General features: G+C 41.9%; 5 protein-coding genes and 1 pseudogene across 6 annotated transcripts; 3 read left to right on the top strand and 3 right to left on the bottom strand.

Annotated features, from left to right (window-relative positions):
- Positions 1-5,971: 5,971 nt before the first annotated feature.
- LOC4341273 (heat stress transcription factor C-2b-like) lies at positions 5,972-8,538 on the top strand. The gene is made up of 2 exons (NM_001421620.1): positions 5,972-6,364; positions 7,493-8,538. The coding sequence occupies exons 1-2, from the start codon at positions 6,155-6,157 to the stop codon at positions 8,117-8,119; spliced, it is 837 nt and encodes a 278-aa protein (NP_001408549.1). The 5' UTR covers positions 5,972-6,154; the 3' UTR covers positions 8,120-8,538.
- Positions 8,539-22,466: 13,928 nt separating this feature from the next.
- Positions 22,467-33,014, top strand: LOC4341272 (protein FLOWERING LOCUS T). Of its 2 annotated transcripts, XM_015786343.3 has the most exons (5): positions 22,467-22,573; positions 22,659-22,742; positions 31,287-31,348; positions 31,436-31,476; positions 32,682-33,014. In XM_015786343.3, the coding sequence occupies exons 2-5, from the start codon at positions 22,695-22,697 to the stop codon at positions 32,906-32,908; spliced, it is 378 nt and encodes a 125-aa protein (XP_015641829.1). In that variant the 5' UTR covers positions 22,467-22,573; positions 22,659-22,694; the 3' UTR covers positions 32,909-33,014. The 2 variants fall into 2 exon arrangements, with proteins under 2 accessions (XP_015641829.1, XP_015641828.1); XM_015786342.3 differs by lacking the exons at positions 22,467-22,573; positions 22,659-22,742 and adding an exon at positions 30,624-30,910.
- Positions 33,015-42,858: 9,844 nt separating this feature from the next.
- On the bottom strand, positions 42,859-44,539 carry LOC107276403 (aquaporin NIP1-4). Its single transcript, XM_015787263.3, has 4 exons — positions 44,114-44,539; positions 43,584-44,003; positions 43,449-43,510; positions 42,859-43,339 (listed from the first exon to the last, which is right to left on the bottom strand). Exons 1-4 carry the CDS (start codon positions 44,285-44,287, stop codon positions 43,174-43,176), a joined length of 822 nt encoding a protein of 273 aa, XP_015642749.1. The 5' UTR covers positions 44,288-44,539; the 3' UTR covers positions 42,859-43,173.
- Positions 44,540-50,615: 6,076 nt separating this feature from the next.
- On the bottom strand, positions 50,616-51,674 carry LOC112939347 (glucan endo-1,3-beta-glucosidase 10-like; annotated as a pseudogene).
- Positions 51,675-52,276: 602 nt separating this feature from the next.
- Positions 52,277-58,848, top strand: LOC4341271 (uncharacterized). Its single transcript, NM_001421618.1, has 5 exons — positions 52,277-52,600; positions 53,341-54,201; positions 55,416-55,616; positions 55,703-55,898; positions 58,409-58,848. Exons 1-5 carry the CDS (start codon positions 52,412-52,414, stop codon positions 58,609-58,611), a joined length of 1,650 nt encoding a protein of 549 aa, NP_001408547.1. The 5' UTR covers positions 52,277-52,411; the 3' UTR covers positions 58,612-58,848.
- Positions 58,849-60,718: 1,870 nt separating this feature from the next.
- On the bottom strand, positions 60,719-63,874 carry LOC4341270 (protein BZR1 homolog 3-like). The gene is made up of 2 exons (NM_001421619.1): positions 63,455-63,874; positions 60,719-62,019 (listed from the first exon to the last, which is right to left on the bottom strand). The coding sequence occupies exons 1-2, from the start codon at positions 63,704-63,706 to the stop codon at positions 61,204-61,206; spliced, it is 1,068 nt and encodes a 355-aa protein (NP_001408548.1). The 5' UTR covers positions 63,707-63,874; the 3' UTR covers positions 60,719-61,203.
- Between the last annotated feature and the right edge of the window lie 7,475 nt (positions 63,875-71,349).

Raw genomic sequence — 71,349 nt, 5'->3', positions numbered from 1 at the left:
TCTCGATGAGAAGTAATACCCTATTTCTATTTTAGGAATTGTATCTGTCAGATATTGTACTGATCCGATGATCTTGTTGTGGTTTATGCCCTTGAGGGACTCCTTGCCCTACTTATATAGGGTTTATTTTTTTTGGGGGGGGGGAGGGAGGAGGGGCGCAAGGTTATAAAGAGGAAAAACCAATCGAACTCGATATGGATTTTCTTATACAACTGTACAATCATATAAGACTAAGACTGTAGACTATATCTTGAAACACAAGGAATTCAATGTCTAAACCCTAGTCTATTTACATAATATACGGATCTGGTCCATTATCTATCGCCAGTCAGATAAGTTGTTTGTGTGCATATATGGTACCCATAATTTCTACAATATGGCTCTCGTACTTTATTTTTCAACATATAAACTTTGTAATGGCGTACATACTTTGGGCCTGTTCGGCTGGCAGGTACAGCAGCTACCTGCAGCCAGCTGCGGTCAGCCGCTGCTTTTTTTTTTTTTTGCTTGCTTCACTGTTCCTATAGGCTGCAGCAGCTTGCACCCGAACAGACCCTTTAACAATACATAAAGTTTTCCAGATAAAACATGCAATTTCTTTCATAGCTTTTTAGTACCAGTTACCAATACATGGTGCATAATTTAGGTTAACACGGATCCATATGACAACATTAATGGGGTTTGAGCCCTTGAAGAATTTTTATGTGAACCATAAAACTACATTTATTAAAGTAAAAAAATAACACAATACATACCATCATACCTGGCCACCCTTAGGCCCTCTTTGAGGAGCTTAAGATTATGAGAATCTGCTAGTTGCTAGCTAGCTTCTCAGAATCTGGAGAAGCTAGGTTTTCCAACTTTTGGGTTATAGTTTATTATTTGGATTCTAGTATTCTACAACTACATATTCTTAGAATCTGGGTGACAATTTGAACTATTTGGAGGAGCTGAAGATTCTGTGAGAAGCTGCAGCTGCTAGAAGCTCCCCAAAACAGGTCCTTAGGTTGCTCCCTTCCCCCCAACCCTAATCATCACGCTGGACATCATTTCCAATTTCCTATCAGATGGTTTGATTGATTGGGTTTGTTGGAACCATGCCACCCTAATTTTGCAAAATTTGTGATATGCCACCCGTATCTCAATGACATGTAGGACCCACATGAGTCAATGACATATGGGTCAGAGTGGCATATCACAAATTTTGCAAAATTTGTGTGGCATGGTTCAAATTTTCCCTTGATTGTACTACCATGCCTCCCACCTGTTGGATGCTAGGTCCATGTGCCACTTGACCTTTCTAGTCATGTAGGAGGACCACACACCATTCACTAGCAAACAATGCAAAGCATTTTATCCCTTTATTAGATGATAGCTCCATAATACGAGCCACTCGCAATACAAACAATTTTGTGTTTCATCCTCTAATTAATTTTCTAATAGCATTTATTAAATTTCTTATTACCAAATTCATTGGAACTTTTTACACTATCAACCTTATGGCAAAAATATCCCGAATAAACCCTTACGGTCCAAAATATAAATATCTCTTTCCTCATTCTCCTATGTCCCTCTTCTACTTTTGAATCAACCTTTCACATTTGTTGTTATTATCCCCACCTTTGTTCTTCACCACCGCTTCATCTACCCCATCGCTGGCCACTGCCCTCCCCTCACTTTTCCATCCCCTCACTGGCCACTGTCGTTGCTCATATCCTATTCTCTCAACTTTCATCTGTTGCTATTGTATTCTTGGTGACCAACAGTGGCAGAGCCAACTAGAGGCCACGTCTAGAGCTCAACTCTATTTTGTCACCTAGCTAAATTCTTTACAAATTCATACATTTTTCTGAATTTTATATAAAATCTACATGGAGTTTGGATCTTAGACCTAGGGTTTAGGGTTTAGCTAGGCTTTAGGAGTTTGAGCCCTAGTCGTCCTAGGCCTGGTTCCACCCCGGGTGGCCAATGCGTTCATGCTGTCCTCCCCAATCCCGTTTGCCATGTCATGGAATCATCTCGGATCTTGCAGCCTTAGAGGTAGAGTGGCTCAGGGTGGTGCGCACCTTCAACGATTGAGTGACATGGAAGTCGTAGAGGAGCACCAGATTTACTAAGTTGCGGAGTGGCTTGGGTCAGTGTCTTTAACGATAAATGATGGTGAAGTTGTTAGATCTACTTGTTGCTGGGTTAGGCCATATCGACATATTGACATCGGAGTGGCTAGGCTCCAGAGTCTAATCTCAACGGCAAAGAGAAACATAAGATAGAGGTGACTCATCGAACAAACATTCCTAGTTTTGCTTGGTGGGACAACATGTTCACACAATTCAGCTTCCTAAGCGATGGCTTCATATGTTGGAGTTACTTTTAGCTAGGATATATACCTATGTCATTTGCAGATTATGGAGATGGCACGAGGTTACCCGTTAACTAGGGTTTAGTTCTAACGTGAGCCTAAATCGTTATAAATGCTCTATTATAATCTATTGGTATAGCATCTCAACCACTATTCACGCGGCATCTATTAGCCCTATTCGGTAGGCAGGTGTAACATCTGGCTGCAGCCAGCCACTATTTTTTTTATTTGTTATGCTTGCTTCACTGTTCCTGCGGGTACAGCAGCACTGCAACCCTTGTAGCCGAACATACCCATTGTTAGTGTAGCTCAACCACTGTGTATAGGATAACCTCCAATGATCCTTCTGGAACGGGAATATCAACCAAACCAGGTGAGATTAGAATTAATTTTCTTAACCGATTCTCTTTTTTTTAAAAAGAAATCTGGATCAGGATCGATCAATCAAGCGGTTTCTAGAAAACAAACCGGTTTATCGTCACATTTTCAGTCCCTGTTCGAACCCACAAAAGCTGACATGCACGCCAGTGTCGCCGATCCAGTAGGACCAACAAGCAATTTGCATCAACGGATGGTCAACCTCCGCTTTTCCTCCCCTTTCCATGCGGTTACAGCTGCCGAAGGCCGTAGAAACCACCACCACAGCCACATCCGCCAAATCGCATACCAGCCGAACAAAAGCACCCCGTCCTTCTTTCGCGTGCCCGAGCACACCGCTTTTATCACCACCCCCGCTGTCAGCATCCCGAACTATCTTATATATACTCCATCCCTCCCAATAATATAAGAGGTTTTAGATAAATAAGACACTTCCTAGCACAATAAATTTGGACAAACAGCCTATCCAGATTTACGGCTTGTTTGGTTCTCTACCCTACCAATTTAATTTATTAGTAGTGCCAAAGTCTAGGCAAACTTTGGCACTACTAAAATATTGGTAGGTTAAAATTATTTGGCTACCATTTAGATTGCTACCAATATAAAGTCAAATTCTTATAGTATAGTGAAGAAACTTCTATAAAATGACCAAATAGTATAAGATCACTACCAAATATTTGTCTTCAATCCAAAATAACACACATACTATTCAATTTGCCAATAAATTGGTAGGGTATGTTTTTGGTATCAAACCAAAACGGCTCTTATTGTACTAGAATATATCACATCTATCCAAAATCTCGAATACTAGTATATCACATCCACCCAAAATCTCTTATATTATAGGACGGATGGAGTACACCTTTATCAAAAAAATATGATTGAATGTGATACATTATACTACAATGAATCTGAACAGATATTTATACGTATTTGTAGTACGAGAATATGTCATATTCAGTACTAGGTTGATTTTTTATGGGACGACGATTTTTTAGAGACGGAGAGAGTACGACATTACGATAATAATCAAGATGAAACGATATCAACCATATCTAATATCCTAATTTTTATAATATCCCGATCTTACTATTTATTTACATACCATCTTATGAAATCTTATTTAGTATTCCGATTCTACGATCCCTACCACTACTGGAGAAACCATCTTCGGACGGTCGACCAAATTCCACAATAGTTCTGGTTCCAATAAAACCAGGACTAAAAAGCATCTTTAGTCCCAGTTTAAAAGCTTAGGGGTACTTTTTGATCTTTAGTACCGGTTCGATCATTACCAACCGGGACTAAAGATCATTTTTAGTCCCCGTTGAAGAAGTTGTCAGATCGTCAGGCCCCAATTATCTTTAGTCCATGTTGGTATAAACAACCGGGACTAAAAATAAATCTTTAGTCCCGATTGCTTATACCAACTGGGTCCAAAATTCACCCCAAGCCACGTGCATATCTCGGTCGATCTTTATCTCTTTGCGCATCTGTCTGTCCTTCCTCCCTTGGTCTTATCCCTTCTTCCCCACCACTCATTCTCCTCCTCCTCCTCTCTCCTCGCTCCTCTTCCTCCTCCTCCCCTTCCCCTCTCCCCCGTCTTCTCGGTGGTGGCAAGCGGCGGCCGGCGCGGAGGCCTGGCAGCGGCGGCTGCCCGCGCGGAGGGCCCACGGTGATATGCGGCGGAGGTACGGAGGGCTGCCCTGGTGGCGGGCAAGCGGCGGCCGGTGGCCCAGAGCGGAGGGCCGCGAGGCGGCATGGGATTTTTTTTTCCTTTTTTTCTTTTTTCCTTCTTAATGTGATGTGAATGATTGTGATTTGTGCGATCTGTGATTTGTGATGCGATCTGTGATCTGTGATTTGTGAATGATATTGAGAGATATGTGATATGTGAACTATCTGTTATTTGTGATTTGTGATGCGTATGTGATTTGTTAGTTTTTAATGATTTGGAGATATTGGACGTGAGAAAAGAAAAAAAAACCTTAGTCCCAGTTGGTGGGACTAAAGATTTAGTCTCAATTGGTGTTACTAACCAGGACTAAATATCCATCTTTAGTCCCAAATTGTTATACCGGTTAAAAAACCAGGACTACAGGGGTTACCAACCAGGAGTACAAACCGTTTCTCCGGTAGTGTACAATCCTATAAAATATTATTTTAAGTAAGGTTGATTGCAAATAATATAAATAAATATGCTTAAGTTTACGTAAAAACCAATTACATTTATCAAAATCAATTTATATGCTTTAATTTATACAACATATTATTATTGTATATAAAATTTGTACTTTTAAAATATAGAGTATCATGATCCTATGGTACTATCTCAATACTTATTACCTTTTCTTTGTCGTATTTTAAGTGCAGTCGTGGATTTTTATGTATAACGTTTAACCACTTATTTTATTTAGAATTTTTTTGATGATTAATATATTTTTATTACTCCCTCTGTTTCAGGTTATAAGACGTTTTGACTTTGGCCAAAGTCAAACTATTTTAAGTTAAACTAAGTTTATAGAAAAATATAGTAATATTTATAATAATAAATTAGTTTTATCAAATCAATAATTAAATATATTTTCATAATAAATTTGTCTTGGGTTAAAAATGTTACTATTTTTTTCTACAAACTTAACCAAACTTAAAGCAAACTTAAAGCAGTTAACTTTGAGTAAAGCCAAAATTTGTTATAACCTAAAACGACGGAGTAGATGATAAAACGTTACTCGCTCTATCCAAAAGACTAAATTCTTGGTTTCCATGTCCAACGTTTGATCATCCATCTTATATGAAATTTTTTTATGATTAGTATTTTCATTATTGTTAGATGATAAAACATAAATAATACTTTATGTGTGACTTATATTTTTATATTTTTTTATAATTTTTTTAAATAAGATGAACGGTTAAACGTTAGAGACAAACATTCCGGAATTGAGTTTTTTTAGACGTAGGGAAAACTGTTCGGCTGCCATTGTCTACAGCCGCGGGTCCCTCTTGCCCGCACCGCGACATACCGGGACACCGGGTGGGGTTCCCCGGAGCGGGGGGGGGGGGGGGGGGGGGGGCACGTGTGAGCCCCCGCGCCGAAGGCTCCCGAGCCCGCGCGACACGTCGATTCCCGAGTGGCCCGTGCCTGTCACTGCCCTCGTCGCATCGTCGTCGCTGTCGTCGCGTTAAAAGGGCGCCACCTGTGGCGTCCACGTGCTACCCCAAACCCACCCACCCAGCGCTTCTTCTTTCCTTTCTTTATTTCTCCCTTGCCTTGTTCGGCAACGCGGCCATCGCTTTTGCTGTACTTTGCCTTCCGCTTTTCTTCCCCTCTCCCTTACCACATTTAGGAGCCCGCCCCCCCCCCCCCCCATCACATATCTCCATCTCGATCCGCAACAAAGATAGTTTGTAGCGGAGATGGCGGCGGCGGCGGGAGGAGGGGCGGCGCCGTTCGTGTGGAAGACGTACAGGATGGTGGAGGACCCCGGGACGGACGGGGTGATCGGGTGGGGGAAAGGGAACAACAGCTTCGTCGTCGCCGACCCCTTCGTCTTCTCCCAGACCCTGCTCCCCGCCCACTTCAAGCACAACAACTTCTCCAGCTTCGTCCGCCAGCTCAACACCTATGTCAGTCTCGTCACTCCCAGTTCTATTTCATCGTCTCATCATACTCCCCCCCTCTCTGCACTTCACATCATGCTGCCATGGATTCTCAGTGGTACCCAACTCAAAGTGAGTTCTGAGGGGCTTCGGCCATGGCCCATGGATCTGAGCTACATGGTTCTTGAGTTCGTGTGTGCGTGTGTTTTGGGAGATTCTTTGGAAGATGAGATAAAAAATTGTTGTGGTGGTTGGCATGTTGATTTTGTAGACTTGGAGAGACAGGAGGTGAGAGGTGAGGACAACAGAGTTTGGGACCCATCATTTATTGTTGTAGCCTTAAATTGTACATATGCGCTGTTGTAAATTCAGCTAGCTGTACATCTTGGTGTACTAAAATCTGTAGAACAAAGCAAAGAATAGAATTCATTCATGTTCTGATGTTCTTTTTTCCCTTTTGAGTGTGCTGCATACTTTTTTAAGTGATTTTTGCTCAAATCATGGACGTCCGGAACATATTCATTTTTTGCGTCACTCAGCTGTACTTCGGGGAAAAAATAACGCAATTTGGAAAATTAATGCTGGCCTTGCCAACGGAAGACGATTTCGATCTCTGCACCTGAAGAAATCGGTAGTGAGTATAGTTTCATGTTTGTGATTCGAGGTTGTTCACAAATTTCATCCGGGAATACCCAAGAGATCCAATTTTGTCTAGCTCTTTCAATTTCCATCACATTGAACTTTCCTACACACAAACTTTTAATTTTTCTATCACATCCTTAAACTAAGGGTAAGGGTGTGTTTAGTTCACACCAAAATTGGAAGTTTGGTTAAAATTGAAATAATGTGATGGAAAAGTTAAAAGTTTGTGTGTATAGAAAAATTTGATGTGATGGAAAAGTTGGAAGTTTGAAGAAAATCTTTGTATCTAAACTCGGTCTTAGTTTCAAAAAGAACAACTTGAAGAAACTGTAGTAACTCGTTTAATTTCTTCCTTGATTATGTTCATCGGCCTCATGGATATAGAAAGAACCGAACACAGAATTAGATAAGACGTGTCGAAGTCGTGGTTTTAAAATTTGTGTTTGAAAAGATTTCGATGTAAGTTTGGCTTTCTACCTCTGATTCTGTTTGGATTTTGTCGACTACTACCAGGGTTTCCGCAAGGTGGATCCGGATCGGTGGGAGTTCGCCCACGCGTCGTTCCTGCGTGGCCAGACCCACCTCCTGCGCAACATCGTCCGCCGCGGCAGCGCGGCCGCCGGCGGGGGAGGCGGCGGCGGCGGCGGCAAGCGCAGGGACGCGTCGGCGGACGGCGGCGGCGGCGGCGGCGATGAGGACATGACGATGGTGGCGACGGAGGTGGTCCGGCTGAAGCAGGAGCAGCGCACCATCGACGACAGGGTGGCCGCGATGTGGCGCCGCGTGCAGGAGACGGAGCGGAGGCCCAAGCAGATGCTCGCCTTCCTCCTCAAGGTCGTCGGCGACCGCGACAAGCTGCACCGCCTCGTCGGCGGCGGCGGCAACGGCAACGGCGCCGCTACCGCCGCCGCCGCCGACAACGGGTTCGCGGACGCCGCGCGGGCGGGGTGCGGCGAGAAGCGCGCGAGGCTGCTGCTCGACGGCGACAACACCGGCGCGTTCGGCCCGGACGCCGTCGACTTCGCCGGGTTCTACACCGGCGCCGACATGTTCCCCGACGTTGCCGTCGATGCCGCCGCCGCCGCCGCCGGCGGGTCAGCCGGCTGCTCGTTCGCTTTCGGAGTGGACAGCGGCTACTGATTCTCTCGCTCCTCACCGACTGACACATGCACCAGCGCTGCCGCCATCGCTGCCGCTAATTTTGGCTGAAATTGTCGGCGCGCTCCGCTCGCCGTCGCTGGCTGGTGGCGTGACACGGCGGCATTTATCCTCCATGGAAGTCGTTTCCGATGGGTGCAGTAGTGCTTATTGGTGACACGCGTGCGAGCGGCGATGGTGCACTGAATAAAGATGTGCTTAGCTATGTAATGGAACTTGTTTTGCTGTAGTAGGCTGGGATATGATGTGGCAATGGCCTCTAACTATTGCTGTTGTGTACATAAGCATATGAATGCATGATTTGTAATGGTCGGGTGAGCCCTTAATTTCATGTAAGCAACTTACATTGCAGTGTTAAAGAGTTTGGTAATGGAATGACATGATTAGAACTTGAACTGGAAGTATAAGTTGTCAAGAATTTGGAAATGTCATTTGGAAATGGAATGACATGATTAGAAGTTGATCTGGAAGTATAAGTTGTTACCCCGTGCGAACAATAATTTTGCACGTTATATATGTATGATTTAGAAAATATATGTTTGGTAAAAGAATTTTTTCTGTCAGGTACTGAATGGGTAACGATCAAAATTAAAATTTTATGTAGTACAGAATGTCCAACGAAATTTTATCTAGTATAGAATGCGTAATACCAGCAAACTGAGATGGAAAAGGTGAGGGAAGCAAAGCAATTTTCTGGGTATCGAACTTGGTCAGTCATCAACCACTCAAAGAGCTATAGCACCTGGCCTTAACAACCGATCAAAGCGAAAGAGTCGATCGATATATGAAGCAGTAACAAACGATCAGCGGATACAGGATATCACGTACAACCTCACTGTCGACCTGATGAAGGAATTCTTCGACATGTTTCTTCAGATACGAAGCAACAACATAATCCAATCAGAAGGGTTGATGACATCATTAGATGGCGATGGACGAACAATGGAATACCAGTGCAAAGTCGGCATACAACACAATTCAATGGGAGATTAGATTCAGTAGCTGCAAAGCTGATATGGAAGGCATGAGCACTTTGAAAATGCTAAAAAAAATATATGGCTCCTACTATAAAATAAGATAAAGATGGTAAACCAGCTGCAAATCCGTCAGTGGCTGAACAATTAATTCTGCCAGCTCTATGACAAAAAACCTCGAAACTATGCAGCATGCACATTTGTACGCCAAATATAGGAGAAAATTATGCAAAAATTGAGAAGTGATGTTCTAAGCGCACACAATGGCGACGAAACCTTGTTGAACTAGTGGATCAAAGGACATCCCAAGGTAAAAAAACACAAGACAAATACAATGAAATTGATCATAAAAAAAAGTTGTGGCATCGGAGATATGGTGTGAACCGAAAAAAAGAGTGTTCCACAGTAAAGAGACTAAAATGCCATAACTAGTGTATGACATATTTTTGTTGAAACTGTTGTTATGTTTTTCTATAAAGTCAACTTGAAGATGGGATAACCCCAATATGACTTATACGAGTAGTAGTTAACTCTTCTGCTTGTACCTCGATTATCATCACATAATAAAAAAATCTACTATCTATTCATCCATCTAGAACAATCTCAAATTGTGACTATATCAATTAAATGTTGCTCACTATAGCAATTCATTTCGCTATCCAGAGTGAATCTTTAGTTGCATTAGTGCCTGGTGTGACTTGTCCATGGGGCATGTCATATATTGGGAGAGTCATGGCACACAATCTAGGTGCCCAATATATATGGCCAGCTCATTTTTGGTTTGTATGTACAAATAAGGGATCAAGAATCAGAAAATGCTAGAACATTTTTCCCATAGCATCAAAACAACTATGCCCAAATTTCTCTTGATTTTGTGGGTGATTGTTTATGAGAACGGGCGGCAAAGAAGACACCATTATCTCCACAACTTTCCCATTCTCATAATCAGCTTCATTGTTGTGCTTTTCTGCCTACCACTTTGTGTATCTAACACTTTTAGTTATGAAAATTATTTGTGTATCTAACATTTTTAGTTAACAGGATTGTTTGTGTATCTAACAATTTTGGTTAAAAAGATTGTTGGCATATCCAACATTTTTAGTTACTAGGATGATTTGCGTATCTAATATTTATGGAATGGCTTGTAGATGACTCGTTGCTAACAATGAATGATTGTTTCAGGCTAGCATTCCTCAACTCAGTCTAAAGTCAAAGATAAGTAACAAAATTCAATCTGATGCAACGAATTTCAAAACAAACATTGCTATGCATATACTAAAGAAATGACAAACTTCAAAATGATTTGAATGAATACAAATTTAGTCTTCCTCCAGAGACCACATTGTTCTAAAGTACTTCAATGATGGTCCAAGTATCCTCAATAGGCCTTCTCCAAAACTTCGACTCCATTAGAGTTATGTCCATTGCCTTAAAATACTTGATTAGGTAATAACTCTTCTGTAAGTTATCAACCTCAAGTGGTTAATAACAAATTTCCTAAAAACATCATAGAAGCATACTCGGTGAAGAGAGTTTACCTTTTTGCAATTCTATGAATCAATAGTGGAAGAAAACTTCCCTATGTAATGGAACGCACAGGCAGAGCCGACACATCATTTCTTCGGCTGGCTTGCACTGCATCAAAGAGCGCTTACTGCCCGCTCATAACGCATTGGCGGTGTAACTGAATATGTTCCTTGTGCTCAAAGGCTTTCGAAGATACCGACCACCTTTTCAGGAATTGTGATTTCACAAAGAAGGTTTGGTCTTTGGTTTGCGACAGGAAACTTTTTAACCAAGATGGAACCGAAGCCTTTATTCAATCATGGTTAAATAAACTAGTGACAACACAACTAGAAACAAAGAGAAAGGAGATGATATGGGCCTAAATCACTTAAAAGTGGAACTTTTGGCTAGAGAGGAATAAAAGAGTGCTCCAAAAAGTATTCTTTAGATGATGCCATGGTTGCTAACCTAATCACTAAGGACTCTATTAGCGCACGCTAGCCTTTAAACGTTCTTGATGTATTCTTGCATTTAGCCCTCACATTGTTTCTGCTCTCTGATGTAGTAACTCTAATACTTGTTTTTGTTTTGACTCTTTTACTCCTTAATATATCTGGTAGATCTCTTGCCACGGCCTTTCAAAAAAAGGTTTTTGGCTAGCATGATTAATTATTTGTATCTGACGAAATCTTTACGACCTCCCTTAATTGTTTTTTAACAAACTATATTCCATAACTCAATTTTATTAATTTTAGAATGGTTTTGTTTTCTGCCATCTGAATGTTGGGTTGCGAAATATGCGTTTGGATTGGTATCCGGATTGTGTTATTGTGAGATGTACATGTGTTTTACTAAAATTTTGGTATGATATGATTTTGATGAAGTATTTGTTTTCTTACCATTATATATGAAAAATGGCTTCTTACCAAAGAAAATTTTGCGCTCCGCAAATTTGGTAAGATTGACTACATTTTTATCTTGTTTGACGAACTCAATTTTAATATCTTTACTATATTTGTCTAATCTCGTATGATGCTGCAAGTTACTCCCTATCATAAGATGTTTAGATTAGTTGGTTGCCAAACGACTCATAATTCTCCATTTGGCTTCCCTTGTTTATGTAGCATCAAGGAGGAACAACTTTAAACGAGCTGCTGCCGGAGAATTACGTACAATTCCAGTGCCACACCCTGTTATTGCAGCTAGACACACTGCCTCACAACAAAGCGCCCATGCAATGGATAGCTTATTGAGAGTGAATCCGAGGATGATGAATTGGACAATGGAGTGTCAGCTATTGACCAAATCAATCCTCCAGCTATTCCAAATCATAATGGATGATCGCTGTCTGTTTCGTCTAGTTTCTCTATTTGAGTTTTGCCGACCACATCTTACCATTTTGAATCGGCTCTCGCTTTACTGTCCTTCTACCTATATCTAAGGCGAGGGTAATCATGATTCATCCATTCAGATGGCAAAGTTTAGGGCAGCAAAGTTGACACCATTACCTCCCCATATTTCCCTTTTTCACTGTCATCTTCATTGCCAACAATATCAAGTGATACTCCCATATATTTCCAGTTCATATTGTTGTGCTTTTCTGCATACCACTTTGTGTGTCTAACATTTTAGTATGAAAATTATTTGTGTATCTAACATTTTTAGTTAAATGGATCGTTTGTGTATCTAACAATTTTGGTTAAAAAGATTGTTGGCATATCCAACAATTTTTGTTACTAGGATTGTTTGCGTATCTAATATTTATGGAATGGCTTGTAGATGACTCATTGCTAACAATGAATGATTGTTTGGGGCCAGCATTCCTCAACTCAGTCTGAAGTCAAAGATAAATAACAAAATTCAAGTCTGATGCAACAAATTTCAAAACAAACATTGCTACGCATATACTAATTAAGAAATGACGAACTTAAAAATGATTTGAATGAATACAAATTTAGCCTTCCTTCTGAGACCACATTGTTCAAAAGTACTTTAATGATGGTCCAAGTATCCTCGATAGGCCTTCTCAGACTCTTTGACTCCATTAGAGTTGGGTCCATTGCTATGAAATACTTGATTAGGGAATAACTATTCTGTAAGTTATCAACCTCAAGTAGTTTAATAGCAAATCACCTTTTGCAATTATATGGATCAAAAATGGATGAAAACTTCCCTATGTTGTGGAAAGCACAGGCAGAGCCGAAGGATCGTTTCTTCGGTGTGCTTGTACTACATCAAAGAGAATTTACCGCGGAGAACTTGCACATAAGGCATTGGTCGTGTAACTGGATATGCTCCCTATGTTCATAGCCTTTTGAAAATACCTACCACCTTTTCAGGAACTGTGATTTCACAAAGAAGGTTTGGTATCTGGTTTACGATTGTAAATTTTTTAACCAAGCTGGGACATAAGCCTTGATTCAACCATGGTGAAATAAACTAGCGACGACACAACCAGAAACAAAGAGTTTTCAAAAACACTTATGGTGGAACATATGGCTAGAGATGAATAAAAGAGTTTTCAAAAACACTTATTCAGATGAAACCATGGATGCTAACCTAACCACTACGGACATAAATCAACGCATGTTAGCCTTTCCTTCCTCTTGATGTATTCTTCCCATTAGTTCTCTCATGTTGTTTCTGTTGTCTGATGTAATAACTCTAATAACTTGTTTTTTTACTCTATCACCCCTTCTTAATATATCTGACAGATCTCTTGCCGACGAATTTTTAAAAATGATGGATAGCATGATTAATTGTTTGTATGTAACATCATCTTTAGGACCTATCTTAGTTGTTTCCTTAAACAATCTATATTCCACAACTCAATTTTATTAAGTGTAGATTGGTTTGGTTTGATGCCATCACAAATTTTGGTTGGGTGAAATGCAAAATATACGTTTGGATTGGTACCCGAATTGTGTTACTGCTAGGTGCTATATGTATTACTAAAATTTTGGTATGATGCAATTTTGATAAAGTATTTGTTTTCTTACAAATATATATGAAATTTGGTTTTTTTAACAAAGGAATTTTTGTGTTCCCTATATTTGGTAAGATTGACTCAATTTTAATCTTGCTTAATGGACTCAATTTTAGTATCTTTACTACTTTGTCTAATCTCATATGATGTTGTAAATTACTACCTATCATAAGATGTTTAGTTCAGTTGGTTGCTAAACAACTCATAATTTTCCATTGGGTTTCCCTTGTTTATGCAGCATGAAGGAGGAACAACTTTAGATGAGCTGTTGCTGCTGGAGAATGGCGTGCAAACCTCACAAGATGAGGTGCCACCAGGCACCTGCTGCATATGAGCCAACCAAAAACTGTGGCATCAATTCCTAGTGAGCTGCTTGATGCTACAACTCCAGTGCCACTCCTTGTTCCTGTAGCTAGACAAACTGTCTTGACAGGCTGCATTGCCTTGTTGATGGGGGCGACAACGGCGCCTCCTCCAGCATGAAGGAACTCTCACCGTGCGAGCATGTAATGCGGAATAACATGTGCTGCTAGTTGTGTAATGGAATTTGTTTTGCTGTGGGCGGGGATGTGGTGGCAATGGCCTCTAACTGCTGTGTACATAAGCATATGCATGAATTGTAATGGTGGGGTGAGCCCTTAATTTCATGTAAACTTACATTGCAATGTTAAGAATTTGGAAATGGAATGAGATGATTAGAATTTGATCTGGAAGTATAAGTTGTGTTACCCCTTGTGAATAATAGTTTTGCACGTTATATATGCAAGATTTAGAAAATATATGGTTGGTACCACAAAAAATTTGTCAAGTACTGAATGAGTAACAATCGAAATTTTATCTTGTACCGAATGTGCAACATCAGCAACAGAGACACAAATAGGAGATGGAAGCAAAGCAATTGACTCTACAACCACTCAAAGCAGAAGAGTCGATCGGTATATGAAACACTAACAAATGATTGGTGGATACAAGTGGCACAGGCTCACCATCGATCTAGCTATTGAAGGAATTCTTTGACATGCTACTTTAGATATGGAGTAACAACACAGATGTTTAGGAACTAAGGTCTTAGATCTTTCGATATGCTGATAACTCTAGATTTGGTGGAAACTTGACACACATGATCCGGCTTCCGATCAATAGGATCCAAGTCTCCTTTGGTTATCAATCGTGTGCTATCCAGTTGACCTCACTAAGAAGGTTAATCCCTGCATGCGAATCGAAAAACACAAGCAAGAACAATGTAGATTGCAACTCAATTTGCAGATGAATGATTAAAGACTCGAAGTTGGGGTTCCACAAACCGAACCATCGGCAAAAATGTAACGACAGAATTAATCTAAGTGAAACCCGACTCGAAACTATGACGGCTACTGAATAAATATGATTAGGGATGTCCTAGGGTTAGCCCTAGGATGCATACTGTCACGCCCAGAAATTTTGCCCAAATTTCTAGACTATTTTGTGTATTAAATCCCTGTCCAGGAATCAGCCAGGGTACACAAAACGACAAATAATATACACATCCAAACGTAAATAAAGCGTAAATACTTACAGAAGAGACACTTAGTCCTCACACAGAAAAGAAAGCAGTAGCAACGGAAAAAGGCGATCCTAGCGGGGCTACATCTTCACTCCACAGGCAAAACTCAACTGGGCTCTAAGCCCTTGTCGTCTAACTTCATCTTCAGCTAAGAAGCACTACACTTCTGAAAAGAGGGGATAATAGCAATACTGAGTACAACCACCGTACTCAGCAAGCCACACCAATGATGCAAACGTGCAATGGGAGACAAGGAGGGTTTGTGGCTATTTGCAAAAAGGTGGTTGTAAAGCATTTATTGTTGAAAATGGTAAAATAGTTGATAATTAAGGTAATATTAAATCTCCACTGATCAACGCTACACCACGTTGAATAGGCCTAACCATCCCACCTGAACTAACCAGTTCATTAAGCCAATTTATTAAAGGTGAGACTAATCACGCTGAATCTGGTCGATCGCCCATAACCGCGGGCATGGCTATTCGAATAGTTTTACTCTGGCAAGAGGTGCACAACTGTGTCCACAAGACACAATCCACCGGCATGTCATTGTGCCAGGCCTGACACATCACCATGTCGAGTGATTGTGACAATGCAAGACCCTTCGCATAACCCTCCCCTAACCATCCACACCATGCTAAGGTTTCACCCCTACCCCTAACCAGGAGTGGGCAGTCCCCTCGTGCGCCACTGGTGAATCCGGAAGTTGGACAACCGGACACCCCAGCCGACCCAACTCCATCACGCCCACCCTCGCCACGGGTGCCTAGGAAAGGGTCGAGCTATACTACAGCTCAAGCAGTTACCCACTCCCACATGTGGTAAGCGATGTATGTCTTCGAGGGTTTCCTGTGAACCGGTCCTTAATTGCCATGGGTGCGACTAGCAAAACCATGCACCCACAGCCCACCATTAAGTCGTATTTAGTTGGGTAGTTACGACTAATGAAACATGGTCGGATGTCTCAAGCACGCAGCTCGTCAAGATACTAGATGTCTAATAATGTAATTATCCCATTATGTGAGCTAGTGGTAATTAATTAAGCATGGCTAAGCATACAGTTCTAGCTAGGTCAACATAAGTAACATAAGCTAGTCGAATTATCACCCAAGTTTAACAAAGAACGGATGTCAAGTAAACATGGCACAAGCGAGTAGATAGGTAAACCCTATTCCCATGTAATAAGCAAAACATGCATATTTATCTGCAAACGGTAAAAAAATTATAAAGTAGGCTCAATATGCCCAAGGGGAATGTGTGACTTGCCTTGCTTCCTCAATCAATCTTCTGAACACTTTTCCTCGCGATCGCGATCTTCCGAAACGACGGAATCTACACATTGGCACGCAAAATGAGGAAAAACACTAATAAAAACCAAGTAAAAGTACATAAAAAGTAAACAAGCATGTAGAGCTCAATTTTAGATGAATTTGGCAAGTTGAATGGCCCAATTCGAAGTTCGTATGAATTAGATATGAATTTTAGAACTTTTGAGCCATTTAAATGAATTTCCGGAATTAAACTCGAATTATTGCGCAATTAATATTGATTTATGACGTCACCGAGGGGAAAAAGGGTGGCGCCAACAAGCGGGCCCCACCTGTCGGTGACTAAGGGGGTTCGGCCCACCGTGGACCAAGTCCACGGAGGCATGAGTGGGTGCACCATGTAGTGCGCACGAGGCGGCCACGTGTGCGGACACACGGGCGGCCCGGATAGAGGCCGGGGCCGAGAGAGGCAAGGGAGGAGAGAGGAGGGAGGCCGGCCCGAGCGGAAGGAAACTTGGGCCGGAGTTGGCCCAAGGGAAAGGAGGAGAATTTAATTTTTTTTTCAATTAATTTAATTGATTAAATGAACTTTGTGATGTTAAAATTACTTCTCGAGCTCCGAAAATTCACGGAAAAAATCTAGAGAGAATATTAGGACACAAAGAGTATTACAAAAATATTTCCGGCCATGATTTTTTAAAGGAAATTTTTTATTTCCTCAATATTTCACTTGATTAAATTGCTTTACCATTTAATATAAATTCTAGAAATGATTTATTTATTGATTTTTAATCCCGAACGAAAATCGGGGCATTACACGTACCCGACAATAAAATTACTGAATGAGGTACGTGGCTTGTTTTACATATTCCTGACAATTGAGAAATTTTGACGTGGGACCAAAACCATATGAAATTAGACTCCATAAGCTTTCTAGCAAGTACTCATGGGTCCCGAGAATCCTTCTAGATCAAGGGCTATGTTCGTTTGAAATGGATCTTGTCAAAAGGCCCGAATTTGAATCTAAAACATGGGGAACTTCACCTCTTGTCTTCTATGGATCAAAAGTGACGCGGTAACATGTGAATAGACTTGGGAAAGGCAACCGGTTGGTCCCCAATAAACTTCATTGATCATCCAAGTGCTATGTATGCCTGCTCCACTTTTCTTCACCCATGCAAGTATTTCTACAAACAAGAAGACACATAACTCATGGTGCAGTAACTTTGTTCAAATATATAACACTAAATCCTACATAACAAGCAAGCACCTTTTGTTGATGAATACAAAAGGTAGACATGGTCATATTTGAGCTAGTGATGTCCTCGTCAACAATCCTAGCAGAAAGGGTTGATGACACCATTAGATGGTGATGGAAGAACAATGCAAAGTATAGTGCAAAGTCAGCATACATAGCACAATTCAATGGGAGGATAGATCCAGTGGCCACAAAACTAATATGGAAAGCATGGGTACTTTTATAATGCAAAATTTTGAATAGCTCCAACTACAAAATAAGATATAGACGGCAGACCGGCTGCAAATCTAGCAATGGCCCAATAATTACTTTTGCTAGCAACCTCGAAATAACACATCATCTGTTCAAGGACCGCACCTTCGTATGCCAAATATGGGAGAAAAGCATGCAAAGACTGAGGTGTGATCAATGTTCCAAGCACACACAACATTGAGAAAAACCTTGTTGAACCGATGGATCAAAGGGGCATTCCAAGTTATTTGCTAGTACAAGGACTTAAGAAGTGAGCATATAGTTACAACAACTTACAAGGTGGGTATGATTTTGCTACAATAACTTGAAGCGTTGTAACAACTTAATTATTTCAAGCATTTTTTTCTGTATTCATTTTGTCAGGGTTATAGATACCACATACCTAATAGTAGTTGACTAAATCTCGGCAAGACCCACCACATACCATGTCTTATATGGAAACAACTGTCGGATATAGGAGGACTTCCGCATAAGGAATGATGAATAGAGTTCTATATGGAAGCGATAAGTACTACTCGGATTGTATCCATATTGGTTTCCCTAGTTCTACTTGGACAAGGGGACACCTATGGGTATACATACAAGACCCCCAAAGAGGAGAGGGGACATAGAACAATAGATCAAGACACAAGATCAACATATAAGCCAACATACGCCAAGACAAGCCGCCGGATATCGACATCGGAGATAAGCCTAGTTAGTCCCCATACAGTTCCTACGACAACCGTTAGGAGGGATCTAGCGATGTCTCTGATCTCGCCGAACATGGATTCAAGGAGGAAAACTACTCTGTTGTCGATTACGGGATGGTTTTATGGCCGCCAAGTCGACAACAGTTAGATAGGCTACCCCAAATATTGTACCGGTGTGATTATGATGAATAAGAGCAACGACCGGCTTCGGCCAACAGGAGTAGGGTTATTACCTGACAATTCAGGGGTCCGAACCTGTATAAAAATCCTCGTCTCCGTCTCTTTTACATATGTCTCGCATATATCCTGGTACCAACGATCCCCATACTATGCAAATACCGGAATTGCGACATCAAACGTCGACACATTTAGTTTTTAGAACTTATTTTATCAATATAACATAGATTTGTATAAGTATACATAATTTTTGTCATTCTAGTAATTGAAAGTCAAATAAATTTAACTACGTTGAAAATTTTATATTTTGGTTGAGATATAGGAAGGTGAAAAAAAATCCAAACTAATGATGCAAATTAATCGAGCAATGTAAATCTTATAGATTAAATCTAAGGTGTAAATAGAATGAGCAGTGTAATTCTTATGGATTAAATTCAAGATTATATATATCCACATGATTGCTATATGATGACATATTGACATTGTGATAAAACTCACCCGGTACTTGTTAACCAAAACAACATATACCTATTTATTACACCAAAATACTATAAATTGTCAACTTCCTATACTAAAATGTACGTGCCTACTTGTCAAGTTATTGGACTTGAATATTCACTTCTCAAATTATTGTACTAAATCACAGCCACGAGTTGTTATACCATAAATACAATTTAATTACTCTATATTTTTTACTTTGATATTGTCTTTCCTTTTTACATTATAATATTTTTTTTCTGTTGATATACATTTCTCTCGCTGGCTGTTATAGCTGTTTCCACTCCTTCAAATTGCACTGGTTTTTAGTACTCAACTTTTTTTTAAAGACAAACACATGCACAATAATATTTTGTATATTTGTTGGCCCAGCACCTCGTCGTCGGTTTCACCGATTATATTGCTCGAAGGCCTTGATTCAATTTTCGCAAAACTGTAGTCTATACCTAAATTAAATTGCTTGTAATACTTTGTTTAGATTTAAATAGCTTCTCAACTGTGTACTTCATCCTCCTTATATTGTAAGTTATTTTAGTTTATGATGAAACGTACTAAGATCTAGACGACTAAATTAGTTTCATCCACTATAAAATACTCTTTCCGTTTCATATTATTATAAGTCGTTTTGACTTTAGTTAAAGTCAATCTACTTTAAGTTTAAACAAGTTTGTGGATAAATATAGTATAATACTTATAACACTAAATTAGTTTCATTAAATTTATAATTGAATATACTTTTATAATATATTTGTGTTGGGTTGAAAATGTTACTGTTTTTCTATAAACTTGGTCAAACTAAAAGTAATTTGACTTTTACCAAAGTCAAAACGACTTATAATCTAAAACAGAGGGAGTAGTATATTTGTATATGATATATGTTTTGTGTTATAACTGTTATTATGTTTTGTATTTGTATATATAAAGTTAAACTTGAAGATGGAATAATGCCAATATAACTTATACGGGTAATAGTTAACTCTCTTTCGCTTTTACATCGATTATCATCACAAAATCAAATATAATCTACCATCTATTAATCCATTCAGAACAATCAAGCTAGTGTATGGGGCCTAGCTTTTCATGGCTAGACGTGTTAACCAGGCTGTTTGTTGGTTCGGTTTCAAATTGGGCTGCTGTTAGAGACCGTGCACACTCTGGTTTTCATAGTTGGAGAATGTTACATCTCCGGTTTCGTGGTTAAGGGATGAGACTGAAACTTGATCTAAAAGTTCATGGGTGTAAAAATGGACTTTTCTGCTGCCATTAGGTGTCGGCTAGTTGCCGGCTTTTACTGGGAACTTTCTCTTCTTGGACGAGATTTACATGTGTCCTCATCGTGAGGAACCCATTGGGCCGCTCTTGTGTGAGCTTTACACTCCCACTTTATGTTGGGCTTCAACGTGGGCCTGACCGTGTCGAATGGGCCGCTCTCTTCTGGGCCTCACTATTTGGTGGCTGTCTGGGCCAATGCTTTGTGGGCTATAAATAGGAGGAATAAGTTCAGCGGCTGTCCCTCAACTTTACACCGAGATTTTTTTAAGGTCCGTTAACCACAAAATCAGAAATGTGTATTTCTGAACTATGTAAAACCGTGCATAAAAGGTCCCAAGACAGTATATAGGCCGGGTTTCGCTGACGTAGCATCCTAGTTGGCAAAAGTAATTAAAATTATTATGTGAGGTCCACGTGTAAGTGAGAAAATGGTGTGGGTCCCACATTTCTCTCTGTTTATTTTCTTTTATCTTCTCTCTTCGGGTTCTCTCGAGCAGGCGAGGCGATAGAGGGGGAGAGCGGTGGCCGGCAGCTGAGCGGGACGGCGGCGGCGGGAGAGGAGGAGAAGTGGCGTCCGGCGCGACGGCGTGCTTAGCGGCGGAGATGTTCGAACGCGCCGGGTGCTCGACCTAGGGCCCCGCTGCCGGCGAGCGGCGCGCTCTCCCCGTCAACCCTCTCTCCCTCCCTCGCCTACTCGTCCTTCTATACGCCTCGGCCAGTCCGACGCTCTCGTCGCGCTGTATGCGATGTGTCGGAAGGTGAGCTCGCCGTCGACGGCTGCCTCCTCTCCTCCTCTCCCTCCGCCGCCGGTGGGGACGCAATGTTCTTGTTCTTGTGGCGGCGGCGGCGACGACGTCCGCCGGCGCCAGCGACGAGCCGACGTACGAGACCAAGTCCATAGACCCGAGTCTCGCCGTCATGACGCTGTCGGCGCCCGTAAGTAAGCTATCCATATCCATCTAGCTGCGCCGCCGCGCGCATGATCTCGCATGCACTGACGATTTGTTCACCACCAGGAGCGTCGGCATTTGCTCGCCGGAGAAGAAGCTGGTGGTGCCGGAGAGCATGTGCGGGCGGCCGCTGGGGCTGCAGTTCCACCACGCCTCCGGCGACCTGTACGTGGCCGACGAGTACCTGGGCCTCCTGAGGGCGCCGGCGCGCGGTGGGCTGGCCGAGGTGGTGACGACGGAGACCGCCGGCGTGCCGTTCAACTTCCTCAACGGCCTCGATGTCGACCAGAGGACCGGCGACGTCTACTTCACCGATAGCAGCAGCACGTACCGACAGCAGCAGCACGTACCAGATAGAATCAATCGGTCATGTTCATATATACTGCACAGTGTGCATGCATCATGCAGTTAATCGTGTGCCATTGCCACGCTCGCCCTCCGCCCGCTCCGCCGCCGCGCTCGCCCTCCGCTTCTTTGCCCGTGGCCGCGCTCGCGCTCCACTTCTCGGCCCGCCGTCACTCCGCTGCCGCGCTCGCCCTCTGCTATGCCACCCGCATCCGCGCGCACCGCTCCGCCTGCCGCCGGCCTCTTTCACTGAAGAAGAGGAATAGAGAAGAGAAGAGAAGGAGAAGAAAAGAGAAGAAAAAAAATGTGCAGTTGTCATGTGGGTCCCATGTACTTTTTTTTTAAAAAAAATTGCTGACTAGGATGCCACGTCAGCGAAACCACCTATATATACTGCCGTAGGACCTTGAGTGAACGGTTTTAGTAAGTTTAGGGGTAAACATTTCTGGTTTTGTGGTTAAGGACTTCAAAAAATCTCGCTGTTAAGTTGAGGGACCTTCGGTGAACTTATTCCTAAATAGGATGGGCTCAGGTGGGTGCGGGCTTTGTAACCAGGCCCAATTCAGTTAGTTGCTTCATTTTAAGCCCAGTTAATTTAATTCAGTCACATCCACCCTCTAGCCCAGCGATCAGATCAGCGCACCGCAGCGCGCGACGGTGGTGTGCCAGCGGCGGCGGTGCGGGGAGCGTATCTTCTCCGGCGACGGCGAGTGAGGTGAGGCGGCGCCGATGCGTGGAGGCCCTCTTGTTTCTTCTCTGTGTTTCAGTGGTGTAATTTGGTGTCTCTCGCTTCTCTACAGTCCCGTCGCGTGGGCGCCCGCCACCTGTTCGACGGAATGTGTAGGAGGTGGACGGTGTTCTCTCCGGACGAGCTCCTCCCACAGGTTATCTCCTTTCCTTGATTGCTTTCTGGGACAACATCAAGAGATGTCACGTCTTCACTTAGGGGATCAGGGGATGGATGGAGAGAGAGAGAGAGAGAGAGAGAGAGAGAGAGAGAGAGAGAGAGAGAGAGTGTTTGTCTGGCTGTGCCGACTTCTGTCGGGGTCGGTTTCACTACTCTTTTCTTCATTCTTATGAATAAGTACCCTGGCCACCATCGTCACCGACTTTCATACTTGTGGCTGCGCCCAGCAACACGTTGTTCTTTCTAGAAATGATGTTTCCAGCACAGGATAGGTCCAACCCATGGTCACCACACCAGCCCACCAAACTAAAGCCACTCTTAACTCATATAGGTTCACTTTCGGTACATGTAGTTCTTCTGTAAGGATAAACTAGAAAGTTTAATTCTAAGTTCATTTCATGACTACCAAGCTGAAAATGTGAAACAAGTACACAGACCATACTACACTGTCGCGAAGTATACCATGTGGGTGCCTGCTGGTAAGGTGACTCAAGCTTCTGTCATCTTTTGGTCACTTTTTTCTGTCCTTTGGGTCTTGATCTAATGTCCATGCATTTGTTTGTATTAATATCTTTTCTGCTATAAAAGACAAAATTCATACAAATAATAATAATGACTCTAAACTAGAAGACAATCCAAAAGGAGAGAGAGAGCTTATGATTGTGCAGTTCTTTTATCCCTGCCTTTACTGTACACCCCACGCTGTTGCTGTCAACTTTTGCAGAAAAAAAGAGCTCGTGGTTTTAGATAAAAAGGGAATAATGTAAAGTATGTAACGAAACAGACCATAATGTGGGCTAGAATCAGTTCTTTATGTCGTTCAATTAGATCGACATATTAGAATATATGATAAAGCGATCAATGAGAGTAACACAAAAAAGTCAACCGGCCGGAAAATGAGTTTGACCACCAGTCTCAATATAGTCAATATGAGTTAGAAAATTTTGGAGCGCAGTCAGTTCCAGTAAGTGTCACTCTAATCGTTCTTATGTTTTGGAACTACTAAGAATTTTACATAAACTTTTAAAACAAAGGTCAATATATTCCTAGTTTGCTGCAAGAAACTGAGAGAACTCCCGTATTCTGAAATCTGAATTGGACCTAAATGAGATACTTCTGCTTTATGTGTGGCATCCTTAGAAGCACCACCAAATTGCCAGGCACAACTTTGTAACATTTTATACTACTTGGCCTCTCAAGTGATCTTATCGAACGGTGATCTCTCAAACGAATTCATCATTCCCCACATTTTTTTTGTCTAATTTCACACTTAATAAGATCATCCTACATGGTATTGGAATAAATATTAGAGAAGTAGAATAGAGGTTTGTGTCAGATTGATTGCCACCATTTTGGAGTGCCACAAGCCAAACCAAGTCCACACTTTAGAGTGTCTTGGGGGAAGATGCAAACATTATATACAGTATAGAAGTCTTAACATAATAATGCGTACATTTATACATTAACTTTGTAACAATTACGGCTGTTCGTGCTGGTGATGTTTATGCCAAGCGACGGATGAAGGTTGCCATGGTGAAGTCAGAGCTTCTACGTCGCCATGATGATGCATGGTCGTCATCATCAATACTATTTTAATTGAGGACGCCTCCTCACCTACCTTGTTGTGTTTCTTGAAAGGAACTCAGTTATAGGTTTCTTTCTTTGGTGTTGGTGTTCCATCTGGAGCCACCCTGTCGTCTTGCATTCTCTATTTGTGGTCCAATGCATTTCTCTTCTTCTTGAAATAAATGTCAGAACTCATGTCCTTGGTTAAAAATTGTTACAACAATTACATGGTTTCAATACAATAACCTCCCAGACCTTACCTCCTTTCATTCAATAATGGAACTAATGGTGGTCAGCAGAGGCAATGAAAAATTCAGGGTTTGTTTGGTTTAATACCCTACCAAAATATTGGTAGTGCCAAAAGCCAAGTTTTGGCACTACCAATATTTTGGTAGGGTAGAGTTGTATTTGGTTGGAGACCAATTTAGAACAAGCTTTGAGTAGAGTATAGAAAATATCAAACTAGACATTGGCAATACCAATGATTTGGATTCAAACCAAAACTACCATATGCACTGTTCAAACTACCATAATATTGGTAGGGCACCGTTTTGGCACTAATCCAAAACGGCCCTCAGAACAAAGGAGAAGCTTTGGCTAACTAAAATCTTTCATCTATTGTGGAACATCTGGAAAGAGAGAGAGAGAATGAAGGATCTTTCAAAACTTCTCCACTCATCCACTCCAGGTTGCGTATGTCATCCGCGAGAGTGGTTCTTCACTTGAAACTAGCTGTCTAGCTCAAAGAAATTAACTGATCATCTTTCTGTTTTTCTTTTTGGCTTGCTCATTCAACAATCCTTGCACTGTCATGATACGCAGTCCCTTGCCTCATCACTCGAGTTGTATATTAATGTTTCGACATAAAAACCACACCATTGTTTTTGGTGCATATCCCGGCAACATATTTCGATGGACCAAAATATAGATATTGGGCTCCATTCGGCATTGTTACAGTTTTTCAAAAACAGTTACTGATTTTCTATTTTGAGATTAATTAAGGAACTAGTAGTTGGAAGCATTTTTTTTTGTAAGTTTCAGATTAGATTTTCTTAGGCAACATATATATTTCAAGGAATGCTACTAGCATTGAGAAGATGAGTGTAAGTTCGATAACACTATGCCTTTGTAATCCGTCGAAGAAGTCCAAGTCGAGCCGCAAGCAGGGACAATGGTGCTCTATCTATCCTTACAGGAGAATAGAAATGGAAGTTGGTAGTGGCGGCGAGATAGAGATTATTCTGTTACGATAGATATATAGAATTAGAATTAGGTCACAGTCGCACAGACATATAATCAAGAGATGCTGAGATAAAATTGCATGGCGTAATGCCTTTAAAGCATTATGCATGCATGATGATATACACACCTTGCTTGCTTTTATGCTCTGTCGTCTCCAAGAATAATATATGTTACCACTTTTTTTTACACATATGGCGTTAACATTGGCCTGTTACATGCATGCATATATGGATCATTTGCTTGGGAACAAATTAAACTGTGGACTATGTGTTCATTCAGTTAACGTGGTCAATTAGGCTTAAGGCTTTTGGTCTCAGGGTGGGGATTGTATTGCAACTGGGCAAATTTAAAGTGGTATCATGGAAGTAGCTAGCTAGCTATATGTGCACGTCTGCATGGTTTGCTGTCTGGGGGCTGTGGCTATCAAAGTTGCTTTAGCAACTAGGGGCTACTGAATAAACATAAAGTACAACGTGATTAAAGGAGAACCAATCATGGAGAGGCTTCCATTGTTCCTTTTCGGCGAGGTCATGTCAATTTCAACAGTAAGAGGGAAAGCATCCAAATTTAAAATGTGAAGCGAACTTTGCTACTGTTTTTTTCATCAGAACTTTTTCAAATAAGCTAGCAAGTTGAAGCAATTCGGTCATGTTAAGCATATGCACAAGAATGTCAGCTATGTCTAGAATCGATTGTGTATGATTTACGATACATACATTTGTTATATTCATGCATATATAATATTTGAGGGATTTAAGAAAGTGGAATTTCGCCAAAAATCTTGATAAAAGAATTCCTCGTGTGCTTTTTCGAATAAGAGCTCTGCTCCTATATTATGACCCCATCCTTTCTCTGTCTAAGCTTTCGTCAACCCCTAACAAAGCCATACCCATGGGTTTTTGTTTTGAATTGATCACTATGCATGCGGATTCTGTTAATTGTTGGCTTTGAGTTTTTGAGTTTCATTATAAAAAATTCTTATAGTGGTTAAAATTACCCAAACCACCTGAACTAACTGTTGGTAATTTTCTCCTTAAGTCACATTTAAATCTTAAATGAATTTCAACAAAATTTAAAGTGAAGAGCATATTATTTTGCTGGTTACAACTGCCTCCCCATGCTATAGCTTCCCTTCAAAATTGATTGAAATCCATTAAAATTATTTTTTTCTATTTAAATTTAGTTTAATTTTAATATTTTCAGTTATTAGGGTATAGTAATTTTGAAACCCGGTGGTCTTTAATAATGAATAGTTTCCTTACTAGGGTTTCGATTTGGGTGGGGATATGCTCCAGGCTATAGTTGGGGCTATGAGTCAGCGGCAATGCGATCAACTCACATTCAGGTAATGGAATGGGCATGCTGCGATGATGCAGAAGTGAGGAGTGTGAAATGGATGGAAAGAAACTTAAAAAGGCACACAAATAATTTTCTCATAAATTCTCTGTTTGTAATGTTATTAATTAACTAGCTTCCATCTTTTCCATGTGGCATTCAAGCACACCTTTGTAAGATACTCTACTGCCGAGAATAGATTCCATGAGGTTGTGCACATGAGCACACCTTGGTAAGTGACATGCCTATCTGATACCTGATTGCTTCCAATATTCTACAATTAAACTCCAATTTCTAATAGCATTTTTTGTAATGTGTTCTGTAAATATTTTGTACATAACTAATTTTTAATATAGCGTGGTAGGATCCTCTCTCCTGCTGTTTTCTGTCAAAAAAAATTATAATAGCATTTACTGAGGCAAATAGTGCATCATTTTGTTCTTTTTATTTGACAGTGGATAAACAATAGTTGGCTATATGAAAGCTATATTGCACTAGACATTTTACAACTTGGAGACCATGAGAAGGCACATTTGTCAAATATAGAAGAATGAGATTCCACAGATAGATTTGTCCATGGGCACTGTAGATATTTGTGTTTGGACTGAATTTGTTCTGGGACATTAGATCACTAAATTCCTTAACCTCCCTGATTTTTATGTGTTTAACCAATAAACTGTTTCTTGGTATATATTTTTTAGTTGTGCACCTTGATTTTTGTGACGTTAGTGAACTTCATATTTGACTTTTGCAATTTGCCCCTATATTGGAGTTTGGGATAAGGTTTCATGGACACAAGATTATATTTATCTCGAAATGAATTGCTTATTTCACTCATCAATAGAAGTATGGAAAGTCATGTGACAGCATATACACATACATATGCATGTGTACGTGTAGTTTCAAAAAACGTCTTATGTAAAAATAAAAATAATAATAGTAAGTTAAAAATGCTAGATATATATATCAATGTGAAAGCATATTTTCCCACAAATTTATCCATGGTCATGTCCCTATGTAGGATCAAAGATATCCCTAGAGGAGGGGGTAAATAGTGTTCTAAACACTAAGGCTAGAAAATTAAACCTGATTGATTACAAGATGAAGCCTTCAATTGAAGCCACGCAACCCTAGACTCTTGATGGGTACACTAAGACACTCTCAATCTTGAAAGAAGACAACTCAAGCACTAAACTTACAAGAATTGATCTAACATTTGCTCTAGGTGCTCTTAGGTTGTTCTTTACCCTATTTCTCAACTAACTTCCCGTGTGTTCTGTGTACACGCTTTCCAAACAGCTAAGCGGTATGTGTTTTGCCCAAAAAAGATTCTATATGAAAGCTGCTTTAAAATATTATATTAATATATATATTTTTTTAAAAAAAGCTAATACTTAATTAATCATACACTAATGAGTCACTCTGTTCTGTGTGCGCAAGGAATTAGTTTCCAACACCAACAACTGCACACCCTTAGACTCGTTAAGTTTTTCTGGTACAAGTGGGATCCAAAAGGGAGGAGACCATAGCGCCTGATATTTTTTTAAAAAATGATTTGCGGGGGTAAGATAGCCCCACGCATTTTGCACAAAAGAAAACCATCTTACGTAGATCGAGAAAACCCTCGAACCCTTGCCTCACCCTTACACAACGGCAACATAGTTTGTGTGAGAACGACCACAACATGTGTCAGGCCTTAGATATGTGCTTTCGCGTGGGACAGACGACAATTTTTTTCTAAAATTCACTCACATGGGGAGTCGAACTCAAGACTTGAGAGTGCTACTAGAGCCACCTAACCAACTCAGCTAGAGGCCCGTTCGCTAGCGTCAGACATATAGCCTCAACCACTCAGACTAGCCGTTTGAGCCTGGTCAGTAGTTCAAAGTTCACAGTGTGACAACAATCGAAGAAGTATTGACCTGGTTTCTCCGGTACAACCCGGTCCTTGCGGATCACCGTTATTCTGGACTGTCTTGTAGCTCTCAGACTATCTGAGCAATGCAACTCCACAATAAGTGCGAACATATTGCACACTATATGAGTTACACACATCGGACTGTCATCCATTTTATTTCCACTATACGGCCAACACATGGCCCATTTGGACAATGAATTGATCGTAATGTCCGATCCAATGGTTTAGCCGGACTGTCTACCATTACTGGGACTGTCCAGCTAGTTCAACTTTCAGGGTAACATCAAAGATCTTTGTTTGCAGCATATGCCAACACTCCCACTTCATTTAGTATTTGATTTGAAAATATATAGCAAGCTAGTGTACACCACTCCTAGACTCCTTGCAACTCCAGGCTACTTAAATTTCATCATATCTTTATAGTACGGTCTTTTGGTTCTAAAACTATTGCATTCACCCAACTCAAACACAAAGGTTCCACAATTCGATTTAATTTACCGCACCATAACTCACAAGGGGATACACCAAACAATTTTGCATCATGCATGACTCCATAAAGTCCAACAGAACCCTAATCTTTGCACACTTAGCAACTATCACTACTATAGAAAATGCTTTAGCCTTTAGGTTTGATTGCTAGCCCCACTTGAGTACCGGATTTGACAATCGGCACCCAGCAGGCAACACCTTTGAGTTCTCTCAAAGGTGTCGGTTTAAGAACTGGCACCTTTAAGGTCCAAGGAATGAAAAGCAAAGGTCGGCTCAATTCGAGCTGATGCATCGAGCAACTTCCCTTTACCCCAATCAGATCTCATTGCACATTTAGTTGCATTTAATCCAAGAAAAGGCAAGAACACTAAAAACATAAGAACATCAACAACACAAGCAAGGGGAGGGGATGGGAGGGTGTCGGCCGCCATAGCCGCCTCCCCTTCCACTGGATCTAGCGGAGGGGAGGTCGCTGCCGCCGCTGGGTGGGAGCAGTGGAGAGAGAGGGGGACCGAGAGAGAGAGCAGTGGATAGAGGAGGAGATAGAGGGAGGAGATAAGGAGGAGAGAGAGAGAGGTGGGTGGGTGCGTTGACGAGATAATTAAGGCCGAGGGGAGAGCGCGCGGGTCAGGCTATGCTTGATTTTTCAGGTGTCGTTTTTTTAAAAAAAATCGACACCTATATAATTGGTGGCGGTTTTTCTTTACAACCGGCACCTATAATTACTTAAAGGCATCAGTTCTATATATTTTCAGATCGTAGAGGTAGGAAAAAAAATCTATAGGTACTGGTTTTAATACTTCCGGCAACTATAGTGTTGACTTCTATGTGTATTTTTTTTGTAGTAGTGTATGATTAGTTCCGATGATTATGTTGTTATTAAGCGCTAAAATAACCATAAAGGGGCCTAGATGCTTGCACCCAGTAGAAATAGTGTATCGAGCATTCCAGTCGATCGACGCACTCCTCCAATCGGCCAATCCCACAACCCCGATCCATGGGAAAGGAAAGAGCCAAATTACCATGACACTATGGAACATGATGCATTAAAGATGCTACAAAATTAATTGTATATAACTGATATGGCACAGATATGTTTATTCCCAGACATCCGCCATGCTGCAAATTGAAATAGCAAATGGAAGAATAATGTGTATAATCCTGTCAAACAATCAGAAGAGCATCTTGTAGAAAGTAGATTCAATACTATTGAAATTGATAAAACGGGAATCACATGTGTGCGCAATGAGACAGCATCCTGTCGTGTAGACCACTATAAATAGCAGCAAAACCTAGTCTGTTTTTCCCAAGCCATTGCAAGGCCTGTTAGCATTTGTAGAGCTAGCTAGCTTAGCTTCAGCTCACACCTACATATATCAGCTCTCACAGTCTCAAAACACATCATGGCAAATGACTCATTGACAAGGAGCCATATAGTTGGAGATGTGTTAGACCAATTTTCAAACTCAGTGCCTCTAACTGTGATGTATGATGGGAGGCCTGTGTTTAATGGCAAGGAGTTCCGTTCCTCGGCAGTCTCGATGAAACCTAGAGTTGAGATTGGTGGCGATGATTTTCGATTTGCCTATACCCTAGTAAGCCCATTAAATTAATTACTTCATACCCGATCCAAAAGAGTCATATTGATAGATGCATGGGTAGGCCATGCATATATATACATTGTCCATGGTGTTGGCAATGCACTTTTTCTCTTAATCTTAGGAGCTCTTGAGGTTGGACAGACCAAGAAAACAACAGCTTCACTAGCCATGATAAACCTTGGCCTAGCTCTTGTTGCAATGTGTTTGCCTCAACTAGATGGTGCTCTCTGCCAGCTGGTTAAGCTAATTGAGCAATATTACTAACCTAAATTAATTAGGCATTTTCAGCCCAGACCAAAAAAATACTCAGGTTTATTTTAATCCCTTTCATGTTGACCATGTGTTTGTGTGAATTGTTAATAAAAATTAGGTTATGGTGGATCCTGATGCTCCTAATCCCAGCAACCCAACCTTGAGGGAATACCTGCACTGGTAAGCTATGCTCTTGCAATTGTTGTGATTTCTATCATATGTCTCACATTGATTAGTGATCTAACTACCTACTTTTCAATATGACAGGATGGTGACTGATATCCCATCATCGACGGACGATAGCTTTGGTGAGTATATTCATATTGTATCCAGGGTCTCAAGCATACACAACTACTCTGCTGCATTAGCTTTTACTTGCTGTCTTCAAATGCTTGTCACTAGCTAGCAAATACTGATCATCGATCCTTCAACTTTGATTACTTTTTTTAAAAAAAAGTATAAATACTTAAAAATATTTCATATTAACAAAGTATACATCCTAATTAAATGCATATAGTCATGAAACTTTTGTGCATCATGATCCAACAATGAAAAAAAAATTGATGTCCAAAGTTAAAATTCATTGGTTTCAAATAATGAACAGTTATATATTTGAAACCCGAGGGAGTCACAATATTGGAGTGTTCCTTCATATGGCCAGTACAAGTTTGGAAAATGGTTAAGTTGATAGATAATTAAGTAGGTATGTTTAACCAAAATGTTGCATGCTTGGTGTGATTGATTTAAAATTCATACATCACAAATCCGGTTTCTTTTGTGCTGGTCCAAAATTCAGAAATATCAAGTAGGAGTATATGATTGTAACTTTTGTTGTTATATTTGGAAAAAAAATTGCAGTACAACTACAAAGTAGATCTAATTAAGCCAGTTACTCGCAAGGTGCATTTCTATTGATATTGAAATAGTGCAAAATTGTTCTACAAAACTGCTGTCTGTAAAATTTCAACTACAGGTTCAATTCGTCTCAATGACTCCAAAATAAAATTCTTGCAAACAGTAGGATCGAAGAAAAATAAAATAAAAACTTGCTAGACACAACAAATCTTATTCTCTCCCTTCTTTTCACACTTGATGTCAAATAAGTTGGACGTAAAATCTTACAGAATTATTTTTCTCCTCAAACTAGCTTGGTTCATATTTTTAAAAAAGAACATGATTTATAGCACCGTTCAACATAAATATGGTATTTAGTTGTATTCCCCCCTTATACCATACTAAGTTCGAATTAATAATCTGAACATGAATAAAAACAGTAGAAATATATACTATGTTGCATCTCTGCATATGGTATAGCACATACACCGGCGGATCCACCGCCCAGCGACCCGATCGAGCAGTCACCCGGGCTTATCGGTGGAAGATCCTTTTGAAATTCTATGCAATTTAACAAATTGAAATTGAACATTATAAGCAAATGTTAGCTATAATTAAGTATGTCCAAGGCTTTAAAATTTTACTGAGCACATATCATATATAAATTAAATTAATGCAGGGCGGGAGATCGTAACATACGAAAGCCCAAGCCCCACCATGGGCATCCACCGCATCGTGATGGTGTTGTATCAGCAGCTTGGGCGCGGCACGGTGTTCGCGCCGCAGGTGCGTCAGAACTTCAACCTGCGCAGCTTCGCGCGCCGTTTCAACCTCGGCAAGCCGGTGGCCGCCATGTACTTCAACTGCCAGCGCCCGACAGGCACAGGTGGGAGGAGGCCAACCTGATCTGATCAATATCGATCGATCTTCGATCTTCTAGCTCTTGTACATGTTGAGTGTTGACCAATATAATGGCCACTCATGCATATATATATATATATATATATATATATATATATATATATATATATATATATATATATATATATATATATATATATATATATATATATATATATATATATATATATATATATATATATATATATATATATATATATATATATATATATATATATATATATATATATATGCAGTGTGTCTAGCCAGCTGCATGCAACTTTGTCTACGTGCTTATATAATTAAACAAATGCATATATAGCCGGCCGTATCATAAAGTTCCTAGCTATAAAAGCTATAGAATAAATGTCGCCCCACTTGGTCAGTTGGTGTACATGACGGCTCCTAAGTGTGCTATCATGAATATGCTAATAATAGCAGTTTAGTATATCATCCCCGCAAAAAAAAAAAGTTTAGTATATCAAGTGTACGTAGAGATGTGACATTTTGTCACACATTGGAAAATAAACTATATTGTAATAATATGCGTGGTCGTTTAATATTCAATATTTTCTGAGTAGATTTCATATAACCCTAGATATTATGGTGTTAAACACAATTATAGTGGTTTGCAGTGGCGGACCGAGAAATTTTCAAAGACTAGGGTTAAGGTATGAATCAACTAATGAAGTGTTGGTTTTCTACAAAATTTACATAGTGATTTAACACAACTTAACAAAATTTCCTTCCATTCCAAATTGATCTATATATTTCATAGGTACACCAAGACAAAAAAAAAGCTAATAGCTCTCTCATACTATATTTACTCTAGCAACAAACTCGATGCATGCACCATCCCTACTATTTCCTAGCCAATAGCAAATCAAGATATTACATGCGGGTTATAAATACTTGTGTGCATGGATGCATGCATCAATGTCCATTACTCCAATGCACAAATAACGAATAGACTTAATGAATGAACACAAATATGATGATCATTTAGAAATAACCTAAAAAAACTATATGATGATCATTTTGGAACGGAGGGAGTAAGATTTTAGAGGCATGTCTAGGGCTCAAGCCCTAGCTGCCCTAGTCCTGCCTCCGCCCCTGGTAGTTTGGCACGTGACACATAACCCCGAGTATTATGGTATCGATGCAAAACTATGATGTTAACTAATTCAACATAATAATGTAGCACAATGAAAAATAATAACCTTATATGGCTACAACATTTAGACGATACATTAAACGAACTCATAAATTTCAAATATAAGTTTAAAATTCATAATAAGTGTACTACATCAAAGACAAATTAGTTAACGGTAAAAACTGTAGAATCATAATATATGTGGTTCTATGCAACACATCAAAACCCTCATGGTTTTGTGCAAACATGAACCAAAATATGTAGGGTTTAGTGAAATTTACTCATATTTTCATAACCTAATTAGCTTTTAACTTAAGAGAACTATCTGAAATGTGTTTAGTCATTGCTATTAGATACAGATTAAAATCCTAAATACATATATAATTACTCTATCCGTCCCAAAATATAATACTACTTATGTCCCATAATAATTGTATTTCTAGGATTTGTATTTGTCCCAAAATAGTTGTCACAATAGAGTACTAATGGTCCCATTGATCACTTCTCGTTCAAATTTCTTCATATTTTATCCTCAACTACTCTCTCACTCTTTACCTATACACCATTTAAGAAGGGACATCATAGTTTTCCTTCACAAACCTTAATATATGCTAAACACTCTAGAATTACAATTATTTTGGGCCGGGTGTAGTAACTTTTAGAGGTAGGCATTGGTAAGAAGAAAGCTTAAATAAAATAATAAATGGTTGTGATTAGCTGAGATGATGTAGCTGAGAAATTAAATGGGTATAGCAGTCCAATTAATACTCATCCTCACTACTCCATTCTGTGTTTGACCCATGGAGTGAAAGAGGAGATTTCTCTCTCTGCACGCACGCTTCCCAAACTGTTAAACGGTGTATATTTTTGAAAAAAAATCTATAGAAAAGTTGTTTAAAAAATCATATTAATCTATTTTTAAAGTTTAAAATAATTAATACTTAATTAATCATATGCTAATTACTCACCTCGTTTTGCATATTTTTCCAATCTTCTCATTTCTCTTTCTCTCAACCCCAATAACCAATGTCTGTGACGACTACTACCCAACAAAATTTCATGGAAAAAATGTGAGCTGTATATGCCAGTATGTTGAATAAATTCAGCTGTTCATTACAACTGATTCTATACAAAATAAATTTAGAACTATTACAGATATAAAAAATATACTTGAATAATTGCTTGGACAATTACATTCTTTGGAAACAATATTTTCTCTAGTTATTCATGGTAAAGGCATAATGCCCTGTTTCCAGAAAAAAATTACAATCTAGTATTGTTTCAATTATAATATTTTAGTAATTGGTAGTTTTAATAATTTATTGTACACTATATGCACTTTACTTCAACTATGTTCATGTTAGTTTTTCTTGCACATGCCTTCATCATTTATGTTTGAAGGAGTGTTTTTTTTAAAAAAAAAAAACTCCGTACCCCTATTCTCAAAATCTTGTGTTCGCCACTGGAAAAAAAATAAATTCCTTCAAATATATATGCACTTTATTTGGGACACAGCTTTGCCACAGTGGTATATAGAAACATACTGGAATAATTCATCTTCATCAGCAGCTGACTTTATCTAGTTTTGCTTGAGTACCCAACTGTCTGTTATGGTCTAATATATGCAGTGATCTGGGGTGATCACTAAACAAATACTCCCCCCGTCCCAGAATATAAAAAGTTTTAGGTTGGACACGGTTATTAAGAAAGCAGGTAGAAGTAAGTGGTGGAGGGTTATGATTAGATGAGCAGTGGAGGTAGGTAGGAAAAGAGAATGGTAGAGTGTTGTGATTAGTTGAGAAGAGAATGTTGGCGGAGAAGCTGTTATATTTTGGGACAAATTCTGAGAGCTAAAAGTTGTTATATTTTGGGACGGATGGAGTAGTACTTATGAAGACACCTTGGTCTCACAGATGTTTTTACCATTTTTCATGAAATATCTGAAATGCAAAAAAAAAGTGGTTTCATTCAAGGATTATATATATACATGAAATGGAGAAATATTATCATTAATAAATCTAAGGCTGAGTTTGAATATAAATGTGTTGAGAACTTCTTTCCCTGCAAATGCAAAATTAAGCGAATTATTAGCGCATGATTAATTAAGTATTAGCTAAAAACTTAAAAAATAGATTAATATGATTTTTTTAAAAAAACATATTTCCTATAGATTTTTTTTTAAAAAAAAATACACCATTTAGTAGTTCAGGCCACGTGCGTGTGAAAAACTAGGAACTCTGTGGCTAAAGAGCACTTTTGACACCAACGGGCACCGGTGGTTTGCGACAGTACTACATGTACAAAAGCGTGGCTTTCATCTTTTGCTTGTTGAGTTACCTTACACAGCTTAAATTTGAATTTTGAAATAAAGTTGGTTTTTTATTGTAGTTTATTTGTCTAGCCTTGGATTTTAATTAAATGCTAATAATTAATATAGATATAAAAGTTTTACAATAGATTACCTTTTTTACTTTCGTCTATATTTTTTTTAAGTCTTATTTGCTATAACTACAAATGACAAAAGAAACTCCGTAGTTAGTTAACTTGTTAGCAAAGTGGATTGGCTAATGTTGGGGCAATGAAACATATGTGTCTAATCCCAATGTTGGGACACCAATATTTACAAACATAGTCAGCAATCCAACAATTTTGGCAGAAACCAAACAACCCCAAAAAACTAGGGCTTCTATTCTAGAGCTAGTGTCATATTGGTACCAACCAATACATGTCAGTACGAGACATGGTACCTCATCAATACCAGACTAGTGGTATCATACCCAGGCGAGGGGGAAGAGTAGAAAGGATGGAGAAGGTTACTGGCGTCGGTTCTTCCACCTGGCAACTACGACGATGAGCTCAGGCAGCGACAGATCCGGTGGCATTGGGATTGGCATGTGTTGTATCCAATGACTGGGAGCTTAGGCGCTTCAAATCCACCATGGATGGGCAATGGAGAGGGGCGATGAGAAGGCTACAGCTACATCGGGGTTGTGTGGTGTCTCAGGTGGAGGCGGAGTCAACAGCAATGTAGCTCGCCGGTCAGCCAAGCATCCCAGAACAAACAAAGAAACCTAGGAGTCGAGCCCAATCCATGAGCTGAGGAATGATACCATACCATATGTTAAGGGATGTAGCCGGATGCGCCGCACTCGAAGTGGATGAGAGGACACCGCCGGTGTGGAAGAGAATAGAGGCCATCTGGCCTTGTTTTCCGACAGTGCTACCGCCATGGCCCATACCGTCATAGAGAATTGAATGGGAAGAGAGGAATCGTAACCGTCGGCTAGGGCCTCACGTTGCGGCACTCCTAGAGTGCAGCGTGGGTGGTAGCTCTATCGCGACTGTCGCCACCACCCGTGCATTCACTTGGTGAATTATTTGGAATCATACCGTACTGATGCTAGGGTACGGAATCCCGTCTCCGAGCATTCCTATTAACAATTGGTGTAGCAAGCATTATGTATAATGGGCAAGTGGGGAGTGGATCTCATGGAAAACATCATCGCTTTGGTATTGCCCATGACACCATACTCCGTTATAATTACCACCAGGGAAGTTGACAAATGACAAGCTAGCTAGGTCTCTCAGGCATGTTCCAAATGCTGCTGCATGCACATATGCTTTGCGATGAGGCCGGCGTTTGTTCGTTGCTGCTGGTTGTGTTGTTGTGTCCAATTGAGGAGCTGCCCAAAAAGCATCATTCCTTTTTGTGTGGTGGCCTCTTTCCCTTGATGCAATCTTCTGTTTGATTATTGCTGCATCTTGGGACTGTGCGGAAAAGGACCAGTGCTTGAAGCACAAAACTTTAAGTGCGATTTTTGTGTCATTTTCCCTGAATCGATTAAATTTATTCCAAACTGATATGGCAAAAGTAGTAAGTATCACATTTGAGATTTGCTAACCATTTGTTTGTTCTAAGGCTTAAAAGTACTGTACGATAGCATATTGTGCGATTAATTAAGTATTTTATTAGTACTCAAGATGATATTACACTACAATTATCAGCTTGTCAGCACTTCTCGATGAATTGATCACCGCAAGCTCTCACTCTGTCAGCTCAAACTCATGACAAAAGTAATGCAGCGTACTCCCTCTGTCAAAAAAAAAATCAACTTATAAGAGGGTGTAATTCCTCTTATTACAACAATCCCTTTATAAGATGAGGGGTCACGTCTTCTTATAGATTAAGTTTTTTTTTTATGGAAAGAGTACGTGGTTAGGGGCCACGGCCCAGACTATACACCATGATCGGTTAGTGGCGAATGCCATATCCTAAACGCTCCGATCGTGGCACACAACATGCATGAACTGGATGTGCGTATATATGGTGTGCTCTAGTGGCGCCGACAGGCTCTCAACAGAAAGAAGCAGAAACCTACCGGAAAAAGAAACAAATGTGCAATGCAAGTGTTTGGCTGGGCAGAGTTTTTCCGAGGGATTAGAGTGTTTGGACGGATGAAGCTATCGAGTGTTTTGTTTGATTAGAGAACATGGAAATTTTGATATGACGGGATGACGAATTGAGGGAGGAACCCCTACTTTTTAATAGCTAGGTAGGAGTGAGAGTTGGACAGGAATTCTCCCTCTATGTTACCTAAACAAATCTCGGCCATCCATTTTTACTTAAGATCTACCGTCTAGCTAAACTCCCTATCAATTCCTACCACATTCGCCAAACAAGAGATTGAAATTAAAAATCAAATTTTTACACTAATATTGCTACTAATTTACTCGTTTAAATTCCTAATATCCTCTTTCCCTAAGTTGCTAAACATGCCAAGTTTAGCACATCTTAGGCCCCGTTCGTTGCTTTAAAAAAAATTTCCGCACACGCAAAACGAGAAAGCTCACTAGAATATGATTAATTAACTATTATATATATATATATATATATAAAGCGTACCATTTAACAATTTGATAAGCGTGCTAAAGGAGAATGAGGAAGTTGAAGAAAAGAACTAAGCCTAAGGCCATCCCCAACCCTCCATGTCATTTAGTATGTGTTTGATTTGGGGACAAAGTGGGATGGGTTAGACTCATCCCTATTTTTAGGATGAGATGATCCCATCTATCTGTTTGGCATAAGGGATGGGATGATCCTACTTTTGAAGGAATGGCCCACATGTCAGCGAGAGAAAAAAGTGGGTTGGATTTGTCCGCCGGTTTTTGAGGGACCATGCCAACCCGGATCTTAAGGGAATATTCCTTGTCAGGGACCATCCTATCCCACCTATCTCCAAACCAAACACACTATAAAAAATAGGTTCAACCCAACCCGACCCATCCCAAGTTCCCAAACCTTTAACCAAATGCATGCAGTATCCATAGCATTAAATACATTGCCACATAAGAAAAAAAACTAATGTGACAGGAGAATTAATGAGGAGAGAGATAAAAAGATGAAGGAACCATTTCTCATGCAAGAAACCATCTCTACATAAGTACCAAGAATGAAAACAAGGGAATATATGAGAATTTAATTTGAAGACATCATCAATTGAATATATAGTTTCTATGCATAGTGCCTATATGACATGGCAAATATGAAAACTACTTGATAGGTATTTAAAATTGATGAAGATGAAGATTAAGTTGACGCACATGATTAGTTAACTTTTAATTATTATAAACTTGAGAAATGGATATATTTGATATTTTAAAGATATAGAAAGTTTTCATACGAAGATATTGTTTAGTACTTTGAAAAAGAGTAAATTACATTGGTGGTACACAAACTTGTCAGGTGGGTACAATCTAGTGCATAAACTTGTAAAATGTTTGTGATGGTGTATGAACTTGTCTGGTGCGTGCAAAACAAGGCCAAAAGGACACAACAAGGCTAATCTCATCGATTTAAGTGCTGATTAGGATGCGATGTAAACATGCAAGTGAGAAGACGCCATATAGACATATATATATATATGTGTGTGTGTGTGTGTGTGTGTTCAATAAAAGGTAAAATAAGGCATGATTGTTGTCAAAGAAAAACATAAAGAACCTGAGTAATGATGCAAGGGTGGAAACAAAAAGAATGTTAATGTAAGAACCGAGTTTATAAATATAGCATATCTCATGCCCATCTCATATGTGCATATCACGTCCTAATCTACATCCAACTTGGTAAAATTAGCCACGCTATGTTATTTTGGTATTGGTTCACAGCCACTAGGCAAGTCTGTACACCAAAACAAGCATTTTACAAGTTTATGCACTTGATTACACTCATCTGACAAGTTCGTGTACCGCCAATGCAATTTACTCTTTGAAAAACGTGATAACGGAAACCGAGATAAAATATGTATCTTAATGAGAAAAGAACATGGGCCCTGTGCTAATAGCTTAGATAATTCTGAAAACTCAATTCCCTCTCCTGATTTGTACTATGCAATTCCTTGTGTTGCTGATTGATTAGCAAACACCGAGAGAATCATGCAAAGGTTTTGAAGCCCCAGCAAGCAAAGTTGCGAGCTTCTGAATTGAAAGGTCAGTGTAGAAGTAGCAGTCTAGCACTGGGTTCAATGTTTTTCCTCAGAAAACCTTTGGAGAATGTTGTCATTGGCCTTCTTTTTTTTGGTTCATATGAGTTATGTGTGTGATTCTGGATCTTGAGCGCGACACGAAACAACACAAATCTGATGATGTTTACGTCTGAAGCTGCAAATTGCCCACGAGGACATGCACGGAGAATAATGAGGTAAGAAAAATGTTCTTCTTGACCACTGGGTAGCCACACCCCATGTCAATTCATGTCTGTCGAAGCGTCCATCCCAGCCTTCTGTGTGTCTGGATTGCGAAACTGTAGGCTCTATTATCAGAAAAAGGATTCACTGCAAACATATCACATTTTGCCTCATTTTTTTCTCTGAAATTTGTTTCAACAGTTCTCTTCATGTCTCGCTTAAATTTTTTCAATGAAGTGTTTTTGTTTCATTTTTTCCCTGTAAATTTTCTTTCATTTTCATTAATTTCCTTCAGTTTTTTACATTTATTAGAGGGAAGGGAGGAAATGCAAGGCGTAAGAGAGCACGATTATAATGGACAAAAAATAAGCCCATGCCAAATTCTTAATGGGCTGATGTGAGCCTAACAAATATAAGATTAAATAGGCTATCAACGAATTTTTTTATTTATTTATTTGTAAATATTTAGGAATATGCTTTGGTTTTCAAAAATTACAGAAATATACCCGTAACGTCCTTTATATGAGCGCTTTTTCTTGTTTTGGAAAAAAAAAAGCCCTCTACGAGGACTAGAGGGACTTAAATGCAAAATTTGCTTTATAGCTTATATTAAAATATTATTTAGTAATTTCAAATTTTTTTTTGGAGTTGGATAAAATCAAACTTTATATTAAAATTTTCAAGCTCGATAAGATCCTTATAGTTAACAACTTATTTATTTAAGATCGTTTAGAAGTTCGAATATTTGTTACATACAAAAGTTGCATAACTCAATCACTATTACAAAAACGGACATACATGTTGGCACTATCGGGCTAGAAATGCTAAAACTTGTACTTATAGTGCTTTTCCCCCCAAAACACGCATCCACGGGACATCATCGGCTAAAACCGTCACCTTTATAGAGAGATAGGTGTCGGTTCTAAATTAAAAACCCAACACCTATAATATTAGTGTCGGTTCATTTAGAAGAACTGACATCTATAATATATTATAGGTTTCGGTCTTTTAAGAACCGACAAATATATTTATATTATAGGTGGTTTTATAAAAAAAAAACGGATACTTATTAAGAAAACCCGCGGGAGCCAACTGAACCGAACCATTAGCTCTCTTTCATCTCTCTTTCTCTCTCTCGCTGTTTTTATTACCGCTCTCTCCCCCCCCCCCTCTCCATCCTCTCCTCTCCTCTCTTGATTTCTCCGCCTCCTCCCCTCTCCCTCTATCAGCGCTCTCTCTCTCTCCACCGCACCACCCAATGGCAGCGCTCTCCCCTCTACCAGATCTGGCGGGATGGGAGGTGGCGGCGGCCCCGCCTGGCAACAGCACCCTCCCCTCCACTAGATCCGGCTGGAGGGGATGTGGCATCGGCGGCGGGAGGGGAGGAGGCGGCGACGGCTCGGAGGTGGCGGCAGTGCCCTCCCCTCCGTCAGCTCCGGCAGGAGGGGAGGCAGCGGTGGCTCCCTCCCCTCCCCTCCCTTTGCTTGCTTTGTTGATGTTCTTGTGTTCTTTCATTTTCTTGGATTAAATGTAATTAAAAGTGTGATGAAATCTAGTTGGAGTGAAGGGGAGTTGCTCAATGCATTTTCTTGGATTAAATGTAATTAAAAGTGTGATGAAATCTTGTTGTTGTCAAGGGAAGTTGCTCGAATTGAGCCGATGCATTGAGCTGGCCTTTTTTCTCATTCCTAGGACCTCAAACCGGCACCTTTAAGAGAACTCAAATGTATCGCTTATTGGGTGCCAATTGCCAAATCCAATACCCATGTGAGGTTGGCAACCGGCACATGTCCCCTTTTTCATAGTAGTGACTCGACACTCCCAGCCTATTTCTAATTGCAATGCACCAAAATATTCCTAGTATATGTAAAATGAAAGTGGCCCAACAGACAATGCCTGATGGATTAAAATTTATGCTCTCTTTCCAATCCAAATGAGCAAAATCTATCTCTATCTCCCCCCCCCCCTCCTCCTCCTCCATTGCTAAATGGGCCAAAAGGACGACTACTGCTATTAGGTTTAGTGCCTTTTAATTTGTTGAATGTGCCAAAATTAGGCCTATATATACTTTGTGTTATTTAGAAAATAGAATTAATAGTACCGAGTGTCAATTACAATGAGTCTTATCTTAGTAAAACAAATCCAAATTTATTATTTCTGAATGGTGGAATTATCATTTCCAAGTTATAATTTGAATGTAACACATATTCTCGCCTATCACCAAAAGATCAAAAGACACCACACATGGACCGATCCAGAACTCAACATATCCACGTATACGGGCCAATTTTACACCGATACATTCAAACATATAAATACCCTGTAGACTTACCATAATACCCTGACGTGTGAGGTAATAAAATAGTGGTACCCACATATCAGCGACTGTAATGGTAATGATATTATGGTAGAGGATTCTCACCCTCAACACATTGATCTCAATCCGTGCGGTCGCCAGTGAGGCGGATGAGGCTGTAGGCCCAAGCTCCGGCTGCCGCACCGGCGAACGGTCCCAAGATGTACACCCACAGCGCCGTGTACTTGCTCCCCACCAACGCCGGCCCAATGCTCCTCGCCGGGTTCATCGACGCCCCCGACACCGGCCTGCGCGCCACACGTCATCCATGTCAAATAGACCCCCAAAGTTAGTGTGACGACATCATTTGCGGGTGTGTGAGTGTGAGTGTGCGTGTGCGATGGTGCGAGCCCATACCCAGCAAACAGCACATTGAGCATGATGGTTCCACCCACAGCCACTCCAGCCATATGACCCACCTGTAAAAACAGAGTCAGATGACCGATAAGTCAAAACTGATAAGTATTCGTGACGTGGATGGCTGCCATTTACCGCTTGGTCATCGGTGGCGACAGCCATGATGACGAACATGAGGTAGAAGGTGATGACGAACTCGATGACGAGCGACTGCGCGTGGGCGCCGCCCGGCAGCGTGGCCGGCACGGGCGCGTGCCGGCCGCCGAACATGAGCCGCAGCACCACGCTCGCCGCCGTGGCGGCGGCCGTCTGCGCCAGCGCGTACGCGGGCGCGCGCCTCCACGGGAAGCGGCCGGCGACGGCGAAGCCGAGGGTGACGGCCGGGTTGAGGTGCGCGCCGGAGACGTGGCCGACGGCGTACACCATCGCCATGACCGCCGCGCCCCACGCCACGGCCACCCCCGGGAACGTCACCGCGCCCTTCTTCTCCTCCACCGTGATGGCGCCCAGCCCCGCGAACATCAGGAAGAACGTGGCCAAGAACTCGGCGAGCAGCTGCACGCAGCGTCGTCGTCGATCGACGACCAAATTAACCAAGCACACGATCATATATATATACATTTCGTTGAAGAGAGAATCAATGGCAAATGCTGCTCAGTGCTCACCATCTGGAGGAAGGTGAACGACATGGGCATGCCACAAACCACGACGTCGCCGCCGTCAGGCGCCTGCGGGTTTTGGTGGTCATCCTCCTTGTCCATCTTGCTGCCTTCCTCTATGGACACGACCTCGACCACGGAACCGTTGGTGTAGGAGTCGTCGACTTCTCGCCGTGCCATATCTGCCGCCGGCCGGCGCACGCACTCACTGTCTCCAAATGCAAATTATTATGCGGCAAAACCGAAGACGCTGAACAAATGGGTATCTAGCTCACACACGTAAACATATTAGAAGAAAGTAGTACAGTTTTAGTTACACAACGCAATAGACCAGACAGGCTGTTGCCGGGGTACAAGGAACAAATGGGTATCTCGTGGATGTCAAGAAGAAGATCGAACATGTGGACTGAAATTATATAAGAGCAGATCGTCCTCACTCCTCAGAGTGTCAGCCCTCAGCTCTGTCTTGCCCTTAATTTCATTCTTTCTTCGGATTCACCGAGAGTGGTTGATGAAAGCCAAACCAGGTGAATTACTGAAATTAAAGATTCGAGAGATACGAACTGGGGATTGGACAAAATTGAAACGACAACTCCCACGAATATATGTTCCAATAATGACAAGGTCGGGGAAATGTATTAGAGGATGGATACAAAATTAACCTGATGCCGTCTTTTGGTGAGGGGGGGACACATGTCAGCAACTCTGCATGTACATGTTCTTGTTTCTTCAGAGAACGGCAGAGACAGACGACAACTAGTGCGTCATACATGGATGGATTTTTTTTTTCAGATGGAAAATTGGGATTTTACACAAATTAACCATTTATTATTGGCGCATGCAACACCTATAACTCGATTCGTTAGCAAATTGCTTAGTGGGTTCGGCCCAATTGATCTGGTGAAATTCAGCTCAGCTTGACGATTTGCAGTTTCATTACAAAGCCCAAAGCTAGGCTCACCAAATCAGGACCAGTCTGAAACAATAGAAGAGGTATGTGCAAGGACCCTCGGCTTCGGCTTCGGCTTCGGCTTCTTTAAAATTTGCAGTCAACAGGATCAGATGATTAAACTTACAACACAAAAATAGAACAATAGATAGACGCAATTGTGATATGCCTCTCATTTCTCATCTGATAGCTCAAATTGATGGATAGATGGATAATTTGAAAAATAAATTGTGATAGCTATTCGAGGGATAAACAAATTAATTAACTTCTACAAAGTTGAAAAGTTGCTTTATCAAAGTATTCCAAGAAAACTTTATATAGAATTGTGTTCATAAAATGCAATGTTTAGGAGCTTGGGAATCATGCGAACAAAAAATCCAAAATCTAAAATTAGAAAAGAACAGGGCCTTAGACTATGGTGCTAAGTTTTAATTTCTTCGAATTCATTAAGACCTCTTTTTGAATGCATGATTTGAAGAACTGCATGAACAGGAAAAAAATAATGAGAAATTAGGGTGGCACACCAACTTGATCCTAAGTAATGTCAAAAGCACACAAATTACTTGAATCGCGTTGTTTGGATGCTTCACAGGAAAATACTACATGAATTTGGAGAGGGAATGGCAGAAAGGAAATGTTCCATGTGGTTAAATCTAATGGTAGAATTCCTCTAAATTTCCTATGTATTTGGTTATTCTATAGGAATTTCAAAGGGTCAATTCCTTTTGTTCTAAAGGAGTACATATAGGAAAATTTTCCAAAAGATTCAACCCTACAAGTGCTCCATTGGTCAAAGGAAAAAATGAGGAATTTTTTAGAACTGAAGTCCTTTAAAAATAAATCCTACATGGTCATTTGGAACAGAGGAATGACCTTTCGAAATTCCTGTGAAATAAATGTAGGTATTTTGAAGGAAATTTAGCAACATATCTAATATTTTATTTTCTTGTCTCTTAAAATTCTATGTGTTTCTCATAGCGTTACCAAACCATTTTTCCTTCTTCTTCTTCTTTTTTTTTTGCAAATTTATGTGGGTTCACTTTCTGTATCATTCAATGAGACGTGATAACACATCTTATTTTTGTGTGTTTTCCTATTCCATGTGGGCTGAGTGCGTTGACTGGTCAAGGTGTGTGTCTATGTTAAAAAGAGTGCATATACCTCTAATCTTAGTTATACATGTGCTATGATGTATCCAACTGATGAATATGATGTGTGTGAGAGTGTGGATGTATGAGTCCAGCAGCGTGTGCTCAGAAAAAAAAGTACATTTAAATTTGAATTCTCTGACATCATTCGAAATTTCACTTGGAATTTACTTTTGTCCCACATTGATACCTCGAAATTTCACGGTTTTCATTAACACGTAAACCCTGATTGCAATGTTGTACAATGTGCAGTTTTAGTTCGTTTTAACTACAATTGTTGTTGTTATATGTGGTTTTACTTTAGTTTCATCTAAGTTCTAAAACATTTTGCGTGTAGTTTTATATTGGGTGAATAGCTAATTTAGTCCCTCAAGTTTCACAAAAGGCTCAATTTAGTCCTTCAGGTTTCATTTTGTCCACATAGGTCCTCTAAGTATTTGTTTTGGCTTAAAATCATCCTTGGCCCACTTAATATGCCATATGGATATTTCTAGTTAACAATTCTATTAGAAAATGTCTCTTTTGCCCTTAATATGTACACAACTATACACTAGAAAAAAAAACAAAAATAAATAAACAACATTGCATATGTACTTCCCATTATTTCAACATGTGCACATAAAAAACTTGAGCCTAATGGCTATCGTATACACTTGCAAGTACATAATTTATTTTTGTTTTATATAAATTACTATGCATTATCTATAAAAAAGAATTCATATTTTTTCTCTAATATATGTGAATGAGGGGGTATAAGTGTCATTTATCAAGAGAATTGTTTGTTATGTAGGTTCAAGGATAAGTTTGAATTAAAATAGAAACTTGAAGGACTAATATGGACAGATTGAAACATTAAAGACAAAGTTAATCCTTGCGTGAAACTAGGAGGACCACTTTGACTATTCACCTTTTTATATTTATGTATGACTTATAATTTTGTTCTTGTATTGTTGTAAATGTGTGTATGTTAGAATAGTCTATTATTAATTCAATCATCACGTAGTAGATGAACCATTGGATTTTCATCCAACGGAAAAAAAATTATAGCAACCCATAGAAAAACAAAACTACTTGGGCTGAGTAGGTTTGCTTCTTTTTCTGTAAGATAACTCAGAGTTCCAAACCAACTTCTAAAAAGATAAACACTCTTACTAATCAACTAGCACAGTGCCCGTGCATTGCAACGGAACACTCAAATTTCATGAGATGATTGTTTTTGTGATATGAGCATTTCTTCAAAAAATGATGTTTCTAAACAAAAATAATAAAAAGTCATAGTTACAACTCATCCAAAAAGAAACCAATCCAAATCTAAATGCCGGAACTACCTTTTATGAAAGATCAGTAAAGCTAGGAAAGAAAATTACTATAACCACTTCAATTGAAAGTAGGATATTCAGCATGAATTGTTTCGTGGTTGATGCCACGCCATCAGCAAAAGCCATGAAGCAAAATCATCATGCTAACTCAAACAACTCGATTAGCTCAAATCCCGAGATAAATACTTGAAAGATGAAATAAAAAAATATAACTCTATTAGCTCAAATCCTGAGATAAATAATAAAAATCAAATGGAAAAGGTAGTTTCTTAATCTTGGTAACATGAAAATTAGATAGCTAAGTCGGTTTATTCAGTATTTTTGTAAGAAAAAAGGGGTTTATTATAACGAGATTGATTAGCTGCAGAAAAAAAACAATCTATGAAGGAGTGATTGATTATAAGTAAAATAATACGGGAAAATTGTCAAGTGAAGAGCTCTAACATTCGCGGACAAAGCACAAAACAGACCTTGAAGGTTAGTGAATTGCAGGGCCTTGCGAGGGGTGGCAAAAAAATAAGCGAAAAAAAATGTTGGTGCGTCGGTCATTAGTTTCTAATTAACCTGCGGTCTGTGGTTTAGGAAGATTTTGGTTTATATCGTCTAGGAACGTAAAAGACTGAAATACCAGACGGTCATGTGCAGAAAAAGATCAAAGTGAAAGGAATGAGGCCGAGATAGAAAGTACTGAGACTGAAGAATTCTGTTTTAGGTATTGAAAGATCGAATTTTAAGCAATTAATTTAGTTAGTAGCCATGGTTAATCGATTGGGAAAAAATCTCTCTCTTTTTGCTTGCTAGGAGAACATTATAATTTATTTGTTGAAGCGAAGTCAACATCGAACTATTATGAGTAGGATGTAACTAATTGTCCAGCAAATTACAACCACCAAGCAGCAGCAGGTGGCCCAACCAAATTGCACAAACCAGTCTACCGAAATCTCTACTATTATAAGAATTAAAAATATTTATGCCTAAAATTTTCGTATGTCGCATGCATCCGATACGAAGAAGATCAGCGTCCGTGTTTAGTTCCCGTCTAATCATCCGATTGGCTTGTGCATCCGATTAGTGCTGACCTGCGCACTAATTAATTATCCGTCATCGAGCGTGCATCGGTTTCCCTACCCCGTTATATCGTTGGATCGAGCACTCCAATTCAGCCTAATCAAATATTAATTTGAGGAGGTGTGGAGCGATCTGGCTAGAAGAAAATCAAAAAGGAAAAATAAATAAGATGGAAGTTTTGGGCTGGTTTGAAGTTTTGGGCTGGTTTGATTAGGTCCGTTACTGATCAAGATTTGACTAGATATTGCTTACAGGGTTGACGGATTTCTTTTCCGTGACAACACATCCTACCGTGCACATCAGCACATATGGGCGAGGTCACAGTTGATTTGAACAAATAAATCTTAACTACTTAGAAAATTTGTAACTTTTCATTCATCACATCAATTTTTCGTCCATAAGTCCAATGAAACGATGGCCTCCATTCCCACATGCGCGAGTAACACATCGCCTAAGGAGAATAAAGCACAAATTCAAAAATAGATACAAAATCGAATAGGACAATCTAAAGAAAGAGAAAAAGAATAGAAAAATAATAAAAGCTGCACAGATCTTATCTTAATCTTTGTCACCACCGGATCTGCCCGTGGGAAGCCGCCATCACCATCAGATCCGCTTGTTGGAAGCCGTCATCGTCGCTGGATCCGCGCCGATGCCGCCAACACTGGATCCGCCCGCAACAAGCCGCCGACATTGCTGTCGCCACCGGATCCGCCCGTTGAAGCCGCGAGAGGACGTTGTCGCTCATGATGGGGGAGGGCCCCACCTCCACCACCCGTGCTGAGTGAGGGCGCTGCCACCGTTGCACGTGGTGGGGGAGTGCACCGCCGCTCGCGTGGGAAAGAAGGGGAATGCATCTTGGGTTAGGTTTTTAACATACAATGTTTTATCTAAATCACAAGCGATCCTAACCATTCGATCGAATCCGGCGACTCTCAGGGCACCTACGCCGACTTGGGCCATGGCCTGCCATATGGGCCTAATGCATTTAACAAGCCAGCCACGGTGTGAAAGAGAGATACGGGCCATCCTTCTAATCATGGGCCTAATTATGTTTTATTTATTTTCAGTGGATTTAAACTATTTTTTCATTAGTAAACTTAATTTAAGCACTACTTTAAGCCATTAAAAATTGCTGAAATTTGATATAGTTTTTCATTCTTCATACTAAATTACTTCTAGCTAAATGGAGTCGACAAAAATGTAATTACTTATTTGTATGATATAGAATTAGGTATAGATTTAATTCATTGTTTATTTACAGGAGTGTCCTATATAATTCCCATGAAACTATAAAATAACTATAATCATTATCATAACATTAGTTTTTCCGTTGTAACGCACGGACATCTTTTCTAGTAAAAAAAGAGTGAAGTACACGGGCGATCCTTAAACTCGTACGGATGTGACATCTATATTCCTAAACTCTCAAAATAAATTTTTGGGTCCCCAAACTTGTTATGAGTGTCATATAGGTCCAAACAAGCTCCAACCCGCTCAGTAAAATGATGTGGCATGCCACGGTGACGCTTACGTATCAGTGGGATCCACATGTCAATCATATAGAAGAAAAATTTAAAAATAGAGAGAGAGAGGAGAAATGATGTTTTTAATTTTGAAAAAATAAATGAAAAAAGAGAGGAGAAAAAATATGTTCTTAATTTTTTGGCAAATTTTGCTACAGGACACTTCGATTTTGTGGTTTTAGCTATAGGACACCGTCCGAACTCACTCTTGGGGAAAACACTCCATAAACGAGGTAATTTGCCAAACGACACTGCGTTGATTAGAATAATAATTTTCGGTTGAAGATTAGAGAGAAATCACGTGAAATGTCAAAAATGCCCTTGGACCCACACATCAGTTCTCCTATCTCTCTTCTCTTCTCTTCTCTTCTCTCTCTATCTTCACTCCATAACGCCGCCGCGCTATGCTACCCGTCGTCTTCGTCATCGTCCAGCCCTCCCTTGGCGGGAGTGGAGAGGGCATGGAGGTGGAAGGCGGGGTGGTTGTGGTGGCGAAGAGGCACCGGGCGGCATCGATTGCCAAGGCTCGAGCTCGTCGCGGTGGAGGAGATGGCGAGGACGGCGGGAGTAGCAGAGGACAGCGGGGAGGAGAGCCGCGCCTTCATCACCAACTGCGGCCACTCCCGCAGCGGAGGACAGCAATGACGGCGGGAGCGGCCGCCGCGGTGTTCACGGCGGGGGACGGCGACGACGTAGCAGCCGGAGCCCTCGCGCACGACGGCGGCGGCGAGGTCGATCCCCTCCTCGAGTGGGACGCGGTGCGCACGTAGCAGCCTACCCAGGCGGTGACGATGGCTAGCAGCTTGCGGACGTCGGCGGAGGGCTGGACGATGACGAAGACGCCGACGTAGGTCGGCTCGAGCAGCGCGTACTCGAGCTCGACGCCGGTGGGGTCCTTGGCATAGGTGAAGGGTAGGCATAGACGAGGAAAAGCGAGCCGGTGCGGGCGTGGAAGTCGAGGATGGGGCAGAGCAATGGGAGGAGGTCCTTGTGGAAGTAGGCCGACGATGGCGGGTACGACGTGGCGAGCACACCGAGGTTGTGTGTGGTGGTGATGACCACCTGCTTGTCGAGTCCGAGCTGCGCGAGTGCTTCGTGGAGGCACTACATCGCCGGGAGCAGCGACCACGACAGCGACGAGTTGCTAGCGCCGGGAGCCCCGGCTGGATGACGGACCGAACCCACGATGCAGCGCCGCAGGGAGTTGACACTGCGGCAAGGCATTCGTCGGGGACACCGACGACGAGCTCCACCCCAGTGTTGGCCGGGTCGGCGTCGTAGAGCCAGACTCGACCGACCTTGAGCGACGACAGCATCGACGACATGGCCATTCGCCGAGGCAGGTTGTTGCCGACACGGTCGTAGTTGATGCCCGAGAGCTGACATGGAAGGAGGAAGATAGAGAGAGAAAAGAAGAGAGATATGAGAGCTGACATGTGGGCCTAAGGGTATTTTTGACATTTCACGTGATTTTTCTCTTCTCTTCAACCGGAAATTATTATTTTAATCGGCACGGTGTCCATGGGCAAATTACCACGTTTATGGAGTGTTTTCCCCCAAAAGTGAGTTCGAGCGGTGTCCCACGACTAAAACCACGAAGTCGAAGTGTCCTGTAGCAAAATTTGCCTAATTTTTTCTATATGTGGCTAACATATGGGTTCTATTGACATGTACACGCCACCATGGCATGCCACGTCAACACACAGAGTGGGTTGGAACCCGTTTGGACCTTTATGATACCCGAGACAAGTTGAGGGATCCAAAAATTATTTTGAGAGTTTAGAATCTAATTGACACGTCCACCCAAATTTAGAGACCGCTCGTACGCTTTACTCTTAGAGGAAAAAAAAAGAGGAAACAGGAAATGGGGAAAAAAAATCCCGTAGATCTCGTCATCTACACCACGCTATTCGTATCGCTCGCGTCGCTGCTCCCCTCTATCTACCACCACGCCGTTCGCCGCTGCCTCTATCCCCACCCCTACCGGTGAGCTCGGGGGCGTCTAATCCGGCAGCCCGCCTGCTGTAGCCGCTGAAAAAGAGGGTGAAGCCTACAGGCGGCTAGAGGGAGTATTACGTCACATCAAAGGGTGGAAAACGTAAAAATGCTGCAGCACAGTGGTTTGTTGTAGCCTACACGTCCCCGCAAACCCCCCCAAGTTTTCAACTTATTTTGCAAGCCGTCTCCCTCCTCCTCCTCCCACGTCTCCGCTTCCAATCCAATCGAACTCAAATCAATTCCCTCACGAAATCCCCAAAAATCCCCAAATCCTCACGCGGCCACTCGATTTGATCATGGCGGCCAACGATCGGCTCTACCCTCCGATCGACCCGTACGCCCTGGAGCCACCGCAGTTCGGCGACGACGCGGCTTGCGGAGGCGGTGGCGGTGGCGGCGAGGTTAGGGTTCGTGACCCGTCGGCGGTGATGTGGGACGAGGAGCCCGAGGCGTCCCCCTCCTCCCCGGAGGAGCCGGTGACTGAGGTCCGTAGCACTTCGTTTTTCTCCTAATTTTGTGCGGTTTTCGGTCTTTGCTTGTACTAGATTGGAGTGGTTGCGTGTCAGGGTTCGTTTGTGGTGGATTGAGGGTGGGATTTGGAGGAGAGGGCGTGTTTGATTGATTGGTTGGGGATGCTTATTTGGGCGCTTCGGATTGAGGAGTGGAGAGCATGCGGTGAGGTGGTGCTAGCTTTATACTAGTAAGGAACAATTTGTTACATGCATAATGCTGCTGGTGTGGCTAGTTGCTGTTTCATGTGTGGTTGCAGGGTGTAGAGCAGCAAGCGTCAAAAAACTCTAATTGAGTAGTTGAAGTTTGCTAATGCTGTAAAGTAAAAAGGTCGTATTTGGATTGATACACGGATGTACCTTTTTCAGGCAAATTTTGGACTCTAGTTTATATGTGATAACTACTTTGGTCTGTCGATTTCTTTAGATGCATATGCTACACTATGAAGAAAGATAAAGAGATGTGTTTACTTTTTCTTTGTATCTAAGCATGATTTGCGTATGCTTGGGAATGCCTAACTAATAATCAATGCGTGGAAGCTCCTTGAAATAGCAGCACTGGGATATACTTCATCAATCTCTAATAGCAACACTTGGATATATTTCATCAATCTCTCTGTTTCTTTCCCGAAAAACTATTTTTATATTTTTTGTTAATTAATGTCGCTGTGGACTTAGCTGACTGCTTCTTGTTATAATTTATCATGACAAATCAGGGAACCCACACATTTGAGCAAGGGCCAAAGGTTCATCTTGCTGAAAATAACGTGGTAGGCAGTGCTGGTGTTGGTGATGTCTATGAATACAGCAGGGAAATGACCACCATGCAGGAGTTAGTAGAAAACACTTACTATGATTGTGCTCTTCGTGATCAAACTGGCATGTGGGTACCTCCATCGGTTCCACCGATGACAAAGCATGACCACGAGGAGTGGCAAAAGGGCTTTGGTGCTAATGGTGGGTACTTCGCTGAAGAAGATTTGTGGGATATAGATGAAGAAAACAAGGAGATGACAATGTGGGATGTGCTTGCTGCGATGGTTTCTGCGGGAAAAGATAAAGTATTGTCTGTTGTATCATATGATTTCGGAAGGCAAGGCATGTCTCTGATTTCACATTTGCTTCTTGAAGAGGCTTGTAAGGATAAGGCTGATACACTTGAAGATGCTAGTGTTGGTCTCGAACATGCACTCCTTGAGGCAGAACCAACAGTCTGGCTGCCTGACAGTGCTGCTCCTTCTTGCATGCTTTGTGGAGCTCGTTTTCATCCAATAATTTGCTCCCGCCATCATTGTCGTTTCTGTGGTGGACTATTCTGTGGTGGTTGCTCAAAGGGTAGAAGCTTGATGCCTCCAAAATTCAGCACTTCAGAACCTCAAAGGGTTTGTGATGTTTGTGGAGTACGTCTTGAGTGTATTCAGCCTTATTTGATGAATAAGATCAGCCGTGCTTGTCAGATTCCAACAAATGATTTGACAGACCTGAGCACCTTGAGGTCGTGGTTAAACTTACCATGGGCACGCACGATGGAATATGAGATATACAAGGCTGTAAATTCTATATATGGATATTTTAAGGTATGGCCATCCTATAATTCTAATACCTGTCCGTGTTATAACTTGGTTGCTTTGCATTCCTCTAATTTTTGTCTGGAACTCTGTATTCTCATGTATATCGCCCCAAAATGTATGTTGTTATGCTTGTTTGCTTTCTGACAAATATGTCTGCTTAACTAAAAATTGTTGACTGTCTATTTTTATCAAGTTCATGACTATCAAATTGGTACTAGGAACCAACTGAACATGCCTAAAATTCCAATTCTTCTGCGCAGCTGAACTTTACACAACACAACCGAAATCGCGTTTGCTATAACTCTAGCCAGCTTTAGTCCACCACATACTTCATATTCAAAACCATTGCAGCAAGGTTGATAATCCAAGTTCTTAATTTCCTATCAAACCTATACTCAGCCAAACCATTTTTCTTTCAAAGCCTTTTCATTAGTCATTATGTTCCTTTTACCATTCCAGGCCATGGTGAGAGCTTACATGATTGTTCTATTCTATCCACAATGTAAAAAATTCTGGTGTCATGCTAACAATTATTTTCACAAACCAGCATCACATGAAGTTTTAATTTGAACATTTATTAGTGTGAGCATTTATTCTGGATTTCAGATGATTTTGTAGGTTTAAATCCCAGCATATCCTTTGTAGTTCCTGAGGAAGAAAATAAGTGGTGTGGTCTGTATAGCATTTTCTAGAAGACCCTTTTGAAATTCAAATGAATCCATTCCTTTTGCCTTTGACAATGTTGAGATTGCACTATGGAAATTTCACCTTCTCTTTTCCAGCTACACTAAGGCTGGGTTCGTTTCCAAGTTTTCCCAACTCACCTCTCTCTTTTTCCGTGCGCACGCTTTTCAAACTGATAAACGGTGTGTTTTTTGCAAAAATTCTGTACGAAAGTTGCTTTAAAAAATCATATTACTCCATTTTTCAAAAAAAAAAGATTAATACTTAATTAATCGTGCGCTAATGAGTTGCTCCGTTTTGCGTGCGCGAGGGATTAGTTCCCATCCCCAAGTGCCGAACACAGCCACTAAATGCTGCTATGAAGCATTGTTAGCTATTCAGTGTTGACCACTTCATATATTCAATTACAACCTGTTCTTAAATTTGTGAGACCATGATAAAGTTTTAAGACTTTTGTCCAGCTTCTTGTTCGATCAGTCATTTTGGAATCAGTTAGAACACTAATCGCATTTTGTGTGCTTCAATGCAATTTTAAGGTTGGAAGTTTGAAACCGGAGAAGTCAATCCCTGATTCGATTCTTAGACAAGCAAAAGGACTTGCTATAATTACTGTGGTAAATGTTGGAATGATGGTCACATACAAAATTGGTACTGGATTGGTTGTTGCTCGAAGGGCGGATGGTTCCTGGTCACCTCCTTCTGCCATCTCTACTTATGGTGTTGGATATGGAGTTCAGGTCATTGCAACGGCTCAAGTGTTCTTGTTTCACCAAAGACATATGTTGAACATATTTATTTATTTATTTATTTATTGGCCTTGCAGGCTGGAGGTGAGTTAGCCGACTACATCATTGTTCTGAGGAATACTGATGCCATCAGAACTTTCAGTGGAAATGCACACCTGTCAGTTGGGGCTGGCATTAGTGCTTCTGCTGGTCATCTTGGGCGAGTGGCAGAGGCTGATTTCCGTGCTGGTGATGGTGGTTATGCAGCCTGTTACACATACAGTTGCAGCAAAGGTATGATTCAAACAACTAGCAGCTGAACAAAACTGAACTTCCTTTCCATTTTACCATTGTCCGTGTTGGCCTACAGAAGTACTCTTCCTTTCTTCCTGATTTATTCACCAGCGCACAAACCTGCACATGATTAAGTTTCCTTGAATACCAGATAGTTCAGGGAGTAGATGCTTGGTTCTTTGAGTTTTTAATGAACTAAACTAATCTGGGAGTGCGACGCATTATTGATTGTGAGCTCCTTCACATTTTACTTTCTTACATGTAGTTAAAAGAAAGGTAACTTATAATTGTTGATACCACTAGGCTGGTTGCTTCTGAGCAGCTCTTATCTTTTACCTGGTGCTTTTTAGCCAAACAGAGATGGGCAGCACTGCTTGGACTTGCTGTCAAGAACTAGTTTTTGCTACACACTATAAAGTCAAATACTGCACACATTTGAATTTTGTGATTATTGTTTAGTCCTTAATTTCTTCTTGCCAGTCATTTTTGTTCAACATACCAACGTTGCTTAAAGACTTTTAAATATCTGTATGATGGTTTGTTGTTTAGAATAACATAATAAATAAAAGGAGTTCTGGAGAACTTTAACCACGTGGCCATTTCCAGTAGCCACTTACTAATTATAGCTTACAACAAACATTCAGACAACAAGAATCTGCATACTTGTAATTCCGTGCAGTTCAATGAAGTGAGATCATGATGGTTTGGAATTGTAGCTAGCCACTTCAAAGTACTACATTCAGATAATTTAATAAAGGGATAAGTCCATTTTACCCCCCTCAACTATAGCGTTTGTCTGAAATACACCCCTTAACTTCAAAACCGGGTATAATACACCCCTCAATTCTTAAAACCATTGAAATCACACCCCCCCCTCCTGTCCTGAAATATGGTGGTTTCGCCAATGTGTGGCGCTGACGTGTCAATCTATGTCAGCAAAATATATTAGAAAATAATTAATGTCCCACATGTCAGACTGATTCTTCATCTTCCCTTCTCTCTCTCTCTTCCCAAGCCAGCAGCCACCGGGTTGGTCAGCTCGAGCGCTGATGCCGATGAACGCAGCAGACAGCGCAAAGAGGAGAGCCACGCCGCCTGGAGCTCCCCGACGCCGACCTTGAAGCCTCGTCGAGCTCCACCATGGAAGCAGATCGAGCGATGGCGAGCTCGCCATGCATGCGGTGTGGTTGCGCTACTGCCACTGGTGCTGGGTGTAGCCCGAGTCCGGGTGGAAGAAGACCGTCACGTAGCCGGCGAGGACGATGGTGTTGAATGCCGACCGCGTGTATGAGTCCCTGTGCCGGCTGCACTAGAGGAGCCCGCACCGCTGGGAGCGTGCGCACTTGGCGATGATGATGCGGTCGCAGTCGCGGACGCCGCCCCCGCGGCCCCGCCGCCGTGGCCCGTGGTGGTTGTCATCTTTGCCGCCCCGCCCGCCGCCGGCGAATGCGAACAACCACGGCCGGAGGTTCTTGACGCGCCGCCGGCGAAATGTGGAATGCAAATGCATCGGTTGCTCTTGCTGGACCTTCTCGACGCACCAGCGGCAATGGAGTTTCTGTCCTTGCATGGTGTACCGGCGGCGGCGGCCGCCCGGAGCATCACCGATCCATGCAAACCGTCCATAGTGAAACCGTTCCACCGTCAAGCGTGCATCACCGACGGAGACAAGCTGCTCGCGGCGCGCTTCGTCATCTTGCTGTTCGATCAATCAATCAACTCCAGCGGTATGCGATTGCACAGCAAAACGCATCGAAAATTAAATGGGAGCATGCAATTTCGATCGATCAATTAAATGACGCGATCATCACTGGCGGCAACGAGCTGCTCGCCGGCTACGTGATTTGCAGATCCGGAGATTCCCATTGATTAATTGCAGAAACTAGGATAGAAACCACTCGCGGGGGGGGGGGGGGGTGTAAACTGCGTGGTATTGAAAGTTCAGGGATGTAAAATACCCGGTTTTAAACTTTAAGGGTGTATTTTAGACGAAGTGAAGAGTTGAGGGGGGGGGGGTCAAATGGACTTATCCCTTTAATAAATCAATACATCATACTCAGGTGCCTGGGGAGTAAATTATTAGATATAACATAAATTTAATTTGTTTATTTGAATATTTTTGTACGGAGAGAAGTGAGAGAAATGGCTTTGCAGCTTTCTGACTGTGTTGCTTAATAATCAAATCTGACTAAAAGAAATGTAATGGTTTTGAATCAAATTAATAGCATTAAATTCATGCGAATTCTTCTGCAAACAGTGATTGCTAGAACAGCTGAGGATCATCTTCAATGTTTCAGCATATATAAATAATATAATTCAGTTTTATTTTGAAAATGAAAACTGGAATGTTATGAAATGCATGCTGAAATTTTATATCCTGCTGGGAGCTTCCCCCGACGGTATTCTATGTCCTAGCTATAGATATGCACATGTATGCTCAACTCAATTTCTATCTGTAATCTCTGTTCCATTATTTCCCTTCACCATTTTCTATTCTTCTTCTCTGGCAGGGGCATTTGTGGGCTGTGCACTCAATGGAAGTGTTGTATCAACTCGACATTCGGCGAATGCCCAATTTTATGGTGGTCCAATAAAGGCATCAGAAATCCTTCTTGGTTCAGTGAGCAGGCCAGCTGCTGCCGCTACCCTCTACAGAGCTCTGTCCAAATTGTTTGAGAAGGTCGAAAATTACTCCTCTCCTCTAGATTTCTGACACACATTGTGTCCCCTGGTGATTACCCAGTGGTAACTCTAGGTATTGCTTTGTGCTCTCTGCTTACTCCTGGGTGGGTGATTTATCAACTGTACAGTTTGCCATTCGTTGCCATCAAATAGATCATCTCTCCAGTGCCACAAACAGAAAAACCACTCTGTAAATGTTGTATATATAATTGTTACGTTTGCGTGAATCATGATAAATGAAAAGAAAAGAAAAGAATCATTTGTTCTGAATGGTGATCTTTGAACCTATATCTTTGTGCTGTTCAAGCCCCTGCCTTCCTGAGAAGGATAGGCCATAGCCCATAGGGGACCATTCAATAGAAATCACAAGAAGTGTGCAGCCATAGCCAAAGGTCCTGAAGCCTGAAGGCATAGCCTTACTGGAAAGTTTCTTTCTTGCAGCACTGGAACTGAGATGTGAATCCTATGGAGATGCACTGTTATGTTACTTATGTATTTGGTTCGTTCCGGCATTACCGTACAAGGGACCATGCACTGGAGTTGCATGATGCTGGCAACCATACCCTGTGACTACAGAGACCCATTATAATGGCTGCAGTAAGCTTTTCTTGGGTACACTACTACAGAGTCACGAGTCCTAGTTTTGTAGTACAAATATCTGCTGCATCATGATGGCCGGTCTGCATGCACCTGTCACCTGTGCTACGTATATGGAGTTTGAAAAACTGAGTTTCTCTCTGTTTTTAACTTCTAGTTTATTTTCTAGATTCTATGGATATATACGGATGAAAATATAAACTGTTTGGGGGAGTTGATGATTTTAAAAGAAGTTGTAGCTACTGAAGCTCCTCCAAACAGGATTTGTATGACATACACTGATTAGATTTTGCCATTCAGTTCGTGATTATTGGATTTTAGTTGATCCTGCCACGAACCATATACACCATCTGTAAAAAAAAAGTCAAATTCTAACGTTGTACTACCTCCGTGTTTTTTAATAGATGACGCCGTTGATTTTTTTCTCACATGTTTAACCATTCGTCTTATTCAAAAATTTTATGCAAATGTATAAGATATAAATCACACTTAAAGTACTATAAGTGATAAAAGAACTCATAACAAAATAAATTATAATTACGTAAATTTTTTGAATAAGACGAATGGTGACATGTGAGAAAAAGTCAACGGCGTCATCTATTAAAAAATGGAGGGAGTATCTTCTATCTGGACATAATAAGGTTTATAGTTAGGATTGATTTTTTTTTTCGAACGGAGAGAGTATAATGGATGGCAATGGTACACCCAACCGTGTTTTTTTATAGTTAAGACCAATGCTGGTCCTGGGGTTATGATCATTTGTTAATCGGCGAAAAATAATTGTTGCCAGCCGAGTTATTTCCTGGACAAGAGCTATTATCTAAGGATAATTCCGTATAGGGTAGCCTTTTTCTAACAGTGCAGTCCATATCTTTTGGTCGGGGTGTCGATCGTCTGCACATTTCTAGCAGAGACATGCACGGTAAAAACTGTTATGTGAAACTGTGAGGCCGTCATCTATAGCTGAGTAACAGTTCTGCCAGAAATCTTCTCGTACTACTGGACTAACTTCTGTGAGACAAGAAACATGAAAATACTGTTCAGAAACAGAACGAATCGGCCGTTAACTCAATAATTACCAGCCTCGCTCCCTGCACAAACAGGCGTCTCATAGGTCATGAACTGTTCAGTTATTTACAAAGAACGATGCATGAGTGTGTGCCAGGTTTTACCTTTCCGATCCCCACCCCCGGTGCGTCAAATTCCGCTCGAATTTACCGTTTGAAATATAAATTTCTCGAAAACCATTCGAAATTTCATTCGGCATATGCTTTCGCCCCATATAGAAACCTTCGAATTTCTCGGTTTTCAACCAGTTACTGTTGAGTGCTACAAATCTTGTTGTAAAGATAATAAAGTACTAATTGGATAACAAATCAAAAGCAACCCAGACACTCTGATATCAGTGGTGTTGCGATGTGGTAGGAAAGAAACCAAGTGCAGACAATGAGCTTCTATAATTAGGGAACGATACACAACATGTGTAGGACAATGACAGCAACTCAGCAAGACAACGTAAACATCAACTTGGACAAAGGTATCCTAAAAAGGGAGCATGAACTTTGTAATACTAGCGACTTCAATCATAAAAGACATAACAGAATCCAATCAATGATCCACGTACAATGTACACACCTCCGACAGAAGTACAGAGACAACAGTCATAGCAAGGACAGCTAAAACTTGTTACGGGAGCACATGGAAAATAAAAATAAAAAAAATTAAAGAACTCCTTTCCTGCAAGCACTCCTTTCCCTTCCCATATTTTCTTATCAATTCTAAAGAAAAAATATAAAAAGAAAGAATAAAACCAAAGTAAATAAAAGAAAAAAGTTAATAAGTTGCATAAGCTAACACAAGTTCAGATCCCTGAAAGAGGATGGATATATCATCTACAGAGGACCATGGTAGGATCTCTGAATTCCCTTCTCTCTTTCTACAAACACTGAACTTAAAAAACAGATGAGTAGCATACAAATAAATATGAAATAAACCCAACCGAAGAAGTGACGCTCTAGTAGCACGATCAGGAGGGATCCGCACGAGTCTTTGAGCTCCCAAGAGTGAGCTCCAGCTCATCGGAGGCGCATTCTTCATGTATCCGCTCCCCCTCCCATGCCTTCACCAGTCCAGGTGATTCATTGTTGCCATTGCTGCTGCTCCCAAAGGCAAAATCATCCGGCGCACCATCAACCATCTGAACATCATGATGAGCCGGCATGCCACCCATTACCGGGGAACATGTTCCGCTCTGACCAGGGGTGCACACCCTGGAAGTGCTGGCAATAGCTTCTTTGAAAATCCCAAATGGATTCGGCGAAACAAGATTGTATGTTGGCGATGAGGGACCAGCAGATGATATTTGAAATCCTGAGAGCCATGCTGGGTCTGGTGCAATCTTGTGGCCTGGGCTCGGTGGTGTAGAGTTGGGAAGAGATGTATAATTTGCACTAGCCCATGGTGGCTGAACACTTGCGTTCTCCCAATCAGTCCTTAAGCGAGGTGTGCGAGTAGGGGAGCTGGATGGAGGAGTCACTGGTGCACTAATGGAACCTCCATTGAAATATAAATGGTGAAGCTGTGGGAACTTGGAGGAGGAGGCATATGATGAACTCAACGGAAGTGTCTTCAGCCATGGAATGAGGGAGCTTCCCTCGACACCACCAATCAAGCTGTTTCCACCAATAGTGATATGCGAGGAGGATCCAGAGCTTGGAAAGGAGGACGATGCAGGACTTGGGTTGTATGAAGCCCGCGGACTTGGTTGATATGAAGAGCAAGGGCTTGGCGAAGCCGATCTTCCAATTGGATCAGGACGCTCTGCTTGAGGAGGTTTACATCCCTGAAATATAAACAAATAGAACACATAATTGTTAGTACATATCTACATAATTTCATTCATGTAAAGAAAATTGAAATGCACTGGACAACAGTTGTATGGGGAAGGAAATTGTCCAGAATTTAAGCATGTCTATCCCCAAAAGAAAAATTGAAAAGAAACATGCCAATTTATCTGCAGACTTCAAAGTGAAAATATACCTCAGATTTAATGAATTATATTTCCAAATAGGCAATTACTCAAAATCTCAAGTGGTGCGTTATTAGCAATCTTGTAAAAGAAACTGCTACTCTTTTTAGACTAAATACAAATCAATCCACAGAAAAGTATGGTTGTTGTGCCCTCTGTGGGTGTGCCTATAGACAAAACACTTGTCCTGTACTACTAATCTATTCTGCAGCAAGCGCAAAAGCGCAGTTAAAAATTATGTTTTTGATCACTGAAAGCAATGGCATCATGAGCACAACACGAAGATCATCGCAAGAGCGCCATTTAGCACTCCTCTCTGTGTGTGTTGAGAAACCTTCTTTGTGTTTTATGATGTGAATCGTGAATCCCTCTATTATATCTTTTTACCTGGATGCAGGTAAGTGGCACTCTGTTATGTTCATATTTGTCTATGACCTCACCATTAAAACATGCATCATCAACTGAACCCAGCAGCTTTAAATACCTTCTTGCCACTCCCAGCAAGCAAGGCAACTTGGTGATTTCCCATACAAATGTACTACTACAGTACATAAGGGTATAGTTTTGTAAATTGAACCATGCAAGAAACCATTAAAACTGTACTGCAAATTTTGGTGAAAAGATTCTATGGCACACAATGCCGGTCATCCTCAAAAAAAAAACAGTCTTCCCCTTCAGCTGAAATGCCCACAATCGTTTCAATCTTCCGTATTCACATCTTTTTTTTTTCTTAGATATACATAATTATGGAGTTTGCTAATCCAGGTAGCCAAAATATGCATTCGCCATTATTAAATCAACTCCCTACCCTGACTCGGCAACACAAATCAAACATCTCGCAAGAGACAAGAAAGCTCAAAGCAAATAGATCAAATTTAGCGCATCTAGGATCAATCCTTAATTTGAAGCCAAAAAGAGACAATATATCACCGCATTGCATTCCCCCATTGCTGAACACTAAGCCGCACACGCCATCTTTAGCTGATTCGACATCAAACCAGCTCGAATCGAAGCAAAAATAGAGAGTGCACATCTCAAAAGAAAGCCAAAGCAGACAGAAACGGAGGAAGCTGCAGAGACGCAGATCGCAGTAGCGTCCAGGATTGCTCCGGCTGAGGTGGTGGAAGGAACAAGCCCGAATGACAACAAGAAGAACAACAACAACTCCCGCCACCGCCACCCTCCCATGGCGGTGCGGGGGAGCTAAGCTACAGCAGGATTGAGGAATAATGGGGGGATGATTTTTAACCTTGCGGTAGGTGGTGCCGTCGGGCTCGACGGTCCAGCCGGCCTCGTTGCAGAGCGCCTTGAGCACCTCGTTGTTGTCGCAGTGCTTGGGGAGGTTGTAGTTGCCGTAGGCGCGCAGCCCGGCGTAGATCTTGGCCGCGATCGCCCGCCGCCGCCGCTCCCTCCGCCGGTTGTTCTCCCGCTCCCTCCACGTCGGCACCCTCGTGCCCCCCAATCCCCCTCCTCCTCCTCCTCCCCCCGCCCCGTTCGTCATCCACCCTCGCCTCCCCCACGCCGCCGGCGGATCTGCTCGCGCGCGCTCGCTCGCCGGGGATCGATTCCTCCGCCGCCGCCTCGCCTCAGCTCAGCTCGATTGTTTATTAATAATTTCTCGCTCGCGAGGAGGAGGAAGGAGCAGTCTGAACGCAGCAGCGGCCACTCTGCTTGCTTCTGCTGCTGCTGCTGCTTATTGTAAACGGCGCTCGAGTGGCAAAGAAACGCCAGGGGGGGTAGTTCTGTCATTTCGATACGGTAAGCCGCTGCCACTGACGCGGTGGGGCCCTGGTGTCATCCCGGGATCCGTGGTCAAACGGAAGAGGGGCGGAGCGGTGGGGCCCACGTGGCCCCCATCGCGCAATCATGCGGCGTGGCCGGCGAGCCTAGCCGAGACGAGCCGAGCCGAGCCGGGAGGGAGCTCCATCGGCTCGATCACGTGGTCGATGGATGGGATGCGATCGCGCGAGCGGGGGGGTGGATGGGGAGGCGGTAGCCGTTGGATCGCGGCGGGATCTTTCCCAATTTTTTTTTTCCGAGATGGGTGGGGGGACCGCGGCGGTTGGCTCGGGATCCGCGGCGGGGAGGAGAGAGGGCTACGGCGTCGGAAGCTAGCGTAGGTGTGTAGCGGTGGCGCCGCAGCCGTGACGCCGCTGCTGCTGCGTTGGGTTTGGGCCGCCTTTTTCTCCGCTTTCCTGGGGGGCGCGCGCGTCCGTTTTCCGGGCGTTTTGTGCGTAATTTCGGGCCGCGCCGCGCAGCTGCAGAGTAGCTCGATGCGTGTAGGGGTGTAGTACTAGTACTACTGCTAGGCTGCTGCTGGTAGCGTGGTGCCGTGGTGGTGTGCATGGGTTTCGGGCTGGGACTTGGACCGGAAATCCGAGCGGTGCGTGGCGTGGCGTGGCGTGGGTGCGTGCTCGCGTCGCGCGAACGCGCGCGGCTCGTAGCATTGACTTTTTAGGGTGGCGTACGCTTACGTGACGGTGATTCTGCAAGGCACTGCATGCATGCTGACGCTCGTATGATTCAGGGTGTGTTTAGTTTTTTTATGTAAAGTTTCTTATACGGATATACTGTACATTTGAAGTATTAAGTGTAGACTAAGGGCATCTAAATAAAAGACACTCTATGCCGGACAACTACCCCTACAATGAAGGATACCTCTAGCGGCCCAACAAGTGTCCCTAACCTTAAAAGGCCACGAAGGTATTTTATTATACTAACCCTCTCTTATCCTCCTCCTCCTCCCTCTCTCTCCCTCTCATTTACTCTAGTATCTACCAAACTGGCTTCGCTTCTCTCGTCTCCATCGTACTCGCCTCCTCCCCTCCGCTTCTCGTCTCTCCTCTCCTTGCCGTCGCCGTCGCAGGACTCCACGCGAGCTCTCCTCTCCGCCTCGCGCCAGGACTTGGCGAGCGAGCCTGGTGCACCTCGCCCCGTTCCCGCGCCGGCTCCTCGCAGCCGCCGACTCCGTCCCGCCGCCGTCACCGATCTCCCCACCGTGCCGCCGTTGACGACCTCCCTGCCCCACCGCCGTCGTCGACCCCGCCTTCGTGGGCGAATCTGGCCCCCCCCTCTCCCCCCGGCCAGATCGGGGAGGAGATGGTGGCGGCGCCGGCGGAGGAAGCTGAGGCGCAGGTGAGCGGTGCCTTTCGCCCTCTCACCGCCGCGTATCTCTCCCGTCGCCGGAGAAGGGCCGCCACCGTGCCACGCCTCTCTCTTCCTTCGTCCCCAGGTCGTCGCCGAGGAGCTCGAGGAGAGGGGAGAGGGGTGGAAGAGGAAATCCTCGCTCGGGGGGCGTCGCCTCAAGCACCCGTACCCACGCAACGGGTTTCTTCCATCGGCACCTGGGCGAAAAGGAGGTGGGGGGCGCGTGTCCCAACTGAGGGACGCGCTCTCTCGCAGAGGGATGACGCCGACGGAAAAGCGGATGGCCGTCGCTAGGGGCACGGGCTGAAGCACCGCATTGATGATGAGCTAATAACAAAACAAATTACATATTCCGTCTATAAACTGCAAGACAAATTTGTTAAGTTTAATTAATCTGTCATTAACAAATATTTATTGTAGCATCACATTGTCAAATTATGGCGTAATTAGGCTCAAAAGATTCGTCTCGTAATTTATATGCAAACTGTGCAATTGATTTTTTCCCACATTTAATGTTTGATGCATGTGTCCAAATATTTGATATGATGTTTTTGGCTAAAATTTTTTGGATCTAAGCAAGGCCTCTCTATCTTTTTTCCTGGGGAATATCTCTTTCTTGCAGTGAGGTTAATTTCTCTTGTGAGTTTTTTTATGCTATGATTTTTTTTATATCAGTTAAGGGGGAAAAGGTAAGAAAAGGGAAGTGGCCTGAAGGTTGTAGTGTGGTGGTATGTTTATGCTGAAGCTTTTTTGTTTGGCAACGGTGAGCTATACGGAGATAGGTTTAGCTAGGAGTACTAGTTTAGTGTAGATTTGGGAGCTCAACCAAAAATATATTTTAGTGTACATTTTAAACTCTGTGCCACAAGCTATACTGTCTCCGTGATCAAACACGATTGAAAAGCATCGGTCGTACGTGCACGTACGACTAACTTGCCCATTCAGAGATTTCAGACAAGCTGAAGCAATTATCCCCAAAAATTAAGAAAACAAGTCAACGAAGGATTAACCTGAAGCCATCTACTATACCATAGTCTGTTATACTATTGCACAAGATAAAGTTGATTTAGCCAAAGGCTACGTGTGTAGCCAGCCTAGAGATTAATGTCCATTTGTCAAGTTTCAAGGGTGCATGCTGACAAACAAAACATGACAAGCTAGCTAGTGAGCATATATAGGTGCCTTCTAAATTCTTCCTGAGTTTTCATGATCCAACGACTACTGATATACATTATTTTTAATTAATGGACTTGGCGGCCGCTAATTCCCTGCTTTATGAAACATACTGCCTCAGACACACCAAATTAATTTTCAACATGCAACTTCGAACAACTACATACTTTTTTCTTATAATATACTCCTACTAAAGCTCAAAAGAAATATAAAATATTGTGATATACATTACTTTTTGATACAAAAATGTAGACTTGTGATTTTTATATCAAATATTTAAAATATTTTGGTGCTCAAAATTAGGTTTCAAAAGTTTGACTTGTCATGTATATATACATATTTTTTTACTCCCTGCTCCAATTAATTGATTGCTGGACTATATTTAATCTTCATTATATGGAGACACTTCATAGCATCACACCCAGATGCAAGTTACCTTCATGGCCATTCAAGGTTCTGGTTCACCAAGGAAGCAACCGGAGTGAGAAATATATTTTGTGTGGGTAGCCAACTTTGACTACCAGCTGGTTCTTATAAATTTAAGTTATGCTATATATAAGTGTGATATTATGAAAACTCTTGTACCAGCACATATTTGAATATATCATTTTGATATACCTAGCTATAAAACCTATATTTTAAATGATTTTTAATTTATTGTGAAAGTTATTAACTCGTGTTATAGATCGATATATAAAATGAATTGTGTTTTAGACCGGACTACCGGAGTGATTAGTAATTCAATACGTGCAAGTCGATCCACATTCCATGTACCTCAAGCATGGCTATATATACAAATCAACCATCCATCATCATGGGAGCCAAAGCAAAAAAAGGCAGGCCTTCGACCACTAGACGGTTTACAGTACTGCTTGGTAAGTTAAAGCAAGTTCATGGAACCTGTTCATATGAACAACGAGCTTGCAGCTAGGTACGTAGTACAAATGGTACGAGCACGGCTTAATTGCAGAGTGAGTGAATTAACCGGGCCATCGATCACTTTCACGGTCCGACCACGATGGTCCATGGCCCGCTAGTGTGCTCCTTCGGATCCCATCCAACCCAACCCCCATGCCCGGTTGGACAACATCCCGATGCTCTTTCCTTTTCCATCATTGCACTCTCTCTCTCAAGGTGTCTTTCATGCATAGCTCCTCTTCTTTTTTTTCTCTGATCAAGTTGCATTTGCATTGCCATCAGCTTCATCTGGCAACAGCAGAGAGAGTGAGAGACATATGAACAGATAGGGGGAACAGATCACGAGGGAGGTGGCGCAAAAGAGAGAGCAGTGATGCGTCCACTGTATGCTTGCATGCCCGCATGCCATGAGCTAGCCACGAGACAGACGGAATCGTACGTATCTCCGGCCTCCAGCTTCTTCGAACTCAACTCGTGTCGTTTAAAGGCCCCGTTTTGTTTGGGAAGAGAACGATTATATATTGTCTGAGCCAAACTTGAGATGAATTTGAAGTTATCTGAATATATAATTGTAGAGCTCATTTTGTTTTTGTCCATTTTGAGTTCTAACCATCTTAACATGCATGCCGGAATTATTCCATCGTTACACTTTGACAGGAAGAAAGAGAAGCTAGAATTTCTCATCACTTTTTATATATGCCAGCCTGAACAATATATGTTTGGCCTTAAAAAGAAAGTCAAGCACGCTACACTACACCGTACGAAAATACCATTGACCAATTACCAAAAGAAGAGATTCCAGGCATCGATTGTGTTCTTCCGTTCCACAAATACTACTAGTGCATTTTTTGGGTTTATGAAGACCCCAATGATATACTCCCTCCGTTTTAAAATGTTTGACACCGTTGACTTTTTAGCACATGTTTGACCATTTGTCTTATTAAAAAAAATGTGAAATATGTAAAACTATATGTGTACATGAAAGTATATTTAACAATGAATTAAATGATATGAAAAGAATAAATAATTACTTAAATTTTTTGAATAAGACAAATGGTTAAACATGTGCTAAAAAGTCAACGGCGTCAAATATTTTGAAATGGAGAGAGTATATATAAACAACCTAAGCTAGGCAATATATACGATGAGGAGCACATGATGATGATTTCTATCTCCCCCACATGTTAGGCGACCTAGCTAGCTAGAAGCGCGCACATGCACGACACACAAGCAGACAGGCAGGCAGCACAACGACGAAACGATATTATTCGAGGTCAAATGCACATATAATAGTTATATGCATGCAAATGCAAGATCCTTCTTAATTGCCATTTTGCCAATGCACGCAAACGCCGTTGCAAAAGGATCAGTATATATATACTACTCCTCTATTTTATATTATAAGTTTGTAGAAAAAAATAGTAATATTTTCAACCCAACATAAATATATTATAAAAATATATTTAATTATAGATTTAATAAAATTAATTTGTTGTTGTAAATATTACTATATTTATCTATAAATTTGGTCAAATTTAGAGCGTGTAATTTGACTTTGACTAAAGTCAGTCAAAATGACTTGTAATATGAAACTGAGCAAGTAGCTAGTGGCATTTCGATCGGACACGACAGTGAGCTAGCTGCACGCTGAGTTGCCGATAGATGAAAGTACATCTGTACATGCAGTGCTGCACGGTCGGTCAGGGGCAGCGGTGCCCAACTCGCAACTAGCCTCGCGTTGCTGCTGCGTTTCTGGCCGGGGCAAGACTTCGTGGCTGGCATCTATGCGGCGCTCGATCGATCGATCTCTTGTCTCGGCGTGTTTGGAGAGGCCGCGACCGGATTAATTAATCGCGACTGGACAGGGAGTGTGTTAGTTCATTTTGGGCTAAAGAATGGGTGGTTAATTGGTTGAACCAACTGGACGGTTTACTTTAAAGGGCAACTGTTCCCTATCACCCGGCTATGATCGGCCGATGGATGCTTCTATGAAACAGGGTATGAAAAGATGGTGTAGCTAATGGAGGAATTTTAACTTGTTAAAAGTGGCACCAACGACCTACCTGCTGTCTGTGTTGGGGTGTATAAAAAGGCGGCACGCCCATGTGAGTGTTGGTGGCGAGAGGTAATACATAAACATGCATGGTGATATAAGAATGTTGCTTTGTTACATATTCTTCTCTCATCTCTTTAATAAACCGGTCTTTCTAGCTTGGGCGTCGAAGAGGTGACGGGTAAGGATCGATCGGTTAAATGGGATAATTAGCTTGGGGACCCAAGCATGTACTTGCGTGCAACCGTGCATGGTCATATACAGGCGTGCACCTACGTAGTATTCAGAGTGCTCAGCTCAGCTCGCGCGAAATCACATAGCACGACGATTTTTTTTTTATTTTGAAGACGACAATACTTTGCAATATCGTTTGGATGGAAGGTTGGCAGCACAGCTGCACAGGCGTATATATTGGCATACATGCATTGGCATATTCTGACGTGAAAAAAGGGCCTGCATATTTTCCTGCGCCACCACGCAGAGCATCAGGGAAGAAATTGGTGGATCACGGGCCACGCAGTGCATGCATAGCAGTCGCACTCGCGTAGCACGTACGTCATCGCGTAACCGACTACTCCTACACACGTACGCAGCGCTCCTAGCTAGCCTACGTTCACGTACGTACGCGCGCATCACATCACATGCAGTCGCAGACTTGCAGGAAGCCGGCGCTCGCACGCCGTCCGCTGCGACCCGCGCGGAGAGCATGGAGCGAGGCGTACGTACGTCGTCCCAACTTTTTCACCTCGGATTCGATCGCGCCGCCCCGGCCCCGTGCCCGCACGCGGTGCGGTCGTTGCCGCGCTGCTGCTGCTGCTAGCAACCGCCCGCGCGCGAGACCGAGACCGCGGGGTGACGCGAGAGGAGGCGGGCACACGGCACGGCCAACGCAACGGCACGGGAAGGGAAAAAGCAGCCCACGGCCACACACGCGCAAATTCACGGACTACCGCCACCGATCCATGATCGCACCGGGCCACCGAGGAAAAAAAAGCAACGAGACGAGACGACCTGCGTGACCGCAGGAGATGGATGGATGGTCTGGAGTCTGGAGTCTGGACGCCTCGGGATTGGGGGTGGGGGATCTTTCTCGGAGGGGAGAGCACAGGCCATGTACGACTCGGCGTTTACTGCCTGTCCTGTCTATTCGCTTTGCACGACTGCTAACTTCCTTTTTTTCTTTTCTTCTTTCCTCGATTCGCCCTGTGACTGTCACTGGCTGGCTGCGGCAGCGAGATGTTGCCGTCGCGCATGTTGGGGTGAACGTCTTTTCATGCATGCGGTCACCCACTCACTGCATGTAGAATGTCTGTACTGTTTGGACCGCCGACCCAACGGCACTGCACGCAACGCGACTCCCTCCCCCGTGATTGTTACAGTGGTGGGGGTGGTGGGTTCGCCTTTTGAATTACTGCGCTGCAAAGCAGGAACAGTAAAGCTGATCAGGAGACATCTCACATCTAATGTCTCTGTTTTGGTGCTAGTAAGCAGGTACTAGTAGTCCCCCTATCAGAGATTTATAAGATGGGCTAGAAAGATTTCCATGTGAAGAGTCACTATGGGCTTTGTGGGCAGCCAGTGACCTCCGTTTCCGTTTTACTGGGCAGAAAGTCCACTTCAAGTCCCTCAAATTAAGGGACTGAAAGTGAACAATTTTCTTTTGCTGGCCAGGTGCTGCAAAAGGAGAGTCCAAGTTGGTGTGGGCCTGTGGGCCCAAACGGCAGCTCACATACTGGGCCTCAAACCCTCAATCCTAGCGATGGCAAGGTAAAAACTGCTCTGCCATGCCGTCTGCATTTCTTGATGACTCCGTTCTTCTGCTTTAAAGTTTTCTTGAAGCTTCCATTGACTTG

Source organism: Oryza sativa, chromosome 6, assembly GCF_034140825.1.
Source record: "Oryza sativa Japonica Group chromosome 6, ASM3414082v1".
Lineage (NCBI taxonomy): Eukaryota > Viridiplantae > Streptophyta > Magnoliopsida > Poales > Poaceae > Oryza > Oryza sativa.
This window is presented reverse-complemented; position numbering and strand designations above follow the sequence as displayed.

What these genes read in the sequence shown, in the direction of transcription:
- LOC107276403 (XM_015787263.3), bottom strand. Translation starts at nt 44,287, where the DNA reads ATGGCACGGCGAGAAGTCGACGACTCCTACACCAACGGTTCCGTGGTC. An exon ending in CGTTCACCTTCCTCCAGATG is followed by an intron (nt 44,004 to 44,113) that starts GTGAGCACTGAG and finishes CGCTGCGTGCAG; the next exon opens with CTGCTCGCCGAGTTCTTGGC. An exon ending in CTCAATGTGCTGTTTGCTGG is followed by an intron (nt 43,340 to 43,448) that starts GTATGGGCTCGC and finishes TGTGGCGCGCAG; the next exon opens with GCCGGTGTCGGGGGCGTCGA.
- LOC4341271 (NM_001421618.1), top strand. Translation starts at nt 52,412, where the DNA reads ATGGCGGCCAACGATCGGCTCTACCCTCCGATCGACCCGTACGCCCTG. An exon ending in CGGAGGAGCCGGTGACTGAG is followed by an intron (nt 52,601 to 53,340) that starts GTCCGTAGCACT and finishes ATGACAAATCAG; the next exon opens with GGAACCCACACATTTGAGCA. An exon ending in GTGTTGGATATGGAGTTCAG is followed by an intron (nt 55,617 to 55,702) that starts GTCATTGCAACG and finishes TTGGCCTTGCAG; the next exon opens with GCTGGAGGTGAGTTAGCCGA.
- LOC4341273 (NM_001421620.1), top strand. Translation starts at nt 6,155, where the DNA reads ATGGCGGCGGCGGCGGGAGGAGGGGCGGCGCCGTTCGTGTGGAAGACG. An exon ending in TCCGCCAGCTCAACACCTAT is followed by an intron (nt 6,365 to 7,492) that starts GTCAGTCTCGTC and finishes GACTACTACCAG; the next exon opens with GGTTTCCGCAAGGTGGATCC.
- LOC4341270 (NM_001421619.1), bottom strand. Translation starts at nt 63,706, where the DNA reads ATGACGAACGGGGCGGGGGGAGGAGGAGGAGGAGGGGGATTGGGGGGC. An exon ending in ACGGCACCACCTACCGCAAG is followed by an intron (nt 62,020 to 63,454) that starts GTTAAAAATCAT and finishes TTTATATTTCAG; the next exon opens with GGATGTAAACCTCCTCAAGC.
- LOC4341272 (XM_015786342.3), top strand. Translation starts at nt 30,719, where the DNA reads ATGGCAAATGACTCATTGACAAGGAGCCATATAGTTGGAGATGTGTTA. An exon ending in TTGAGGGAATACCTGCACTG is followed by an intron (nt 31,349 to 31,435) that starts GTAAGCTATGCT and finishes TCAATATGACAG; the next exon opens with GATGGTGACTGATATCCCAT. An exon ending in ATCGACGGACGATAGCTTTG is followed by an intron (nt 31,477 to 32,681) that starts GTGAGTATATTC and finishes AAATTAATGCAG; the next exon opens with GGCGGGAGATCGTAACATAC.